At 47.6% G+C, this 71,720-nt stretch overlaps 1 protein-coding gene across 2 annotated transcripts; it reads right to left on the reverse strand.

The window, feature by feature from the left end:
- Positions 1-3,747: 3,747 nt before the first annotated feature.
- On the reverse strand, positions 3,748-41,187 carry LMCD1 (LIM and cysteine rich domains 1). 2 transcript variants are annotated; one of them, XM_075053562.1, is made up of 6 exons: positions 41,114-41,187; positions 23,349-23,437; positions 19,815-20,070; positions 14,048-14,383; positions 8,080-8,295; positions 3,748-7,678 (listed from the first exon to the last, which is right to left on the reverse strand). In XM_075053562.1, exons 1-6 carry the CDS (start codon positions 41,138-41,140, stop codon positions 7,520-7,522), a joined length of 1,083 nt encoding a protein of 360 aa, XP_074909663.1. In that variant the 5' UTR covers positions 41,141-41,187; the 3' UTR covers positions 3,748-7,519. The 2 variants fall into 2 exon arrangements, with proteins under 2 accessions (XP_074909663.1, XP_074909664.1); XM_075053563.1 differs by lacking the exon at positions 41,114-41,187 and adding an exon at positions 25,397-25,515.
- Between the last annotated feature and the right edge of the window lie 30,533 nt (positions 41,188-71,720).

Raw genomic sequence — 71,720 nt, forward strand, 5'->3', positions numbered from 1 at the left:
GGGGCTTTTAAGCAAGTTTTATTGTAGTGTTTATATAGCCACCTCAGTCTGTCCTTGGTTTATGTTTTTCTCACCTGAAGCCACTGAATTTTAAGTTTTATTAGTTATAGGTATCTGAAATCACATTCTTTTAAGAATTGACTCCACTAATAAAACTCCTTAAAAGTTTCTGTTTAAGGCTATTGTCTTCACCCAGGTATTGGATTGAGTTATACTCAAGACCAACAACTTTTCTACAGCTGTCTGTTACCACCAAGGTAAATAACAAGAATCCCATCGATTCCAAAAAGTCATCAATCCAAACCTCCACCTCTCTGGCCAGAGCAGAACAGCCTCTCCCAGGTCGAGGGGACAAGTCCTGCAGAGCCGAACAGCTCTCACACCCAAAAAAGCTGTGTGTGCACTGCAGGAAAAGATCAGGAGAGCGTATTTCTTCCCCCCTTTTAGGGATTTTTCCTACCTTTTCTGCACGGCCCCAGAAGTGCGGGGGATGCAGAGTTGGCCCCAGGCACACCCATTATCTGTGCCCAACAGCACCCAGCTCTCGCCCTGCCACCACTGCTTTGCTCCTGAGGACGGGGCTCCCTCTGCACGGGTTCAGCGCCCATAAGTACATCACAGTGCCCGGGTCTTTTCCACAGACCTCTGAGGGAAACCTGCCACATGCCTCCAGATCGGCCTTCCCTCTGGCTCTGCCTAGAGAAACCTGTGCCAGGCAGTGGTGGGAGCGAGCCTCGCTGCGAGACTCCAACCAGCTTCCTAGTCCCTCCTCGACACTGATGGGTTGATTGACATCTAGCCTTCAAGGTGTAGCCCGTTAACAGTAAGATACTGTCCTGTCACAGGGACAGCTAATTTCCTCCTACCCATTTGAGCCAAGAAATTTTATTTCAAGTTTTGTTTGTCTTAGACTAAATATTGCAAATACATACAAAGAATCAGCATTCATTTCAGCAAAGGGTTCCCTTCCTTCAAGCCCACCTCCCTTGCTGAGGTCTATAAAGGCACTGCTCCAGCCACTGCTCGTTTCTTAATTGTTTTTCTCCCCACTTTAGCAGTGAAGGCTCCCCAAGCTTATGTGCAGGGCAGCGCACAGGATCTCCCCTGCAGCTGTGGCCAATTCCTCCTCTGGTCCCAGGGGACGTGTGGCCCTGGGGTGGGGATGACCCCGGCGGCAAGGGGAGATGCCGTGGGAAACCTGGGAGGAGGAAGGTGACCTGAACAGAGCCGCTGTCCTTAAACAGCCTCTGCCTTCCCACTGGCAAAATCCTCCCAAATCACAAACAGACGGTCCCTTTTTCTTCCTCAAATATTTCTTAAAAAAAAAAAAAGGGGGACCACAAATGAGACAGCACCGCAAATATTTGCAGATTCAGATCAGTTAAGCTTTGAAAAACTTCAGCCTGCAAAACTTCAGCTGAAATGTGGTTTCTGCCTAGTCGATGGTTATTTTCTCTCTGCCCTCCCTCGCACCCACCCCATGCTCCTGGCTGGGTCTGCTTTTGAGGGGGAGCAGGTGAAGGACCCCTGTGCCTGGCAGGGTCCAGAGGCTTGCCCTTTGGCTGCCGGCGTGTGCCAGACCATGGGCTCCAGCCCAGGGCTGGGGCTCAGGCACGGCCACCCTTCCTTGCTAGAGCCGCTACACTCAATATGCATTTCTCCCCCATTAAAGAGTTTATTTTCAAAGCGCTTCTTCCTCTTTTAGACCATCTCGAGGACATACTGGGGGTAATTGCACTCACTAAGCCTGTTAAATAATTAACCTCAAATAAGTAACGGCACTGGGCAACGAGTTAACGTTATCCCAATGGAAATATTTAAGCATCTGCAGCTTTTGCAGAGTCAATCGGGATGGCTTCCCCAGGAACCCCGTAGCCTCCCGCAGCCAGCTCCTCGCCCTTAAACGCAGGCAGGGCTCCTGCCCAGCCCCGCGACCCCCCAGTCACTGCACCTCGCCGTACGCCCTTGGCCCCTGCTCTGCTGTTCCAGCCTCTGCCGCAGCCCACTTTACCAACGCGAGCCAGCGTCTGGGACGCGGGGATGGCAGCGTGCTCTGGCTTGTGAAAAGCAGCAGCATCTCGGACCTTCCTCCTCCTCGCAGGAGCCCTCGCCCCACTGCAGCTCCCGCGCTCCTGCCCTTCCCTCGGGCAGCACGCCTGCCCCGAGACCGGGAAGGGAACCGAAGCAAGACTTGGGAGACACTCCTATCCAGAAATAGTTTATTTAAAGTTTTAGGAACAATTTCACGTATTGTCAGTCATATTTAGAACAATTATACAGAACATTTGCGTTTCAATTGGAGCTGAGTGTTCACGTACTCCATGTGTGCTCACCATCTTTGGCCATTGACAGGAGGAAATTAAGGTTTGTCCTTTGCAGATTCACAAGTTAAAACACTGGTATCAGTTACCAAAATACATGATGCTAAATTGACCGTTAGACAATTTATCCCTATGCTTTTGTGAAAGAGCTAGATTAATATTAAAACCCCACCAGGGGAGAAGTTCAGCTCACCGGTTCAGCTCTTACAGACCGGCAGACACCAGCGCTGTGCACCGTCCGTGCGGGACCCCTGTGCCATGCCGCAGCGGTTGAAATGAGCAGCGTCCACGGAGAGGTTTCGCAGCAGCACTGAAATTCACGTGTCGGCAGCACAGAAAACGTTACCAGCCCCGTGGCACTGTCACCCCCGGCCTTGCCACCTCCCCGGGAAGGGTGGCTGAGGTCCTCGGCACACCGCGGTGCTCAGTCGGCGCAGTGAGACCTGTTGCTGTCTGTGGCCTTTACGAAATCCCTCACCCCATCCTGTCTGGTCTCACTTGGCAAAGAGCAAACCTGGTGCAGCCAGGACGAGCAGCTTGAAGCATCCAAATGCCTGGATTTTCCAGTTAAAGGAACCCAGTGCAAAGCTTGGGGAGAAAACAAACAAACTCACACAGCCAGCGCGCCCGGCACAGGGGAACAGCTGCAGAGACTGCACACCTCTGACCGAAGCCGCTCTGAAAGCTTAATGTCCGTGCAGCATCCTGACCACGGACAGAGACCTGTCTCTTAACGTCCTTATCACCCCGGCCACCCGACCACGGCCGGGTGAGAGGCTTTACACCCGAGCTGTTCATGCACGGGTGAGCTGCTCGCTCAGGGCTGTGTACAAACATGTCTCCTCCAGCTGCCCCCCAGGAGCACGGGCGCCGTGGCAAGTCCTGGGAGATGCCCGCTCCCCACTGACAGGGTGTGAGCATCCCATCGCATCCCGCTCCCCACTGACAGAGTGTGAGGATCCCATCGCATCCCGCTCCCCACTGACAGGGTGTGAGGATCCCATCGCATCCCGCTCCCCACTGACAGGGTGTGAGCATCCCATCGCATGCCACTCCCCATTCTGCTGCCTGCTTCTTTGTTATTCTTTCATCTCCCTACCTGATGAGAAGAGACTTGCATGTTCAGAATAGCAGTGTAATGAGATGAGCCCATCTCATCATCTCGCAATAGCAGCATTACAGGTGGCTTAACACCGCTATTGAGGTGCGGGGACATTAAAGACCACAGCATGATGTAGATGAGCTGAATAAGCAAGCAGGATTGCTGACACCGTCCTCCATCACAGACCGTTGCTGTGGGTGGCGTAGGAGATAACATTAACTGGGGGCTGGAGTGCTGCACTGCGCACGGACCCCCTCGCCGGGGGTCCCAAAGCCGCCTGCAGCAGCTAAAGGTCACGCACACAGCCAGACAACATCCAGCGGGCTTTGTACAGGAGCTTTTATTTGAAACGATGGACAGGACACAGCAGTGGCACAAGACGCTTTTCAAATAGTCACACAACACAGTCTTTGCCTTTAGTCTATTCCTGTCACACATAGTGACTCTATGAAACATCTCAATTTTTATCAATTTTCTGTACAGACCCTCCGCATATTGCTCGCTGACAGCTCTCTATAAGACAGGCCAGGATACCCCTGTAAATTTAACTTTCTTGAAAACCAGAGCTCGTGACCTGCAGAAGGCAGCTGCAGCAGCCTCCTTCGTTCTAGATGATAAACCATAGCAAAACACAGCACAATGTCTTCACTCAGGGTGAATATCTTCTCATGCTTACACTGAATTTCAATTTTAGTATCAAAACTAAAGACTCACATATGTTTTGAGCTGTTAGATGCATTAATTTCACGCTTTTGCTCCTGACACTTGAGAGGCACAGGATTTTGTTAAGCTGTTTAATTGCAGTAGATTTTTTGGCAGACAGTATTTTACAAGCTACAGAAATACCTGAAAGGCTCAAGTGGATGCCAGCAGTCCAAAAAGCCTGAAGCAAGCACATGTATGCTGAAAGAGGGACTTCAGAGGGGAAGAATTACAATTTAAAGATCACAAAAATCAAGACCCAAACCAGAACATGCTACAGTGGTATCTTTTTTCCAAGTAGCCAAGCAAAGGCATTAGCGATGGAGGATTGCATTAACGGAGACAGACTGCGTCAGAAGTTGATGCTACTGCGCATGGGCTGCGGTCACACTCCGGTAAGATAAGCCCAGCAAAGGCAATATCACTGGGGACAATCCTTGTATGTAAAGTGGACTGGACCTCTCTCTCGCTCCGAGACCATCCCAGCCCTGCCCTCACAGTCCCCCGGAGCGATGGCTGGGACGAGGGCAGAGACATCCACCACCACAGCAGGCAGCAACGCAGCACCAGATGGGGCAGCAGGCTCTGCTCTCAGTGTTACACCCCCTCCCCGCTGCCGCCCTGGGGTGCCAGCACTCTCCCCAAAAGCCCGTCCTCTCCCCGCGCCTCCGCTCTGACATTTACCCAAGCTCCCACCACGCGCATTCTTCTGCGGCAGAGAAAACAAGCACCACATCTTCTCCACCGCCTCCCTGCGAGCCTCTGCTGGTGTTTTAACCCCGGCTGTGGTGGAAGGGGGACCACGCAGCAGCTCTGGAGCAGGGACGGTCGACAGCCAGCATCCCAGTTCCCCCAGCTGAAGGAACACCCCGCTGCGGTTGGGGTCTGGCTCACCCGTCCCCTGTGCTCATTGTATCACAAACCCTGCGAGGATCGTGCAGCCAGTCGAGGCAAAACAAACCAAAAACACCCAGGGAGAAGAGTGCAACACATTATTGAGTTTTCTGTGATAGCAGTAGTTTAGTTAATAGTCTTTCACTTTTAAAAACTTGATGTTTTGTTGATTTTTTTTTTTGCATTTAATTTTCTTCCAGGCATCTGTGTAATGGCTGTGCACCTACCTCCTAGGCAAATCACTGTAAGAGGTAACCAGCTGTGTGCACAGATGGACACTGACCTTCCATCAGGGAATGCTGGTTTAGATGTTAATGCCTGTGCTGAAATAGCATTTCATAGGTGATTCACACTATTCCTCTCACTGCTTACACTGAGCGCATGCACTTTTGGCTACCTTAACATCGCAGGGTTTAGAACAACGATGTGTCTTAAAAAAAATTCACAAAGATGTAAAGACATTTCGCTTGTAACAAAATGAAGAAGAGCCAGTAAAGCTAAGCGCTGGGCTTTATTTTTCATTCCCACTTTACTTATAACCAAAGTGCCTGTATCTGAGGCTGATCCAAGGGAGCTTTATTATACCTAGCACAACTTCAGGTCTACTTATCCTCTCTTGACTTGCAGCATCCGACCGAGTTTACAGAAGCAACACCCCCAGGTGCTCAACGCATCCATTGACTAGCTCAAGATGGACAAATGACCCCAGAAACATGCACAGCACCATACCCTGCAACACACATCCACCCCCCCCACAGCTACAGCTGCCACCTCGGGATTTTCCTGCTCCGCTCCAGCAGCAGCATTTCATTTACTCTCTTTAAATCCCCCAGCGTTTCCAGGAACATCAGCCATGCAACAGCACAGGGCTGGGCAAAGCGCAAGAGGCACTCGCACCCCACGTACAGGTATGCCTTTACACCATGTCGGTCTCGCCTACTCAAAGACAGTGATGGGCTTGGTCTGCTCCTCCCCAGCAGTGGAGCAGGGCATCCCCGATGAACCGGGCAGAGTCTGGCCCACAGCTCGCATGCTCTAACCCTGCAGCAGCTACAATTTCCCCCAACTCTCATTTGCAAGTTATTTTATCATAGGCAAGCAAACATCCACAGCACGGAGCATGCTTTAAAGAGAAACCAGCGTCTCCTGTAGCAGAAGGGAAAACCTAGCAATTGTGAGCTCCTTGCACACTCACCTTGGCAAAAAAATATTCCAGTTCTCTGGCAAATAATGTAGACATTTAATATAAGAAAAAAGACTGAGCACACAGACACCTGCCAGCCTGGACTATCTGATATTTTCAGTGACTACCAGAAGCATCGCTTGATGTAGGGAACAAAAACTATCCACAGAGACTCAGTGCTGGATCCTGGGATGGTGTCACCCCATGAGATCCAGGAGGTGACGGGGATCTCCCCTAGGGACGGGAGAGCTGCGGGACAAGGAGCAGGGCAGAGCCCAGGGCGAGGGTGCTGCCAGCTCCCAGGGGAAGGTACGGTTCCCTCGTACCTGGAGGGGGTCACTGACATATTACAGGGGAAAAACTGGCACTGCAGCATTTCAGGCACCGTGTTTCCCCCTACCCCCCCAAGACAGCTTAGGCTGGAAAGCTGTTTTCCATAAAATACCTGGTCAAACCCAGCCAAAATAAAGGCCCATACTTGAAATGCTTAACGACCTCCAGCATCGCAGTAGGAACACAATGCTGCTCTGTGGAAACATGCTCGCCTGCAGTAACAGGCAGTCGGAGGCAGGCGAGAGGCTGGGGAGCCCAGTCGGGTCGGTGGGACCTGCCAGGAATGCTTTTGCATTCCAGTTTCAGGGCTAAAGCTCACAGGGGTTGGGCCAGTCAGCTGCCCCGTGGCAGAGCTGCACCCTTCCCATCTCAACAGGGTTAAACCAATTGCCCTGTGTGCCAACTCGTTATTTTTACATTATTGTACTCTTAGGAGGAGAAAGCTACAGCTACATGTTGCTGCAATTTTCTATCATTTGCTTTCAGAAAGTAATCACCCAGGTTAATCAAACTCTTCAAACCCACTGCTTTAGTACAGTTGTCAGCAGTCTGTTAGTGTAAACTTCCAGTATGGATTTCAAAAAATATGAACCACCCTTGTTTTTGACCATGACCATAGGCTTAGCATGCCAAAAGTTACTTTTGAGATGCATTATTTCCAAAAGACTATTGCAAGATCTTAGTCATAAGAAGCTTAGAGAGACTTTATAAAAAACCAGCATAACACAGAACCTCCTTTTCAGTCCCTCCTAGTCAGATATGCCGTGTACCTCTCACCCGCAGGCGTACGAGTTTTCTTTGCATCCTGCCCAAGGAAATATTCTCCTGCAAGCTGTATGGGATGCAAGGGGGCACTTAGTTGCTTGCAAGTGAATAGCCAGGCTCTAATTTTTTTTTAAGCTTCCCCTTCTCATTTACTCGAGAAATGACCCCAGTTCTGGTGGGACCTCGGGGAGCCCGCTTCGCCCCCAGGCTGCTCCCTGCTCAGAGGCGTTTGCTTTTGCTGCAGGTCATGCACAGGAGGCTGGCGTTGTCCAGAGTAAAGGGTTTGCCGGTCAGCAGCGTCTCACACTCCAGGCAGGCGAAGTGCTTCTTGTGCCAGGTCATCCCTTCTGCCTGCTGGTAGTCCTCCGAGAAGATGATCTATGGGACAGACAGAAAATTGCTTATTATCACCATCTTGCCAAGCCGGCGCACGGAGAACCGGCCCCGTGCCTCCCACCAAGCCCGTTAGCTGCGGGGGTCAGGCTTTGGGAATGAGTAAATAAAGCACAGGACCGCTCCTGAGCAACTGCGCCAAAATCACAGGCTGCAGTTAAGCGCTACAAAACCATCAGGTTTTAAACACAACTAGAGCCGGACCCTCACTCCAAGACAGATACGGCATAGCCAGCCGAGACCGTCGTTAACATCCCGCTGCTTCGCCCCATTTTCTTCAGGCACCGCCAGCTCCCCAGAGCAGCCGCAGACCTGGTGCCCAGCACCAGAAGGATGCCGCTCCCAGCGGAACGAGCCGGCGGCCGGACCCCCGGGCCGGTCCCTACCTCGTCGCAGCCGGCGCAGCGCGGCCGGAGGCTCTCGCAGTAGTGGCGCCCGCACCAGGCGGCCCCGCTCTTCCAGAAGTAGATGAGGTCGACGAGGGGCTCGGAGCAGCGGCAGCAGACGAAGCACGCCGGGTGCCACTGGCGGGAGTAGCCCGCCCTGTCGGCGTAGACCACCGGGCAGTCCGCCGGCACCGGCTGCTTGCAGGTCTCGCAGCGCTGCAACGGAGAGGCAGTGGGGTGAGCGCGGGGCGGGAGCGAAAGCGGCGATGGTGGGTGCGCGGGATGGGCATTTACTCCTCATCCCGGTTCGCGGCATCTTTTCGACGCATCGTGCTTAACCGCGCAGCTGGCGAGCAGCGGGGTCAGCAAAACAGAACACCGCGATCTCCAAGCACGTCCTCAACGCTCCGCGCTTCTACGTAGCCTGAAGGACCCACCGTGCGCCTGCTCGACAGCCCGTAGCACCAAGGAGGACAGTGGGAATAAAACATCTAATTCCACGACTGCTAAGCTGTGTGGCTTAGGTTGTTTTTGTTTCAGCTCTTGTTCTGCGAAGGGAAACTTGAGAATACCAAAGCCAGATTTTACAGCTGTACCAGCTTGGAAGGCCCAGCGAACATACTGGTCCAAAATGAGGCTATCGAAAGAGTGCAGCAAAGTGGAAGAGCAAGGAAACGCTAAACTGAAGAGAAGGCAATGGTTGCAGCTCCAGAAAAGCACTGGGAAAAACATCTCAGTTGTGCAACAAGACTCAGGCAACACAGAGAGCATCACAGGGCACCCACGGCTGACAGAACCAACACCTCCAAGTCTATCGCCCCACACCCTGTGCGAACATTTGGACCAGTGCTACATATGGACAGAGTGTCAAGCTGCAATATTATTAAAAGTCATTATAAATACATATTTGCCAGCCTTCCCTGGAATACTGTTTACTTTCCTGCAGCCAGATCCTCAGGCAGGTAAGAATGGCACTATCCACCATCAGCTGAGTGTCTGGCCTTTGGGACCCACCCCCCAAGCTAAAGCCAACCTTCACTAAGATCCAAAGGTTCTCCAAGAAAGAGTTAAGACATCCTATAGTGCAGAAGTACAGCACGTCAAAGATGTTATTTTGCATAGAGATTGTGAACTTTGTTCTTTTCTCACTGTTTTTTAATATATACCTCTATGCCTAAGGCAGATGTCACTCTACAGATTTCAGCACAGTGCTGTCAATTTATAACAGTCCAAAAAGACAGAATTGGATTTGGCTAATCTGAAGATTAATTAGCATCTACACACAAGACTAACTGGGTTTACTCTTTATCTGTGCCTGCAGAGCGATCCTGCGATTAGTTAAGAGCAAGCTTTAAAGCTCTCCTCTCTGCAGCTGGCAGCTGATGGGCTGTTATTTAAGTTCCTATTTAAGTCTGGATAGTCCAGGTCGGGCTAATAGCTTCTGAGTCTGTGCTTTGTCACTCCCTAGAAGAAGTGCTCTTAAGTAGCAGCTGGAGTCTCTTCCAGCAGAGCCCTTGGCTGCGAGGCCAGACCTACTCGCAGTCTCCACAGCAGTCTGGCTATGGCTTTTATGAAACCAAGACGCAGTGTGAAGCAGCTTGCGTGTCACACGCGTTGTGGTTGAAGCTGCCGTGCCCGACCGGAGCATTTGCACAGCAGCGTTCCCCCTCCAGCACGCTCCAGGCAGCACAGGGTCAGGAATTTCTCTGTGCTCAGATGACGATTTTGCTTACAAATGTTCTGATTTAAGTCAACAACCTTCTAACAGGTGGGTAGAAGAGACACAAAAATAAAGTTTCTCAGTAGAAGGTAAGCTAACAGTTCCTGAGGAGGGCATCCAGGAGGACATCAGGGATGGGGCAGGGACAGAGGAGGGGGATGTACCACAGGGCAGCTCTGGTCCATGACCCGAGGAACAACACCCTGATGCCACCACAGCCTGGGAAACGCTGTGCTGGGAGTACAGGACCCCCGGTGATCTTCCCTGCTACAACCCCAGTAAAGCAGCAGTGGCAGAAACAACCTCTCTGGGAGCCCAGAGGGAGTGGGGTTTCTCTATGAGCTCTGTGAATGCCAGACTAAAGACAAGTTCCCCACCACATCCAGCCCCTTTTGCTAGTTCACGGCATGAGTGCTAAAGAGACTATTCTTTGCACATAGGGAGTTTTCTTAAACTCATTTCTGCCTTTACACAGCAGAAGTTTACAGGCCTGTTTACACCCACCAAGTGGCTTTTCTTTGTTTCGTTGCTATTAGTTCTAGCACACCACACATTTTGCTATTGCCTCCTCCTTCGTTCAGTCTGGATTTTCAGTAACTGTCCCGCAGCCCTTGGAGCACTTCCACCACGCTGACAGTCATCTCCTATTTTACCAGCAAATCCAGTATAATGAGCAAAGGCAGCGCAAGAGGAGAGACAAAATGTTTCCTGGCTTGGCTTTTCTGCGAGTCTGAAAGGGGATACGTCTGCTCACACTGCTCTCTCCACCGCGAAGGGCTTCAGACGCTTCTCTAAGTAGTCCCAAGACGCACGCCAAGGAAGGAGTAAAAGCCCAGGGCGGTGCAGAAGCCGAGCTATTTCTGGTCTGCACGAACAAGGACGTGAAGCTGCCGCGCTCAGTGCGGAGCGGCTGGCAGAGCACTACTGCCGGCACACCGGCATCGCTGTCAGCGAGGGCAGACGGGCTCCGATCAATGCTGCACCCATCACACGGGACCGAGGCCGTACTTTTCCCGAGGCTCCTGATACCTCCCCAAGGCACCAGATCCGGGCAACTCGGGGACCAGAGAGCCCGACCCTGCAGCTGCCTCCACGCTGTCACCCCCAGGGAAAGCGCCGGACCCATCCATCCCAGCCCTGCTTATCTTGCAAGATCTAACAGCGAGAACAAACACAAGCAGCTTTCCAACTCCAAGCTCAAGTTTCTTGCCAATAAGAACTGTTAAAAAACCAACTTAGTTTGCCGTTTCTCTCTATGGCAATTATTCACAGGGCTTTTCCCAAGTATCATATAACTTCCATTGCCCTGCCATTTACACACTAAATAAAAAGCGGCTCTTCAAATTTAAGATGGGATTACAGCTTGGTACTCATTTTACATCTCCATTGCAGAGGGAAAGGAGTGAAGACTTTATTAGCAGAGTTACCAGAGGTGTTGGCCAAGAAAGTGTCCCTTTCTCATAAGCTTTTTCAAACTTGCTTTCTCCACTGGCTGCTTGGCTCCACTTGCAGTGAGAGCTCCCACAGAAGGAGCTCCCCGGACACCACGAAGCTTCCCCTGAGCACTCACTACATGGCTGGCCTCAAGCTTTTTGGGACAGTGGCTAATTTTGATCAACTGCCTCAGGATTTGATTCCACCACAGTGGCTTACAACACCAGAACACTTTCCAGTTCTGAGGGGGTTAAAGATGATTTTTATGCTCAGTGGAGAACCTTCAGCTCATAGGACAAACTTATTACAGTCATGGGGCCCCTCTCTGCAGCCGAGACAAGTTCAAAAAGCTGTCTGAGCTCTGATGCCTCTGACAGTGATTTACATTGGCCCTGTATGTTTTCCTTTACACACCAATTTCAACACAGCTGGCCTGAGTGTGCAATAAGAGGTTTAACAACCTTAGCACAGGGACCACACAAACACCCAAGGAAATTACTCCCGCTTGTTTCTTGGTGCAGCTTTGGTGCTTTCTGCGTTCATTCTCTTCTAGAGCAAGGGTAGTGGTGTTTTGTTTCCCCCCCCCACATCCAACGTTCATAAATCTATAGCTCAGACTCACACCTTGATCTGAAATAGGGTGGAATCAAGCTGCTGGTGCCAATTAAGAGGTTTGGTATTAAACAGATTCAAATCTGTGTCCTACTTCTAACAGACTCAAATGAAGAAACATCACGCAAACTGCTTGAGAATCAGGATCAGCTGATTCAGCACCTTATTTTCCCCCTGTGCTCTTGAACCAAAGGCACTCATATCTTCTCAAAAAGCCTTTTTCATTCCTGCAGTCCTGCAGGTCTTTGAGGGCTGGGACAAACATGCTCCCAGCTGAGGACAGCGTGTCCTGGAGTGGCCCCGGGCAGGCTGGTGGCACTTGTGGGCATCACCTGTGGCATCGCAGGGAGCAGCGGCAGAGGGGGGCCGTGGAGCTTCCTCCTAAACTCACCCGAGTTTTAGGAGACACACAGGAGATGGTCACACAAGTAGAGAGGTACCTAAACCTTCACTTCTGGAGCGTGCTGATCTACATTTCAACCCTGAACACATCGACAACATTAAAGCCTCTGGTGTTGTTGGCTTCGTGCACTTCATTTCTCAGTCCCGTTACATCCATTCTCTGTCTTCATATAGCTCATTTTGCTCACAACTACTTTCAACCTCACACATACTGCAAAGTAAAGTGCTCTATCTCATTTTTCTATGGCAGAACTTTTCTTTCAGTGCAGTTTTGTGAAAGCCAGTTCAGCACATTTCAGGTCTTGGGACACAGTCCATTCGTATCAGGTCAGCTGCATTAATTCCTGCACAGGAGATTAAAAACCCCCGCCCATTTTAATTTGGAGGGGGGAAGCAGGAGGTCTGTCTTCAGAACAGCCAGAAACCACAGCACTTTGCAGTCTGCTGCGAGCTGAGCTGCACAGTGTGCTGGTCAAAGTGGATCTCCTGCAACTGCTTTTGAAGCAGTTCAATTTTTCAGCTAGTGCCTCTAGAAAAACGATGCCTCAAACTACAGAGAATAACATCACAGTTATGTATTTATTTGGAAGGACAAACTTGTAGTCTAAATAAACCCTCATTGCTAAGATGACTTTTATTAATGAGTTTAATGGAAACCTTCCTTTTTTGGCTGTTTATTTTAGCTTAAAATTCTTTGTCCAATTCAGTATTTTGTTGCAATAGTGAAAAACTTTTACTGTGTCACCGGGCTCTGAAAGTCAGATGCACGTTAATAGAAAAGGCCATAGCGGAGGGGAGACATTACCCAATATGGAATGAAAATGAAAACTGCTCTTAACATGCTACAATCCCAGTGCAGTAATGGCTAGAAAAATCTTGCCCTAAAAACACTCAGACACCTTTTTTTTCCCCAGCTTTAAATTCTTTGCTGCAAGTCACCCTCAGAAGGGCCAGTACGAAATATTTTCACTCACCAAATTCTGTGATAAGCATTTGTTCAGCAACTACAATGGCCACTCCCAAAGGCACTGGGAGAACATAAATCTAAAATGGTGTTGGGGAATCTCAATCATTTCCCCGTGGAAATGTATTTTTATGCCCAGAGACGTGCATGGTGTGTTCAAAGTCCCCCAGAGTGATTACAGCCCTGGGAGCACTATCTCCACATTCACAGCTTTGCATTAATTAGACTGAGCCACCACCTCCTGTCACTCGCAGTCTTTCCGCTTGCACAGGTCTGGAAGCCTCGCTGGAAATACTCACTAGCTTACAGTAAAACAGTTTCTGATCTCGAGTACCTGACTGATGCACAGTCCCCCAGGGACATGTCACGCCCAGCCCTTCAGAGCTGCCAAGAATCCAAAGCTGAAACCACTGGCTCCTACAGCTGATGGAAAGTTTACTTACCTTGGTGGTTCGGCACAGCTTTTGCTGTGGAGGGAGGGAGACGGCGGAGGGGAGACAACCCACCCCTCCTCACCCCTGCTAGATGGACACCAGTGCTCGGCAGGGCTGGCAGGAGCACGCGAGGGGTCCCACCGGAGTCTTTCCCAGTGCTGTACCAAAGCACACCACAACGCAACAGAGCATTGCAGCACCGCTCCGGTAGTTTGAAAAAATCACTGCAGCAGACTCGGAGATGCCCGCAGGATCCGGACCGTGAACGAGGAACAGATCACCCCGGCTGGTGCAACCTTCTCCCCCCTCTAGCTGAGGCCGAATCTATCCCCTGCGAGCTCCCCAAACTCAGAGCGGAGCCGGGACGCCCCCGCCAGCCCGTCCCGCTGCCGCAGCACTTACGTAGTGCCCTCCCGCGGGCGCGCTCTCCAGGGCCCCGTTGGTGGACTCGGGGGGTTTGCCGGCTGCGATGCTCTTGTCCTGCGGCTTCCCTTCCTCCTTCCCACCGCCACCCTGGCCCGGCAGGGCCACCTCCCCAACACCCAGCGCCTCGGCTTTGTACTTCTTCACAAAGTCTTCCATCAGCTTCAGCTCGCCCTCGGCGAGGCCGCGGCACTGGGACGGGTCCTGGTCGTACAGCGGGAGTTGTCTCATCAGCTGCCGCCGGCGATAGTACGCCCCGTCCGTCCCCGCCACCGGCTGCATCTCCTTCGGGATCAGCTCCATGTACTGCATGGCCTGGGAGGGAGAGAGCACCGACAGTCATCCCGAGACCCCTCCGGCGGGGAAGCACGAGCTCTCCTTGCGCGGGTGCTTTGTAAAGAGATGCTCTGCTCGCGTGACGGAGCGGTGGCAGAAAACGTGCCCCTGCCCCTCCCTTCAAGTTGGTCTAACCTACACTTCAGAAAAAAAAGCCTGAACTTAACACAGATGCAAGTAGCAGCCAGGCTGTTGTTAATCATTTTATCCTCAGAAAACAGGTTGGGTGGGGTTTTTGAGGATTTGGGGCTTTGTTTTTAAAACAAAAACAACCCCAAACCAAAAAACAGGCTCCTCAGGAAAGCAAAGCAGCAAAGACTTGCTTCATTAGTTCGCACCCAGATCCCAACACACCCTCCCTTGCCAGCACTAGCTTGCCACTATTCCAGGTAATTTGACAACACGCCTGCTGAAGAGACCAGAAACCCATAAACATCAAAACCCAAGCCCAGCCAGCTTCTCACTGCCTCGTGCCAGGATGGGGAGAGCTCCAGGGAGTGGGTCAGAGGCTGCACCAAGAGCACCCCATAGCCCTCATGGGCTGCACACAGCATAATTTTACTGTAAAAGATCCCCTTTTATCAATAAAAAAAATCTGAATGCAAGAAAAAGTGGTCAGATAGCAGTTGAGTCTGTATGTAACAGACAGCCACCAACTCTACCCAACTATTGATTCTGCAGTAAAGGGAAGGTGTTTGGTCACTGATGCCCTGCAACACGGAAAGTAAATGCCAAGAAACTATCCCAAATAAAGTCCCCTGCTCAACTGGCCACTAGCCACCATCTTAAAAAAAAAAGCAGAGAAAATCATGATCTTGCAAGAGGTCTGTCCCACACTGAATTAGCATTTACAGGACAGTGGGGTCTGTACAGTTAACTTCTTCTGGCCTGGTGCTAAGGGGAAGGGAGTTTCCCACTCAATGCATTTTCCTATTGTAGTGTGAAGAGCTAAGGGGCAGCCAGTTGGCTCTCTGCCATTCCATTTTAAAGACCAGCATCCAGCTGCATTAGATTTGTTTCTTACTTGGTCAGCATTTGAAAACTGAATTTTAAGAAAGTAGAGAAGCAATTAACTGTTTACTGTACATAGTCTGGTTCAGTACAGCTTTTTAAATACAGAAAAGTGTGCACAACACTGAACAACTCATGACATCTGTAAAAACTTCAAAGTCACCTTCCACCTCAGCTACTTTCAGTCAGATAGCAGCATTGCAGGGCAAGATTCCTGCCTGAAGATTTGCAAGAGCAATAGGTAAATGATTTAATGGAGGCAGGGATTTCCCCTGTTTCTTGGAGTGCATGTTAACATTGCTGCACATTATATTAGACATCAACACTCAATGTATTGTGCCTCTGTGCAACTGCAGGACTGATATCCAGAATTTTACTGGGGGAGGGCTGTCACCCTGTGGGAGAAGGTGCTGCTTGGGAATAGCTGGTTAGAGAGCTGCAGGATGCTGTAGAAGCGATCTGGTGCACAGATGGCTTTCACAGAAAGTGAGAAATCCTAATAGGAACTACAGAAGCAAGAGACAAGAACTCCCTGACAGCTCCTCCCAGGCCTCACACAGGCACTGCCCCACAAAATAAGGATACTGCCAGTGGTACCTGACAACTGGCAAGAACAGCAACCGAAACCTTGATGCTGTATGACCATGAACATTAGACAGCGTATGCTATGCAGTCTGCACTGGCCCGGTTCAGTCGCAGCAAGAGCACTAGCAGAGTAGTAACACAGTAGGATCTTCATGGAAGAAATTCTTAATCCACTACAAACGGGCCAAGACTAATGAACACTTCTACCAGAGCTACAAGAATAGCACCGCACCAGCACGTGTATCTGAAGCGCCTTGTTCCACTCCAGCACCAGACTCTCCATTGCCAATACAAAATGTCTGCGCTGAAAGTGAGAGGGAAAAGCAAAGTCTCAAGCCTTTCTTAAAAGTATAGTTGGACTGCTCAGTGGCAGGTTTCAATATCTGCCCAGACATGTGGTGGGATTTCACTCCCTGATCAAGGGAATGCTTACAGTTACAATTGCAGATGTCATAAAATGTGGCCAGAGAATAGATCAGGGAAAAAAATTCAACCTGACACCAAAAACTGACACGAAGAATAACTAAACATCATTTCTTCTGCTGCTACCATGTATTATTATGGACAAATGCTTTACTAAGCCTTAGGGCAGATAATTTTGAGGAAGAACATTTTAGGTTTTCACTGTTAACTACTGGATTTTGGAGATATTTTATGATCTGCTCTTTTCACTTTCCCCACGGACCCTGAATATCCACTTCATAACTTCTCCAGGCACAACTCAACAAAAACATGCTCTGAACTTCCTCCTATTATTGGACCATCCACTTCAGGACAACAATATTAAGAACAATCCCAAGTTTCCAGCCTGCCTTCAGAAGGAAATCACTGGAGCGAGTCAGTTATGCGCTAAAGGCTTTTGGCCCCAATCCCTTTTAAACTATCCCGAGAAAGACTGGACGTCAGCCATTCTCCTCAAAGTTTGTCAAGTTGATCTTCAAGCTAGAATTCATCAAGATTGTCTTCAAAGCTCCTGCACCTCGTTTACTTGAACCAAGACACCTCCAGTCTGCTGAGGCACTCTTTAGAGTCCCAAAGCTTTCACGAAGCTCGTACCCCGAGCTGGCCCTCGCCAGCACCGCAGGGACGGAGTTTGCTGCCGCGGGGGGGGGGAGCTGCCGGGGTCCCCAGCTGCCCCCCCGCACAGGGCTGCGCTCGGGATCACCCCAAACACGCACTCACAAGGGGGTACGGTCGGGGTTCAGGCCCGTGGAAGAAGAAAGTGGCCCAGGAGCGGCAGAGTTTGGGGATCCTTTTTCACAGCAAGGAGCCGACCCTGCCCCGAGGTGCCGAGCCAGCCTGCGGAGCAGTGAAACCCGGGTTCCCGATAAATCCCGGGCTGGGCAGCGTGCTTAATGAATCAGGCCGGGTGGGAAGAGTGCCATCATTGTTCTCCCCATCCCTCACGGACTCCCCGATGCCCCACGGGACCCGTGGAAGGCAAACACTGGTTAAACAAACATTCCTGCTGGGCCAGCTCCTGCCAGAGACAAGGGGAAGAAGAGGAGGCTGTGAGCGGCAGTGCTGCGATTAAACAGCCGGGCAGTCGGATGCGTGAGGGTCTCGGTCCCTCGTTAAAGCCCAGTGGTCTGCCCCAGTCAGCACCACAGGCCCCAACTGCATTCCCAGTACAGACTTCATGTCACCCCCAGTCAGCCTTTCCAAGGGGGTGAGGGCAACGGAGTTTTAAGAAATAATCACAGCCTGCCTCTCGGGTCTGCAGCTGCAATTTCACATTTGTTTCCCCAATTCTTCAAAAAATCTGGTTGCAATTTTCAGCAGCTTTAAACTATTTGTTTAATTTGAAGAGTAAAAGCTGTCCACTAATGACAGTGTAATATATAATGTTTTTAGTACCACAACACAGTTAAAAGCCAGTTAAGTGCTTTCCCTCAAGAAGCACACTGCTGGCTAACACTTCCACACACCGAAAACCACTTCCATTCGTTCCCACACGGCAATATTGCTTGCCCAGACAGAAACCAGGCGCAGGAGGGAAGGAGGGACTGGGCTGGGGGCTTGTTTTCAGATCCAGCCCTCAGCATGGGACCACGGTCCCCATCTCCCCTTTTTACCCTGACTTCTCTTTACAAAACCTAAAGAAATATTTTTATTTGGACCAGACTATGTTTAGCTGTAATAAAAAAAACCAGCTCCAGTCCTGAATCTGGGAGGGGTTCCTCAGGCAGCAGCGAGAGGCAGAGCTCATGCCCACGCAGGCAGGATGCTCTCAGCCGCAGAGCTCAGCTTAGCTTTCCTCCAGGCCAGCACACCTTGGCACGACGAGCCTTCCCGCTCCCGTTCCTCGCAGGGGGAAGCTCTGCAAGTCTGCTGGGGACAGGGACAGGCTGCTGCTGCACCTCGGCAGCGGTGGCAGGAGGGTCCCTGGGCAGAGGGGCTCCGAGCCCACCGCTCCGCTCGGTTGCCCTGGGCCGCTGCTGGAGGAGGTTTTCCACTGACCTGATGCTCTTCTGCGAGCAGGAGATGGGGAACCCTGAGGCACAACCACCCAGCTGCCCACCACACAGAGGATCTAAACCCCCTTTCCCCCCTTCTCCACTTTTCCAGCAAATCTGAGCTGAAGTTAAAGACGACAGCATTACAGAGAAGCTAAGGCACAGAGTAAGCGCTGTCAGCACGCCGTTTTGGCTCTGTTTCGGTATTCCTACAGATGTTCCTCCGGGGCTGAGGTGATGCAGCATTCAACAGGAAACAAGGCTGCGTTCTGGGGAGGTTTATGGCCATTCTGTGATCTACAGAGGCACAAGTGAGCACTAGTTGCGCTCCTGGCTAATAAACCTGAGATGCCAGGCCTATTTTAAGTCCAAGATTTTAATAACTACCTCAGCTAGCAAAGAAAATAATTACCATATTAAAGACAACAGTTATTTTGCCCTTAAAGCCTATATCCATAACAGAATAATTTACAAACACAGCGCTGGATTTAGATGCGGCATTGATTTAATTTCTCTGCTTCTGAGACAGACTAAAGTATAATTTCCTGAAGTGTTTGCTGAAAAACCCCTCCAGGTTTCTGGAAGTGTACCAGCTAGCTACCTCTACCTGCACTGGCTGACCTTGGGAGAGGCTCACATCCAGACTTACAAAAGAGATCAGACTCAAAAAGCAAGGCAGGACCTCCCTCTCCAACAGGGATGTCAAAGCCCAAGGCAACTCCTGCCCAAATAAATCAGTCAAATAGCTTGTCTCCGCTGCTTCTCCAGAAGTCCGGTCCAGACCCACATTGTTTTAGAAGCATGGAGACAGGTCTCTGGAGTTGACTCACGGTCTTTGTGTGTGTCCCACAGCTTGCACGGCTTTTTGCCTCCTCCTTGGTGCCCTCCTGGGGGTGTTTAGGGAGAGGACCAAACCCCAGCCCAGACACCCCAAGAAGGTCTGGAGGAATCGCTCCCACATCCAGCCAGGGGTTTTGGAGCATGCAAACTCCTGCGTGGGCTGCACAGGCGTTGTACAGCTGGCAGGACAGCAGAGATGGGATCTCTCCTCAACAATGTTTTTACTGGACGTGAGCTTTACCATAGTAGTGAGCTTTCTAGTTGTAAAGCCCAGTAAGACTTCTCCTAGAAATGTTAGCAAACCTATAAAAACCCAAAGGCAATCCATTCCCCTCTCCTACCTACCTACTCTGGTTATTTATGCGGTTTTCCAAAATATGAAGTGATACATACATTTCTGCTCTCAGAGGCAAGCCATATGTTTTACTATTTTCCCCAATAACTTTATTCCAGAGCCGAGTTATGTTCTCCATTAAGTGACACAAACTACCCACCAAACGCGCTGTGGATTGTCTTACCAGCTTCTGGGTGAGCCCCGGTGGAGCCCACTCGTATGTGATGGTGTCAAAGGTGGGGTCTTTCCGAGAGACGATGGGGTTGGTGATGATCATGCGGTTCCTTTTGTAAATGCGAACGCCATCACCTCCTTTCACCCGGGCGGTGAGCGTGGCGTACTTGGAGTCTGACAGCAGGCGCCCAATTTTCCGATCGTCCTCCACATCTGAGCTCAGGCTGTGATCCTCCTGGCTGCATTTGCACGACTTACAGATTTTCCTGTGGGTGACAAGCAAGATCATCCTTTTGATATGAGCTGGGCCCTGGGAGGCATGCAATCATGCGATGGCTCAGCCATGGAGCATCAGCCTCTTCCAAAGGTTAAACGCAGACCTGGGTTACAGCATAAGACAAAAGGCTCCTGTGCCCTGAGCCAGGCACAGGAATTCAGCAGAATTCACAGAATCATAGAATGGTTTGGGCTGGAAGGGACCTTTAAGGGTCATCTAGTCCAACCCACCTGCCATGAGCAGGGACATCTTCAACTAGAGCAGGTTGCTCAGAGCCCCATCCAACCTGACCTGGAATGTTTCAGGGATGGGGCATCTGCCACTGCGCTGGTTTTGGCTGGGGTAGAGTTAATTTTCTTCACAGTAGCTGGCATGGGGCTATGTTTTGGATTTGTGCTGAAAACAGTGTTGATAACACAGATGTTTTCATTACTGCTGAGCAGTGCTTACACAGAATCAAGGGCTTTTCTGCTCCTCAGCCCACCCCACTAGTGAGCAGGCTGGGGGGGCACAAGGAGTTGGGAGGGGACACAACTGGGACAGCTGATCCCAACTGATCCCAGGGATATTCCAGACCATAGGACGTCATGCTCAGCAGATAAAGCTGGGGGAAGGAGGAGAAAGGGGGGGAACATTCGGAGCAATGGCATTTGTCTTCCCCAAGTTACCAGTACACATGATGGAACCCTGCTGTCCTGGAGATGGCTGAACACCTGCCTGAGGGAAGTGGGGAATGAATTCCTGGGTTTGCTTTGCTTGTGTGCACGGCTTTTGCTTTCCCTATTAAACTGTCTTTATCTCAACCCACGAGTTTTCTCACTTCCACCCTTCCGATTCTCTGCCCCATCCCACTGTGAGGGAGGTGAGTGAGCGGCTGCGTGGGGCTTGGTTGCCAGCTGCGGTTAAACCACAACCACCACCGCTCTGGGCAACCTGTTCCAGTGTTTCACCACCCTCGGTGTAGAGAATTTCTCCCTTGTATCTAGTCCGAATCTCCCCCCTTTCAGTTTAAAACCATTACCCCTCATCCTATTGCTACAGGCCCTACTAAAAAGTCCCTCCCCACCTTTCCTGTAGGTCCCCTTTAGGTACTGGCAGGCTGCTCTAAGGTCTCCCCGGAGCCTTCTCTTCTCCGGGCTGAACAACCCCAACTCTCTCAGCCTGTCTTCACAGGAGAGGTGCTCCAGCCCTCGGATCATTTTTGTGTCCCCCCGGACCCGCTCCAACAGGTCCGTGTCTTCCTTGTACTGGGGACCCCAGATCTGGACGCAGAACTGCAGGTGGGGTCTCACCAGAGCGGAGGCGCAGAATCCCCTCCCTTGACCTGCTGGTCATGCTGCTTTGGATGCAGCCAAGGATACAGTTGGCTTTCTGGGCTGGAAATGCACATTGCTGGCTCCTGTCCAGCTTTTCATCCCAGAGGGATCGGCAGCAGCACGGAGCAGAAAGCTATGAACTCCTAAGTGCCGTCCCCAGGCAAAAGCAGCCGCAGCAGCCCTGATAGACTGCGGCCTCCCACCCACCACGGGGAGCTGCCACTTTCTCTGAACTTTGAAAACCCCTTCAAGCATCACTAAATCTCCCACCCTCACCAGTCTCCAACAGCCAGGCGCTAGCCTTGCCTCTTACAAAGCTCTACATGCCATTAAAAAAAGTGACTGCTAAAAGAGAAATCTACTTAAGTGTCTATCATTTTAATTATAATAGCTACAAATCAAAGACAAGTCTGTAAGGCAACTCTCTCCTGGCCAGCTTTTCCATCAAATGCTAATAGCAAAAAGGACAAACTGACTCTGATGCAACCCCAAATATTTCAGCAGGATCATGAAACAACTATGATTCAAACCAGCCTTTGAGTCAACAAAAAAAAGTGATTCAACCAAAAGAGTGTTTTTAAGTTTAGATTCCCAGACAGCTGGGGCATTGGAACTGGAGGCTGCAGGACACAACTGCAGACCACCATCGTGAAGCCTCCTGAAGCATTTCAGCAGCACAGACAGCACACCTGCAGACTGCGGGCTCCTGCGCACCGCTGCGACAGGACCCAGCTGTGCAGCCCACGCCAAACAGGAGTTCTCCAGGCTTGCAGAAAAGAGTCTAGTGTTTTGCAAGACAACCTCAGAGGGCGCTAATTCCTGTTTAATTAATGACATCTGGATAGCTCCCTTCCCTTTCAAAGCCCCCTTTGTTTCTCCCATTTCAGTTTGCAAGCAGATAGAGCAGAGCAGCAGCCCACTGCCCATGCCCAGAGCCAAACATGCAGCCCCGGTCGGTTCCCACCAGCTACTGATACTGGGTGGCTATTTACCTAAATTAGTGTTTTTAAGAGGAAAAACACTGAAAATAAAGTATCAAATAACAAGTCATTTCTGGCACCGAGCATAGCATTTCAGCCATCAGGATGCTCAGGACAGCCAGCAGCAACAGCCACCACAGAGCTGCCAAGCAGGACACGGCACTGAGCCCTCACCACCGGTTTTGTTTCACTCTGCCAGCTCTGCACCCATGCTCGCCCTCGAGGATGAGGGTGACAGCCAGGCACTCGGCACATCTCCTACCAACACCACCAGATTATCCTTTTGGTCAGCATTTCCCTGCCTCCAAAGCAAGCAAGGACACGTTTGTTTTCACTAATTCATTTCCAAACAACCTGACAGGCTGGGAAGCCAGTGTGCAGCAGGCAGAGGACCCGTGCTCCAGCACGCACGCTGCGCAGGGCATCGGGTGGCTTGTGGGAGCGCGGCGTGCAGCAGCTTCGGCACCGTGTCCCACTCCTGACGTCCCACTGAACAGCACCAGCCACGCAGGGCTGTGCCGGAGACTGTTCCGTGGCAGGTGAGACCCTTCTGCAGTCTGGGCCATCTCTCACCCCGGCTTTCTCCTCTTCCCAAGCCACAGCTTGCTGCCAAGACCTGCACCCAGCCTAGCAAAGATAGTCTCAACTCCCAGGGAGCAGGCAACGTTAGCAAAAGCAGAACCCCCCCTCACTGTGTGAGAGCCTCAGCTTGGTTTAAGGACTTGTGGATGAGATTTTAACTCAGAAAATACAAGAGCAGGACCAGTGAGGGAAGGGGGATGGAGGGCAGGGAGCACGAGCATCTTCGCTCAGCAGTTGTCCCAGCCATCCAGTGTGTCCTCTCTGCACCTCCCACCACCACACTGAAGTGCTCTGCAGTTCTTCTTTGCACTCAAAGTCACTGGAATCTGAATATCAACAGGACCAAAGGGACAGTGTCAGGGCAGGGCCCATCAAGGCCAAGACGTTACCTCCAGGAATGTGGCTCGAAGCCCGTGCATGTCCCTCTGCAGCGTAAACACGGCACACCTCTTCCTGACTGCGGCTGGCTCACCGACATCTGGAAAAGAACGGGACACTGGAGTTGGAAAGGCTTTATCCTCAAAGATTATCCGAGTCTAGAGTACTAATAATTGTGTTTTGTCCTTCAGACGTTGATTTCTTCAGCCATGCCTTATGCCCTGTGAACCCTCAAACCTCCCAAACACCATTTGACCACTGACCATGCAGACCTGCTACAAGGTTATTTAGGATGCTTGGGATGAAGATTTTCAGCTTAAAGTGAGGGATGATGGCACATCAAATACAGTGAACACACACACACACTGGACAGCCACCTTAATCTCATGCACAGAGGCCTCAGGGCTCATTAAAAGTTATTTTGATTCAGCTTATACATTGCATATGAATCTGTGCAAATCAGAAATTTCATGCAGTGAGACTGGGAGGTGCATTGCTATAACCTTGTTTTACTGCAGCTTGGATCTCCTTGGTCTTTCTAAAGGGGCTCAAGTGTATTTTGGGAATGTGGCATGTTTCCACACCTCTGGCACTGGGCTTTACGGGTGGTTTCCACGGTGAACAGGAAACACGGCAAGGAAAGGCTCAGGGGAGGGAAGGCAGAGGAGGGGAAAAAAGGGCTATGGTTGTGCTGCACTTTCTGCTGCTCACTGAAAGCACAAGAAAGTCACTTTATATACATGTGTGCTCACTGCTGCACAGAGACAGTCCTAATAACCTCCCAAAAGGAGACAGACAAGTGCAAAACACCACAACAGGAGCCAAGAACATTGGAAAATAAACCTATTTTAGTGTCTGTGCCATGGATTTATCAAACAGGGCTTTTTAGATGTGAAGAATGCAGGAGGGTATGATGGGAGACAAAAACAAAGTACTGCAGGAAGCACCAGGGAAAAGTGACTCTATGGGACCCTGAATTTCTCAGCCTGGTTGTTTTTACAGAAACTCTCAGACTCCTGTCTGATAGACATGTTTGTTCCCTGTAAAAACAGACTTATGGAAAACAAGGACAGTCCCACCCCCAGGACACGCACCCCCAGCAGAAGCAACGGCAGCATCCCAGGAGCTTCGCCTCATGTCAGCAGATCTGACCCTGTGCAGCCAGAGATTAAACTACAGGGTGGTCATCCACCTCCGCAAAAAAACTAATACTTTCAGTCCTCAAGAAGCATTATAAAGTGCCAGTCTTGCAATTTTCTGACCACTTTAGTCCCCGCATTCTGCATTTTCCATTAAGGCTTAACATGTACAAGTCTCACACCACCATGCCCTTTTTGGTGCTTGCTCCCACTCATCAAGTTTTTGCAGAAGATCTTTAATCCCTCTCAAAAATACAAGCTTGTTCTAGGCATTGACTATTCATTTGTGTGAACACATTTAGAGCCCATCAGAAGAACAATTGAGGCTGCAGAGGTTTCTATTGCTGGAGAAGGGTGTTGCCCTTTTATGCAATCTTAATCTAGTCCATGTGTGTTTCAGTATTATGATAGTCTTTCATTACAAGATCATACACTATTTAAATCAATATTGCACCTCCTCCTGCCCCAGCTCCTCTCCCCACTCTGCAGCCCTCGTCCCCTCCAGCACCAGCTCCCCGGCTCCTCAAAGCTCCTGCACGGACCTGGGGCACCCCGAGGTCTCGTCTGACACTCAAAACTCATTCTGCAGCTTTCAGGAGGAAAAGGTTATTTGATGGCACTGAGTTAGGAAAGACATTTAATTTACTTGGAAAACCCAGTGTTGCTAATAAGGACAAAGCTTGTATGAACAGATGGTTCTAGGAATGGCCGCACACTGGTTTGCCAATTTTAAGGTAGACAACAAGCCTTTACACGCTTTTTTTTTTCCACAAAACTATTAAGTCTCCATAGAAGGCTGCTCATCCTCGAGAAGGACAGCCCAAAGGGTACAAAATGCCCCATTTCAGCTCACTTTGCCCACAGGACTGCTATTTCATTTGTGCCTCAGCTTTCATCTGTAGTTTCACCTCATTTCTCACCTGCTGTTTTTCCAGATACTTTGAAGACAGTGAAAAGACTTCTCACCCTGGGAATTCATAAAAATACATCTTAAAAATGGTCTTAACATGCACACACACTCCACCCTGCCTCTAACATCCAGAAAAATAGGACTTTTTGATTCTTCAGGTATGTGGCAGCTCTCCAGAAGAGATAAAAACATTTAAGAGTCCAGCACAGACCACTTACAATCTTGCCAGTTCTGGAACCATGTGCTAGATGCCTACTAACTGATGGGGGTTTAACCAACTCTAATCTTAATGAGTCAGACAGAAGCTGAGTATAGGCAAGGGACTATGAATGGTTGTTTATTTAATACAAACATCTGGATTAAATAAACTTATCTGGAAAAAGTTCTGTTATATACAAGGGGGAAAGCAAAGGGAAAAGCATTGTCACTAGCAAGAACCAGTACACAAACCCCCAACAAGACAACCTGATGCTTCACAGTCCAAGTGTCAGTGCAGGAACTCTTAAGTCATTTGGGGGTGGCCACCAGCCTGTGACCTCCACATTAATACATAAACCCAGTATTTCACTTTATTGCTTTGGTGTTAACAAGATCCTTTCCTGGTAATTTATTCAACCTGGTAATTTGTTCTACTTGTCTAAATATGACTTCTGCTTCATGTCCCAGGTCCAAGTTTGAGGTTAACTGCTCTCTACTCAGTCTAAACCCCATGGAAGTACCTGCTGAATCAGTACACTCCAGATCACCCTCGTACCTGCTCTCCAGAGCAGGCTGGCACTACCCATCACCCCTGTTAACGGGATGATCTGTGTCCAGGCTGCTGGATCTGTTCCAGACACCCACCCCACTCCAAATGCTGCCACGCGATGGCTTGGGCATGACTGTCCATCGCCAAGGGCAGGGCGAGCATCCTGAAGCCTCCCAGCTGGCAGAGCTGGGATCAAACACATGGTACTCCACACCACGGACCGCACAGCCAGCTCACAGATGGATGGATGGACAAGCCCAACAACTGCTTTCAACAGTCCCTTAAGGCTTACCGGACCAGCTGGAGCGAGGCAGGCTGCACTGACCACCCTCTGCCAGCACCCCAGGAACTGCTTTTGAACTTCCACTGCTGTCTCACTGCAGTGACACATTTACTCAGTCCAAACAAATACAGTAAAATAGATCACATTTAACACAGCAAAGTCTCAGATCTTATCTTAAATTGCCATTATTGTTTCACTTAACGAACAAACTGTTGGCATCAACAGGTGATCCTTGCCTTTGGGGTATACAGAAGCCGATCATCCATTTCCTTAAGACAAAAGCAAACAAGTCCTAGCCCTGATCTTTGGCCACATACAACTTCAGGCACTAGCAGAAGACCTGGTCACCAGCCCTCCCATTTGTGCACTTTGCCCATGCCTTTGCAGCCAGGAACACCAGATCTCCCTGGAAACTCTTGTCTGCAGGTGTCAGCGGCACGACTCACCGCTCCTCACCGTGCAAGATGGCCGAGAGTCTGAAGCTACAGGAAAACATATGGGGGAAATGATGCAAAAATTGAGAGGCTCTTCAAGGCAACATGTAAACCTGAGCTGTCTCAGGAGCCACCTGCCCTCCGAGGTGGAGGTCTGCAGCAGGAGGGGAAGGCGCTGGGATGGCGGCTCATCGCACCGCTGCCTGCAGAGCAGCTCAGGTGGCCCCGTGAAGTCTCAGGACATCCCTGTGGCACAGGCAGACCTCGCCAGGGCAGCAGGAGCAAACGGACCCGAGCCCCCTCCACGCGGGGACGGGGCAGCGATCCATCACTGGATATCCATCCCCTGCGAGCTCGGACCCCTCCGGGCAGCATCTCCTCGCGACGACTGGAAGCGCAGCCACGTCTCTGTTTGGAGGACAGCGTTATTCCTTGCTCCCTCAGAAGCAGAGGGAGGTTTGAGCCACTCTCATTTCCATCCCTGTGCAGGGGCCAAACATAACAGGCGCCGCTGCCTGTTTGTGGGCTGCCTGGTCAGCAGGACTTCCTGCCCAGATATGGAGCTTCTCCTTGCAGCTCCGCTCCAGCTCCTCAAATATGCATAAAAGGAGATCTCTTTAAAAAAAAAGACACACATAAGACACGACAAAAAAAACCCCAAACCCAGTAAGATAATGCAAAACAAATGCTCCCATCTTAGACTCCACCTATGCCCAAGCCCATTCGGGAACAGCAGTGTTAAACAAGGAGATACTAAAGTTTAAGATAAAGAGTTTGAAGACATTTGTAATGCTTTTCAAAAAAAGCCTGTGTCAACAAACTGCTTGGGAGAAAAGCAAATTCTGCTCACCATGACTAGATATACAATGCATTTTAAGATTTCTGTTTTGGCTTTTTTGTCTTATAGCATTCTTGCTATTAAAAGACAGAAAAGCAAGTCAGTGCAGAGGAAATTCTTAGGTAGTGAAATGATAGGAAATTGAGGCCATTCTACCCACAAAAACATTTCCGAACAATCTCAGGAATACGCCAGTAATACCATGGTTCGCTATTTTACTGGCCAAAGGCAGGGCCATCCTAGACACTGGTAAGTTCACTCAGTGGTTAGAAAATGGAGCGCCTATAATGACAAGGAAGAAACCCAAATATGGCTCCATCTTGGTTTAGAGTTTGAGGACTCCTTTGGAAAGGAGCACTGAGCTTCCAAGGCAGGTCTGGCGAGGCAGACCCCTGCTTAGCAGTTATGAGCAGGTCAGAGTCCAGCTCCACCAGCCTGCTCCATTTGCAGCTCAGCTGAGACTCCAGAAGGTTTTTTTTCTGTGCATCATCACCCTCTGACCAGCCTGGCTCATCTTGGCCCATGACCCTTTCCCAAAGGGTCTACTGAAGCTAGTTTGACACTTGAAGTTTGGTGCGAGGGGACACATGGAGATAACGCTGTTTTCACATCCACGTGACTTGAAAATCCTTGCAAGAAGGGGAAGCTTCTTTCCACTCTCCTCACCACCAGTTCAGTGCCAGAGACTTAGTACATCCACAAAGAGGAGACTTCAGACTAAACTTAGTTAAGCGTTTCCCAGTGAAGGCTCCTCTAGGAACAACCATGCCATGCCCAGGCTAATGCTGCAGGCAGACAGCAGGCAAACTTCTAGACCACAAATGGGCTGAACTCAGACCTGCCAGTGCTCAACAGACACACCAGCTATCGTAAGCACAGGCCCTCAGAAAGGTCTCCTCCCTTCTTAGAGTTGCATTTACCCAAGTACTTTCCTCTTCGGTACAACTGGATATATACGGACACAGAGCCCCATTAGCTGTCATGGCTTTGTGCTCTCCACACACCCAGTCTAAAGCTGTAGCGATAAACTGCTCAATGCCAAAAGCATCAGTAACGGGATGGCTGCTGAGATCCTCCTGCAGACGGTGATGAGCAGGCTGATGTACTGTACAGTGAGGAAAAAAAGTGCCTTGGGATGTTTTGGGTGCATTTAATATCTCTGCTTTGTATAGCCACAGAAGTATGGGGTGGTTGCAGCACACTGCTCCTGGGACACTCATTCCATGAGACCCAACTGTTTTATGGAGTAGTGAGTAGAAGAAATTAAATGCAATACAAAATTTTCACAGAGCTTACAAAAGACCAGTTAGGAAAAGCTAACATCCCAATGTCCTCTGCTAATAGCTGCTTTTGCAGAGAGGTTGGTTTATCTCAGGTCATTGCAGAACTGAGAAGTCCCACTGGACATCTGTAACACACAGATTAACCCACCAAGTGCCACGAGAACCCATAGCAATATTCTGCTTTCCTTTAAGGACTTCAAAGAGTTTGATACATGAGGGAAATTGAGCATAATAACAGCAGACCAATACCTAATGCAGCCGAGCATGTGCCTTGGGCTGTTTCACTGCCTGCAGCCTGGTCCCCCCAGCCAGAGGCACCCACCTTTGCTGGAGAATTTGCTACTGACACTGCGTAAGGGAAATGCAGTCACAAATCTGGCACTTGCTTTTTGGTGATGCTTAGTTTTTTTCCTTTTCTTTTGCTATCAGACTGCTCCTTATACCATCTTTCTTCAGCTATGCACAAGGCACAGGGTCAAGCCAGACTTGATAAATTAGTTTTGACCTCAGCAGAAGCATGCTACACGTCATGAGACCACAGCACAGACCAAGGACTTTAAGTGACAAACAAGGTGGAAATTGGAAAGCGGAGCCAGCTCTAGCTGCCAAGTCAGTCACTGTAACAAAAGGACGATAACTGAAGCAAGGAGATCCTTATCTGATCAGGGATGCTTAGCCCGTATTCCCTTGGAAGACCTTTAGTTCTCTTTTTTCCTGCCTATCTACAGGGACCTTGGTCCAATCACAAAAAGAGTCTGTACTAGTCCTGCTGATGGGAAACAAACACCTTGAAAAGCCAGGGTATGTCCTCACAGGACGGTTTCACCATTAGCAGTACTTACACCACGTACCACAAGCAAATGCTGGGCAGCTTCAGCCAGGAGAGGACACCCCTTCACTGGCCACCACGCCGCTGCTGAGGGCAAGTGGGCCTGCAGGGTCACGAGCCCGCTGGCAGGTTAGTCTGGAGTCGCATCCTCAGAGGAACTCGGGCCTGAAATAAGGTCCAGAATTTCGGCAAGTTTGGCCAATGCGGTTATTCATCAAAGACCGTCGAAGACTCATAAAACTTCCGAGAACGAACACCCTCCTGCAGGGGTCAGTTTCGCACCCAGCGATGGGACACGAGGCAGGACTCCGCTCGCTCCAACTCGCTGTGCTCGATGCCGGCGGAGAGCACGGGTACCGCCACAGCAGATCCACGAACGGGCTGAAGGGGAACCCCACGAGAGCGTTATTCCTCGCCGGCACTGCCGGGCAAGTCACCCGCTGCCCTCCAGCCTCTGGAAGGGCCTTTGGGACCGGCTGGCACAGCCGCAGCTCCAGAAGGGACCGGCCAAGGGGGTCCTCCTGCTTCTGCAGAGGTGTCTCCGTCCTGAAGGCACTTATTGCACAACACCTTATTTGGAGACTAAAAACAGCGATGGAGACTCATAGCTACCTCAAGTATGCTTTCTCCTCCTTTTTAGGGAGGAGAGAGGAAAAGCTGGTTTCCAAAAAGTTACTGCAAGTTCACAACAGCGCTTCAGAGCCGAGGTCCTCGTTTCACCTCTCCTCACGGTCAGACCGCTCCCCAGTGCCCATGGCAAGTTAATACAAACTCTTCTGTGCAGCCTCTGGAAGACCCTCACGCAGTCTCAGCATTTGATATCCTACCCCAATAAATCATAGCCAGGGCAGAAGAGAGCTTAAGTGAAGCTAAGGGACCACATGAACACTTTGGGTGGGGTTCCTCCAGCTGCAATGAATTTTGGAGATTAACAACTCTAACTTTGAGAAAGTCCCTTGAACAAAGAAAAAAGGGAAAAGTCATACAATATCCACATGTGTGGGACCAGTTTGCTCAGCACAATTGTTGAGGAGTTCAGGGATGTGGATGGATAGCAATTAATTTGTCATCATTAGTTGACTATAACAGAGCTAAGCTTGCATAATAATAGGGAGCTAACTGAAACTTCCTTAAGGATTTCCAATAACTGGAGGGTGTAAGTGTTTACATCTAACAGAAGAGGTATCTGTATCACAGCAAGGGGAAGGCTGCAAGCTCTGGAAAAGTACACCACCATCAGTTAAAGCTAAACAGTATTTACACAGGCTGCAGGAGAAAAAAAACCAGCCAAGCCCAACAGCAAAACATTAACACATCCAAGGGGCTGTGTTTTAGTTAAAAGCAGGAATAAAGCCAGACTCTGTACACACACAAAGCCTCTTTGGCTACATTTGCCTTCTATTGTGGATCCAGCAGGGCAGTTTTGCTACAATTGTCTTATTATACACAACCACATGTTGCACCCAACTGTCCCTTCTCAGCATACACGCAATTGTCTCTCCTTCAGGAAGGGCGAGCTGCCTAGCAGCCTGTCTGACCAAAGCTAGGGACTTCTGAACTCTCTCCTCATGAAGTACCAGCAGCATGTAGCATCAGCTACTGGCCAGAAAAAGCTTCTCTGGGATGCCCAGGGACTCAGTGGCACGAGCCTCCCTGGCAGAGAGAGCTGGCAAACCCACCTGCTGCCAGGTGACCTGGGGCTGGTTGTCCAAAGCAGCCCCCAGCCCCTCGGAGACCCTGGGCTGAACGGGGGAACTGCCCTGGCTGTGTCCAAAGCTTCCTTCGGAGCACTTCACTTGGGCAGCGAGGGCAAGCCCTTGGCTCAGTCACCTCTGCAAATCCTGGCATCGGCAGCAGGGACAGAGCCATCACCAAGACCAAGCCTGGAGCATGCACGTTATGAGATTGCCCTAAATTTAAGGCGAGGCAGGACACTGCTGTGCTAGCAATGGACAGACCCTCTGCTGCTCCCCCTAAATCTTCTAGTAACTAGAACTACCCCAGTTCTGAGCCCATGCTGTTCTGTACGCTATTGGGAGTCTTAAATAAGGTATCAACGTTTCAAATAGCTATAGAGTAAAGGTAGTGCCCAGGCTAATACTCGCTCTGAACTAACAAGAAACCCATGTCAAATAGTCTCACTCCTATTTTAATTTCTTAATTCAAGCTGAAAAGCAGATGCACTAGAAGAAATAAGTTTCTCAGTTCCCTGGTCACATTACCAAGATCCCTTTCAGTGATTCCTACACTGGCAAAAGGGTCACATCAGTCCAGCAAATCTGAACTCACAGGTGCTTGGTTAAATGAGGCCCTTTGATTTTTTTAATCATTTGGCTAGCTTTTGTATATACATTTAAGTGCAAGGGCAGTTATCATTAACACTCCTGAGGGTATCAATGTATCACTACCTGCCTATCAACACAGCAATGCTGAAGGCTGAGCTATCCCCTACAGCTCCACTTTCACAAGGCACGATTGAAGTACACATCAAAAAACAAATCTCATTTTCAGTGTAACTTAAATAGTGGTCCAGAATTTCAGATGAACACAAAAGACACCAAAAACTTGGCCTCAATGCCCCAGTAGTAAAGGCTGTATCTGAAAAAAACCCACAGCTTTGTTTAGCTATTTAAACAAGTAATTACTGCGAATCCTAAAATACTGACTTAAGGTCCTTTTACCATGTAGAAGAATCCCAATGAATCCTCTCCCGGATTCATTGGCAGAAACCTCCTTTCAAGAGCTGGGCCTCAAGCACCTTAATTCATGGTTTGGATGGGCAATCTGTCTCACTCAGCATTCTCCTTGACAGCTTTCCCATCTTGGAAAACCTCTGAAATTCCTTGAGGAAGGGGATCACCTGCTTCTCATTAAACCTGCTTCTTAAACTTTTGGGGAAAAATTGCCCCCAAAGGACATCACTGGAGAGCTGCAAGGATCCAAAAAGCTCTTTTGTGGAGTTGTTCCTCAGGATCCAGTGCTGAGCACAGCCTGGGGCGAGCGTTGCTCCAACGCAAGAGGAGCAGCCGCTGATCCGACACCGAGAGCTGGCCGAGGCTGGAGGACCAGACGACTCGACCGCAGCTCGCTGCGGGCACCAGCGTCGGAGCCAACGCTGCCCAGGCTCTGCCTGGGAGGGCACAACCGCCAGCGATGCCACCCCGCTGAACTCGCCTTACATGCACATTAAGGCAACGAGTAAGCGAGATACTGAAGGAACCCAACACACAAGCCCTGGGTGGGATGAAATCCCCATGCCCCGGGTGGAGGACAGGGAGTTCAGCCTGGGTTTGTTTTGGCTCATCCTCTCTTCTGGAAGAGATACTCTACACATCTCCCATGCAGGAGCCCCGTCTGGTCTCACCACGCTGCCATTCACTAGGGAAGATGTTTGCTGCTTCTGCTCATCGAGCAGACGCAAGGTCCGACGACATCGGTCTGACGGAGGTCAGCTCTGCTCCGCTCCCAGCCCGTGCAGGCGTCCCTCACCCCAGACATACACGGCCGGGGAGTTTGCGTGCAAAGCTACAGCACTCGGCCCAACTGAAGTGTGAAAAACGTTAGCTCTAGGGGTGCTCCTGGGGATGTGGAGTTTTCCTTCCACTTTGTCAGTGTCGGCACTAAGGACACCGATACACCAGAGCAGAAGAGCCACAGCAGCAGACCTGCCACTCCTGAAGCACACTGACCTCGTCCAACAGTTTTACACATTGCATATCACACTCAATTTTTCCCCTCCTGCTGACAACCAACAAACATCCTCCTTGACTACAGCTGATGTCTGGTGAGGTCCAGTTTCAGGTGTGCTTGGGAGTCAATTCCCAGTACTGGCACAGAAGAAACTGTCCCAAACATGCCTTGGACCAGCCAAAGGCCAGGCAGGAGGGCTTCCCTCCAGTGGGAAACTCAGTGCTGTGCCGGAAAAACTTTTCTGGATTTTAGAAGGGGCTCCCTGACAGTGTCTGCAAGTGGAATACATTTGCACAAGGGCAAACAACTACTCTTAGAAGTGCATTAGCCAATACACACACTTGCTACTATAATTTTGACTGGGAACAGTGAAGGACTGTTTTAATTTATTTTCTTCTCATTTTCATAGACAGAAAACATCTATTGTAATCATGACCTGAAAGCAATTTGTTTCCCTGCCAGATTCTGAGCAAGCACAGTTATCCAAATTACCACACTCACAGAAAAAAAAAGTCACTTAAAGACTGTCTTTCATCTCATACTCTCTCTATAGGATTTATTTAAGTCACCAGTGAATGAGTTTGTATCACCTGGAATACTGGAAGCACTTATTGATATTAAACTTTGCAGAGTAAAAAGTTTGTTGCCTTTTATTTTAGCAACATAAAGACCAGGAAAAGGCACCGATATCTGAGAAAACTATTTCAATGGAGCTGCCAGATCTCAACCTACAGGATGACAGAGATACAACAGAACCAGAGCCTCTGCAAATATCTCGCTCTTCCAAGAGCACATAGTTGGCAGCATTCCTTTCTCCACTAACAATGTGTGAATTAATGATAAGAGAAGGGCAAACTTTGAAAAATAAGATGAATAGATTTTTCCACAAGCAAGACAGTGCTTCAGACACTTGGTCTTAATTATAAAACCAATCCAAGTTGTGCGTAGGTGTGTGGAATGGGAAGAACCCACCCAAATTTAATTAAACAGCAGCTGTGCCGAGTTCCAGAGTGCTCAGGTAAGTGTCTCACTAATCACCAATTACCTTCACTGAGCCAGCTTTGTCCTTCCCACCTCCAGCACGAGGAGAAGGTGCTGAAATACCATTAGGAGTGGGGGTCCCTCTGTACACTGATATGTTGTGCTTCAGGAGCTGCTTCCATCAAATTTCTGTGCAACACGACTGATTTCGTCCTCCTAAATATCTTCTCAGCTCTACTGTTCACATTTTACAGCTGAGGACATCAAGACACAAGAAGGCTGAAGATGCACCCAAGGGCACAAAGGCATTTCACTGCAGCTTCGCTGTATCAACCCCAAGGTATCCATAGGATCTGGCCACTATCGCAACCCCCTCCAAAACCTCAAAAGTCCCATCCAGCTGTGCAAGAATGACACAAAAATGGCTTGGGCATGCAGTGTTCAAGAGGAAAGGTATAATAAATTAGCAGCCCTCTGACAGAGACTGCAAAGCTGTCACATCAGCCTCTGGGGCTGTAGGTCTGGTCTGTGTTCCCATCCTAAATGTCCAGATCCAGGACAGGTGCTTTAAACTAGGAGAAATACTGCTCAGTTACTGGATCCTGATGCTCTGGATCAAGACACATGGCTGACAGGAGCTGGCTGGCTGGCCTCCTGCAGACTCCCTGTTGTAGCTGGCACTTGTGGATGCTCTTTGGTAGTCCAAGCAGACTTGGCAGCACGTGTGATATGAACAGAGGGGATTTTTTTTTTTTTTGCCTGGAGCTTCATAATCTTGACACAAGTTACACTCATATAGAAGGAAAATAAAGTGAGGTGTTTGAGTGACACGTTTCTAGATCTTCAGAAAGAGAAAATGAACAAGTCCAAGTTAATCTTGTGGCTGGTGATGCCCTGAACCCTAATGCAGAAGCTGAAGGGCTGTGCCACCTCAAATACTGGTAGGGCATGGGCAACCAGCCACAATGCTTTTGGGTAAATTTGCTTTCCTACGTTCCTCTGATAAGATTACAGTAGATTTTTCATCCTATGACAGGTTTCTTCCCAATGAAACACTATCTGGAATACATAAAGACTATGTAAAAGCTAATCCTGACAGAATTTAGCCCATTTAGTAAGGCAATAAACCCCCAGCATTTAAAGCTTCCAACAGACAAACAACTGCACTAGAAAATAATGATATTTGCATAGCAGTTTGTATAGAACAGCCACCCAGCTGCTTTAGTGCTTCTCTTAACCAAGGCTTTAACATTGCAGGCACAAGCAAAAGTTACTTTCCTAGAAGTGTGTATTTTTGCATGTCTGAAAGGTACAGCTAACAGCATCCACAGTTAAGTACTAGCAGAAAAAATCCTTTCCATTTTCCTTATTTCCTACTACTCAGCCATCCCCCTCCCTTTCCCCAGTATTTTTATTTGCACTGTTTGACTTTCAAGTGAGCCAGCCAGCACACTCTCCTGCTCACCAGTGCCTATTTTAATTCACTGGGATTCACCCACCCCCTAGGACAAGGAAGAACAGACTTTCCTTTCCCTTGCCTCTCTGATCGATTCAGAATAGCCATTCCTGACCAGGTTTGAGAAATTGCACCTAGTGAGCTAAACATTAACAATTTATGATACCTTATCTACCAGCAATTAAGTCAAAGCTGCTATTCATTTCAGTTTTATCAACTGCTTTTAATGCACTTTGCATTTGACTCATGAAAGCACAGTGAGCTGCAGGGAAGGGCAAAACCAGCACACCCAGCCAGAGGAAAGAATCCCCCATTGCAGAGGGAAATAACTGCTCTGGAGCAGTTCAGAGCCTTTCAGTAACTGAAGTCAAGGGGTTCGGAGTAGGTGAGATGGTAAAAGTATGAGGAATCAGGCTGGTAACCAGCATTAGGAAACTCTTGTTCTTCCAAAAACTGCAAATAGCTGTCCTGAAATCGTTCCCTTTCTCTGAGCCCCATCTTTAAATGGAGCAATAGCTTCGAGCTAGGACATCTGAATACCTCTTTTCCTGAATGGCTGAAACACAATATTTCCTTTTTAAAAGGGAAAAAAACCCTCAGCCTAAACAAATACTCCAGACACTGCCTCCCTGCAGGACAAGAGGGATTTTGTAACGTGTAAATTTATTTTATGGGACTCAATTTAGCTCCGAGTCCAAGTCCCAAAATAAGCTCTTTAACCCATGTGCTGCTTTATGATTTCATAGCTATAAATACTCGTTCAGAGCTAAGCAGGTTTCTGCACTAAGATCAACATCTGTTTTCCCGTGACAGCTGCAGCAGCGCTTCCTCCCTTGGGCTCCAGCAGCGACGCCGGGCTCGGAGCGGGGCTTTCAGTCCTGCGAGTACAAACCAGCTTTCTCGGGGGGGCACAGGGGTGCTCCAGCCATCTCCCCAGGCCATCAGCCACGTGTAACCCGTCACCCACACAGGGACCAAACCCCTTGTCCATCCAGAGGAGGCTTTACAGAGAAGGTACCAACTTGTCATAATGAAACTCTGCACTTCTGCCAATGGAGACTATGACCAGCAATCGTGACCACAAAAGAAGTGTCCGAGGAATAAACTCTCGGTGCTCTAATTGTTAAAAATTATGAGGTCCAACGTTCAACAGCAGAGGTGAAATCACTTGTATAGCTCGTGACAGCATTTACACAAAGGAGCACTAGCATGTTTAAATGACTAAGGCCATGGCTTTGCAGGCGCACTCACTGCAGTTAGAGCGCTTGCCATCTTTATCTCTGCGTGCCCAAATTGCTTAGAAGTGGCTTTGGACAGAACAGAGATTTTGCAGATGTATCCTGCAGAAGAATACTTCTGGGCATAACCCCTGTTATGTGGGAGCTGAGTGCCTTTCCCTGCAAAGCCAGCCATCTGCCCGAGCGCTGCGGAGGATCGCCGAGCACTCGCCGTGCTGAGGGCAAAACACAGCTCGGGGTTCAGCCCAAGTATCCCGTACACCTTGATCAAGGCATACAGCTTAGGAAAAAATAACTGAAAGCTGAGTCTCCAATGTATTCCTCAAGTTTTATAAAAAGCTCTAAATTTTTGGACTTTACAAAGGGCACATTCCCAATCCTTAAGTGTTCCCATCCACGTCTGCAGATATACACAGAGGAGTCTTCAAGCATCCGGATACTTTACCGACAAAGAAGGGAGGGTTCTGCCTCTCCCCAAGACCCCGAGTCACCCAGGCCCCCACATACACTGGGGCTGATTTATCACAGCAGCAGCAATGCTTTTTCCCTGTCCTACAGTCTGCTTTTGGTGTTTGCAAAAACCCATGCTAAAGAACTGAAGAAAGAAAAAGTTAGAGAATTAAAATTTGTATTAACTGAGTAAGCTTTACCTTGGCTTTGAACAGGGCTTTTAGCCTAGTGGGTTATTTTCTTCTCCTGACAAAAATGGACTGAATTTAGTGAGGACAGTACACAAATCCTGCTGCCTGCACAGTCCAGCTGAACCAGCTCCAGTAACACACAAAATGCCAGCCATCACGCTTTATCTTTGTTTTGAGTTTTAACTCTCCATTTAGAATTTAATCTAAACAACCCATTTGCCAAACAGAATGCCGTCCCACTCATGCTGTTTTAATTTCCTCAGAAAGAATCCCATAATACGCTAGGCAAGACATCAACAATAATTAAACCCAACAGTGATTGAAAATCAAATTTTCAGGGCCTTGCAACAAGCCCTAATGAGTTCCAGACTTGCCTTCCCCGACTTGCTCAAACTGGTTGCGCGACACTGCCAAGCCAAATTAAAATTTGACAGTATTCCACCCCATGCCCAGGAAAAGTGCCCTTCTCATGATTCAGGAAATTAAACAGCCATCTACTGCAAAGACGCCCATTTGTCTTTGGACATATATTATTCAGACAGTGATCCAGGGCCTGTATTTTTTTTTTCCCCCCCTCTTGTTTTAATGTGTCATTTCATATCCCTTTTGAAGTGCAAACTGGCTGGGACTTTTCCTTTTTGATATTACCATGCCCAGTTCCAGTTCAGGTGAGAGGAGACAGGCAGCTTGTCAGAAGAATTAGGCAGACCCAGGGCATCACCACACCTCCCTCGCCCCACGCAGGGGTGTTACGCTCCGTGCTGCCTGCCCACGAGCAGCCACGAGAAGATCTCACAGCAGAACTACGCCCTTCTGCTGCAGGCAGTTTGTGCTATTCCCTCCACACGTTTAAGTGAAATTAAAGATGACATCTTGTCTTTACCCTTCCACCAAGGGGAGCTAAGTATCCAGCCACATGTGCTGGAAAGGCTCTGATGGTTTCTGCGTTCACAAGCCTTTCAGGGTGCGTTGTAAGCCCCGACGTACCGCCGTGCAGCCTCCCTGCTCCATCCCCTGTGGATGATGCTCGAGAAGCTCCAGGGAGACGGGTCTAGTGCAGAGACAGCTTTTCCAGGGCACGTTTCTGCTCCACAGCACTGATTTGCTCAGCCCTCCTTGCTCCCCATGTCTACCCCTGTTTCTCCGCTCCCTCCCACAAGGGACCCCCAGCCTGGGGCTGCCGGCGGGGGCTTGGCCCCGCTCAGCCCCCCGAGCAGTGCTCTGGGCAAGGCAGGACCGGAGCTGCTGTCTGACAAAACCAGACTGACCACAGCCCAGCACACAACCCACAACTGCAGTCACCCATCAAAAAGGGTCAGTTTTCACTCCCATGGGATTGATCTCCACTCGGTGCCTGGTACGAGCTTCCTGAGGGTCTCCAGCTGGCATCCAGAGGTGCCCTCCCCACAGAAGCTGCGGCAGCCAGGACATGCCCGAGGGTTATCAGCAACAGGGACCCGCTGGCAGAGGACACGTTGCTCCGAGTCCCCGGGGATGACGCACCAGGAGACCTTCCCGGCGGGTCCTCGCCAAGCCCTGGCCACCCCCTGTACGCCTGCAGGGACAGGGTCACCCCACAGTGCCACACTGGGGGAGCCTGCCCTTGCCAGCAAGCACTAATGGGGTCCCTGTGGCAGGCAGCCAAGGGGGTCAGCAGAGCTGGAAGGAGGAAGGGAGGGAGGGAGGAAGGAACTCCTCACTCCCACCCAAAAATCAGTTATTTCAGGCAGGACACACGGAGAGCAGGAGCATCACGCTGCAGAGGGTGCGTGGCACAGCCCCATCCACCCAGACCGCAACGCAGACTGTGACCTCCTCTGCCAAACACCAACATTTGCCCAGGGTCATCTACAAGGAGCATCCAGTTTTCCATGAAATCCAACAGATAGCTTTCCTTGGGATTCAGCAGTGGCACGGTTCAAACCTAGCGGGATAGAGGGAGCTACACCTCCAAGACAGAGACAGGCTGACCCTTCCAGTCCTGACAGTCAGGGGGGGATCTCCAAGGACACCATTGGCAAGAAACTTCTCACAGAAGTTCACGGCAAAGGGTGCCGTCCCCCACCGGGAAGGGCTGGAGGTGTCCCTGTGCCCTGGCCAACCCACGGAGGTCCAGAGGTCCGTCCCTGGGCACGGCACTCGGCACTGCCCGGCCAGGGCCATCTGGCATCAAGAGATGGGATTACAACAATGTGGAAACCGAGAAGCGCTGGCATTAAGTGTTTAACTCATCTCCTAATTATACAGTGACAAAGGTACAGCAAGTAAGGTCATAAGAGCAGCTGCTCCCTGGCAACCCATTCCACATGTTTTTTATTTAGCAATTAAAATCCCTTCCATTCAGCTTAACACCATGCCAAGAGGGTGTTTCAGTTATTCCGGTTCTTTTGCTCAAAGGACCCTGTGGCAGAGACCCCCGGTTTCCTGAGGAAAGCAAGGCTCTGACAGCCTGAGCACAAGGAGCAAACACTTTCCAGAGGGTCTAACAGGAGAAAAGAAACTCCCCGCAAGGACACAAGCTGAGAGCAGCAGTGGTCAGAGTCTTATGCAAGTTAACTTAGACAACAAACATTTGCTTTTCCAGCAAAAGCTTTCTTGAAGTAGATTTCTTGTAAGAAATAAGAACAAACCCAGATGCGTGGCCAGGCGCTCTGGCTGGGCAGACCAAGTGCATGCCTGTGTGGCCACAGCACACAGCTAGAGCTGCCCTCTCGAGATGCAGGAGCAATTTAAGTACTTCAGGGATTACTTTTGTCTGCTCTTAACCCCGAGTATTTAATAACTCGCACAATATTCACGCTCTGCGACATTCCTTCTCTGTGCATCCGCTGCTTCAGCTCCTTACTCAAAACCAGTATCACACCAGTTGCTGGGGGAGCTTTGCTCCAGAGGACTCCAGACAGTTTTGAACGGGGCCACGTAGCCAGAAGGAAAGAAGGGGGGCAAACCGCCCCGGTAACGGGGGGTGCTGGGGGGTCCCACCCACACCCGAGGGGGCTCGGCGCCCCCCCGCCTTAGGGAAGCCTTTGAGCAAGCACAGCCGGCGGCCCGGGGCAGGGGAGGGAGGCGGCGAGGGGAGATGGGGAAACCCCTCCGGAACGAAGCGAAGCCGGGCGGCCCCGCCGGTGGGGGGGGGGGTCCCAGGTGCGCGTCTCTCCCGCCCCCCGCGCACCGCCGCTCCGGGCACCGCGCAGCCCCGGCAGAGCCCCGACCGGGCACGGGACACCCAGCGGGGAGGGACGGGCAAACAGGGCCCAGGGGGGCCCAGGTCGGTCGGTCGGTCCGTCCGTGTCCCCCCCGACCCACCTTCTGCACGCCGGGGCTCAGCTCCATCCCGCACCGCGCCCGCCGCTCGCCCGGGGCGCGCCGCCCGCACCGGCGCCTTTCATTGGCGAGCGCGGCAGCCCCGGTCCGCCTTCAGCCAATCCGCCGCCGCCGGCAAACTTTTCTGTCCAATGGCGTGCGGCGGGGCGGGGCGCGCTGGCTAACGCGCGCACGTGTGCGTGGGCGCGCCTCCCCGCGCAGCGCAGCGCGGGTCCCGCCGCAGCCCCCGCGGCTTAAAAAAAGAGAGAGGGCAAAGAAAAAACCAAAAATAGCGGGTTTAAGAGCTCCCGCCCCAAAGCGGCGGTGTCACGGAGGGGAGGGGATGGGGCCTGGGGGTGCCCGGGCGGGGTGGAGGGAGATGGCAGCTCTCAAGCCAAGTCGCCTTTCTGGGCTGGGCCGTCCTGCTGTCCCCCCCGTCCTGCTGTCCCCCCCGTCCTGCTGTCCCCCCCGTCCTGCTGTCTCCACCGTCCTGCTGTCCCCACCGTCCTGCTGTGCCACTGTCCTGCTGTCCCCACCGTCCTGCTGTGCCACCGTCCTGCTGTTGCCGCTGTCCCACCGTCCTGCTGTGCCACCATCCCAGGCTCTGACCCCAAGCTCAGGGAAACGGATTTCCCGAATCACACAGGAATGTGCTGGGGCAGTTTATCACGGGCGACAGACAGGGAATGTTTTTAGCAGAAGAAACTGTCCAAAGCCATGTTTCTCCTGTTATTTCAACGTCTGTTAAGAGTTGAATGACAATCTGTTGCCTTTTGGGTTATTTTTTACATGAAATGGCAAGGTTGTCTTTACAGCTTTCAACAAACGTTCCTGCCTGCTCCTGCTTTGGCCAGGAGGCCTGGCACAGAGCCCCTTTGTGCAGGTGAGGGTAAAAGGGCTTCACGTGCTCCTGCTCCCAGCTCTCTCCCCCTTTCGCTGTTCCCTGCCATTCTCCCTTCCTCGTTGTGCCTGAGTCCAGGAAAAACCCATGCTGAAATAACAGAAACCAGGATCCGACTGCCTCCTTACGTTCTGTGATCAAAGCAGAGCTACCAAGAGCTGGGAACACAACCACAGCTCAGGACTGAACCATCTCTTTGCAACTGTAATTTGAAAAAAAAAATTCTAAACTCTTGTGTTGATTTAATAGCTTACACATTGGTACATTTTTCTGAGATTTCTTGCATACTTTCCTGCAGAGAAGGAAAACAGATACCCCGGGCTTATTTTGACCTGTATTCACTTTCTGAGAGCTCTTCACAATTAATTATGTCCCTTTTGCTCATCTGCTGCCGCATGTGACCCTGGCAGGATTTATTAGAGCTCACAGGGCATTTTGTCCCCAGCACCTGGATATGCTTTTCCAAAATATAATACAATGTACAGCGACCATGTGGAAAGGAAAATGAGTGAATGGCAGCAGAGACTGGCACCTCACTGGGAGGAGACTGGGAATGCAACGCAGGCGCCTGTATTTCACGTCTCATGCTCCAGCCATGCTCTGGTTTGCTGCCTACATGGTTCCTCAGCCTGCAGAAGAAGATAAGGACTTTCTGCTGCTTCCAGCTACGGGATGTATTGCCTTGGTCTGTGCAGAGAGGGGTAAATCTGCACGGTGCCTCAGTGGTTGCTGAATTCTCCAATTGTGCCTCAAAATCACCCAGGGACAGTGATGACATCATTGTACAGCTGGTGAATGCCAAGCTCTCTTCTGCAGCCCTGTGCAATGCTGGGTGCTCTCCCTCTCCGGTGCAGGACCGAGTGGTCAATGCCTCCCAGGATCCAGCCCAGGGAGAAGGGATTCATTCTGTTCAAGAGAAATAACCAGAATGGAGCCACGTAGGTAATACTGGCCTGATACAGCGAACACGCCAAAGGCATCAGGGGCTGGTGACCCCCCATGGGGAGTGGGACTGTGCCCTGACACACAGAGCGAATGTCTGCATTTTTTTAGAAGAGGTGTTTAAACATCCACAAAAAATACTGGGTTAAAAAGCAAAGGCAGAAGAGAAATTCTGGAGAGAGAAAGTCCCTCTGGGGAAGGCGTTTGAACCTGACCTTCCAGGGGCATTTTGGGAGCGAGGACAGGGAACAGCACAGGGATATTGTTTTTCAGACCCGTGCCATGAAGGGCTTGGCAGCCCCAGGAAACATTTGAAATGGCAATGAGGTGACATTACCTCACTTTCCCCATGCACGCATGCATGTGGCAACCTGGGAGATAGGAAAGAACTTACAAAGGGATTTCTGGGAGCCACGAGGCACGGCGGGACGGGCCAGCACCCAACAGGGAGCTGCCACCCAGCCCCAGGGACAGCTGCGGCAGGTCCCCCCACTGCTCCCGCGCCTGCCCGGAGCCGAGAGACGCGCTTCGGACAAGCACGGAGAGAAAGGCGTCTGTTTGTGGGTGGCAAATCCGTGTTGCGGAGAGACGTGACGTGGAAAAGTGCTGGGTTTGGGCTTTTTTTGTTTCTTGGTTTTAGTTCTAAACAGCAGCTGTAGAGCTGTGCACCAGCAAGCTCTGGGTTCCAGGGCAATGACCAGGCTCTCCTCCCCGTCTAGCGAAGGCTTTTCATCAGCATGGAAACAATGCTTGACACAGCGTGTAATTAGGCTCTATGATTTCTTTATATTGGAAGATAATAAAACCAAGATTAGAATAAGATTTAAAAACATCCCAGATGCTTATGTTCACAATAAAATACATATGGAATTGTTGTAATTAATGATAACACAAATAAAGCATGGCAAGCGATAGCTAAGTGTAGCCAGAGCGAGAAGCCCTATCGAGGGTGGATTATTTCTGATGTTCAGAAACCCCTTGAGAAGCACCTGACAGTGGCTGCGCTCAGAGACAGGAAACTCAGCCAAGCTGGACAGTGACTGTTTTAGTTCCTCGGTTTCTGAACAATTCAGCCTGTCATCAAGAATAACAGCCATAAATGTTGTCTTTGAGGGTGAGATCTGCCCCAGCGTCACGGCAGGTTTTGAAGCAGGGCAAAGTGCAGTCAGGGAGAGGCAAAGGCAAGTTAAAGTCGGCTTCGAGGAGGACCCGGCTGCTCAAACTGTGCCTCGGGAAGGATGCCAACGCCAGTTATCACTGACGGCCTCTGAATAATGAGTCTGCGCTATACTTAGCTCTTTGCTAGGAAGAGACAAAATCATCCTATGACTAAACACAGTTAAGTCTCTGCAGTAGTCATTCCCCATAAATTGCCGACAAATGGACAAAGGGGAAAGATGCTCAATTATGAGAAGCAGAGATTTCAGCTTCCTGTTGATTCACTGGCAGCTTTATCAGGACAAAACTATCCCCACAGAGATGTCACCAGACTATAGCTTCCTGAAGTGTGCTCGGTGGTCAGCTGAGCTCTGAAGGCAGAAGCCTGTGCCACGAACAAAAAAATAGTTTCTAGCTGATATAATGGCAGTAAGAGGTTGGCATTAGTAATTGTTTCTGAACCCAGCAGAGCTGCTCGCTTCTTCTGACAAGATGCTGAAGGTGAAGACAGACTTCCTGTCTCCTTTGAGTTCCTCTTGATTGGTCTGCAAGGTCGGGAGTTTATTGGAGTCACTGAGGACAGGGGAGGAAAAGACGTATTAGGTCATCTGTGGAGGGCCGTCTCTCCTAGTGCATCATTCTCTGTGATTTAAAGCATCTTAAGCAATACCCATTTCTCAGGTCACAATCTGTACTTGCTAAGATGGATTTTGCAAGGTCTAACGCTGTTGAGTTTGCAGCTTTATGCCTCATTTATATTCCTGCCTCTCGTATTGTTTCAGCCGTGGCTTTGAAGAATGGAGCAAGCTGCTTTTCAGCCCTTCTGACTTTTGAATCTGGAGAGTGAAGGCCACATCCTCCCTGCCCCTTCCCGAACCCCGCACCCTCTCACCAGACGCTCCCCTTGGCAGAGAGGGAGCAGCTCCCAGAGCCCTGGTCTCTAGCGTGCGCGTCAGGGCTGCGTCTGGAGCCGGCAAGCCCGCCTCAAGGGCTTTGTCCTCGTGCAGCGGAGACCCCCCAAAAAGTGGGAAGAAGAGGGTGAAACAGGAGAGAAGCCCATCAGGTGCTGAGGTGCGGACAGGCGCCGTCTAAATTAAGACAAACTCCCGGGGTCGTTGCAGCTGGCCAGTGATTTACCAGATCAGCTCGCTGGGCTGGAGCTTCCCTGTCCCCTCCTTCGCCACCACCCACGTGTCAGCCCCGGCAGTGGCATGCAATCCCCGCCGCGTGCCCAGGGACACATGGCATGGACCTTGGCAGGATCCGTCCTTGGCGGGAGGTGGGTTCCGACGTGGTCAGTGCAGTCCTTCGTGCCAGACCTCGGATCTGGATTGCCATCGCGGCGGGCGCAAGCCCACGTGCACTTGCCCGTGCATCCGCTGGAGGTCTTTGCCCATGGGGAGCGGGAGCCCTGCCTGGACACCAGCAGGAGCAGGAAGGTTTTCTTAAGAATTTCTTGATTTCTTCAGGAATCTCAGATGGAGGAAAGGGCCAAGTTTCTGCCTGGAATTGATGCTGACCTGCTTTGTTGTGAAGAAATAAAAAGCCTCGCTGCAGAAAGGGGAATGAAACCTTGGAGCTGAAAGTGAATTTTGCTGTTAACCAGAAGGCTGATGCCGCTAGACTGACAGAACTAACGTGAGCCTTGCAGAGCAGTCGGTGCTGCTCTGCCCCTCAGGGTAGATCCACGCTGATACCGTTAATTTAAAAGAGCTGCTTGACTTGCTCGTTGACTGAGGCAAGTGAAAATTTGGCCGAGAGACAACAGAAATGGCCAACAACTATAAACATTTATGATGCCATGAACTAGTTGAAGTCGCAGACAGCACACCCCCATGTGCTGGTGTGGACCACCGCAGCCTCAGCGACCGGGGGTCTGCGTGAGCTAGTGAAGTCTTTTGTCTCTTTGACAGCAGAGTTTGTGCGCTGCAGATCAAGAAGCTAATGCTATGGTTAAAGGGATTACTGCAAACTATGCTGTGTTTTCTAGTGAGAGAATTTGTGGTATTACATTCTTGGCTAATTTTCAATTTTTCTCTTTTGTACAAACATAAAGGGATAAATGAAGTAGAAAATATGGCTCTGCAGCTGCTTTTGGTTAAGCTTTTGCCCCTCTTCTGTGAATGTAGTAGTGAAACTACAGATTTGGTTGAAATATTTTGGGAGAAATTTTCATCTCAAAGCAACACAATCAAAGGAAAAAGACAGAAGAATAAGTGGAAGAAACTAATCAAAAAGGCAGACAAATGACAATTAAGTCCAGTCAGCTTCTTTTCTATTGATTATTGAATAAAACAAGCCAAATTCCTTTATGTGCTGATTTTGCCCATGGTTGGTTGTAAAGTGATATATGATTGCAGTGGAAAGAAAAAAAAATACTGCATCAACTCTAAGAAATATTTTGTGGCAACATACTATGTTTTTTTCATTGGTCGTGATCAAATGAGTCATCTAGTTTGTAGTCAAAAATAGATCCAGTAATGTAGATTACAAAATAAAACAGCAATACATGTGGTTATGAACACAGCTGTTATGATATGGGTTTCCTAATTTGGCTATATTCATGCAAGGTCTTTCTTCCAAAGCTTTATGCAGTTAGTTTCATCATCAAAAGATTATTTGTAGTGAGTAAAGCTCTTAAAATCATGTATCAGTCTGAGTCTCTGAATTCTGTAAGCCTATCTATAAAGTAAGAAATGACATATAGCGTTTATGAAGAAAATGAATCATCCTTTTTGCCCTTTTGTTGTGAAACAAGGACTTTTTTTTACTTTTGCCTTGGCCGTGCTGCTCAGAGGAAGTTATTCCAGTGCAGACAGACCCGTCGGGAATCGCCTGCCCGGCACAACCAGCTTCTGTGCTGAGCCAAAGCAGCCGCCCGAACTGCACCGTGCTGGTGTGGCGGGGTCTGGCTGGCCCCGCGCTGCCCGGGGGTCCAGCCGGAGCTAATGGCTCGCTGCTGCCCAGGGGCTGCAGGACCCGCCGCCGGGCTCCCGAGGGACTGGTGCCACGATGGGCAAAGCTCCGTGGTTGGCATTAGCTTCGCCAGTGCTGAGAGCGGAGGGCATCACGGGGCTGCCACATCACATCTCCGTCGCCCGGTTAGCATTCCTTGCCCAGCTGGCCACGCTGCCGAGGAAGGAGCGGCTTTATCCCACCTGGTTGGAAGACAAATCTGGGAAGGGAGGAAATTCAATCTGAATGAGGCAAAAGCTCTTGAGAAAGCTGTGGGTGTGCACAGAGAAACTAAGAAATGTCCCAGAAAGGATGTCCTGGGGTGAAGGGCTGTGCTTAGCTGACGTATGTGGCTGTAAAAGGTCAGCAGATGGATCCGGAGGGCGCTGGTCAGTCATGCGGTGGGAAAGGCGGTGGGGATGATGAGGGTGGCAGGGCAGGCAAAGACCAGCCGTTAGCGATCATGACCATGGGAGCCTGTTGTGGTGCCTGAGCCACGGCGAAGCCATCCCAGAGCAGGAGAGGTTTGGTTCAGAGCTATAGGTCTTTTAGCTTGCAAGTGGTGGAGACCTACTGATCCAGCAACCCTGGTTCCTTATTGTGCATCGTAAGTACATGTAAATAAAGTAGTGGCCTTCTGATTTGGTCCTGCACCAAGTATTTGTGTCACCCTCTCTGTATGTGCCTGTATCAGGTGGTTTGAGCTGCCTTTATTTGAAGACGGAAGTGTTACAGCATTTAAACCTTTACTGTCAGAGTGAGAAATCTTAGCAGTGCAGGAATACAAAACTAACAAAAGTAACTTTGCAGATCATTGTAGTTAAAAAATAGAACCATTAACAAAGTAGAACTAACCTTATCTGATGCTACTCTTTGGAGTCTGGTATGTAGTTTTATGGATTAAATAGTTTTTCATTTTGACACTAAGAGTCCCCTTTTAACTTTCCAAAAGGCACATCTGAAAACAACTCAGGAATCTCAAAAAGAAAAATACTCAAAACCAGAGATTCCTCCCCTGCAAAATATCTTCTTAATTGAAAAATGGTCCCAAAAGTCTGTCTCCCAGCTGCAACTTCAAACCCTCTTTCAGAAGAATTTAAGAGTAGCCTTTTACAAAATATGCAGTAATATCTGCCAGCCTTGCCGAATGCATCCCTGCACCCAGAGGATGGACAAAGGATGAAGGACTTCTCTTAGTATCCAATAGGAGGAGAACACTAATTTTCATGTTCAGGTTGTGACTGTTTTCCCACTTTCTTATTTTTTTGTTGCCACTCGCAGTGCATAACCTAAGGCGCCTCACTTATTGATTGCCCGTGTAATCGTATCTACCAGTTGGAATGATCTGCTTCTGCATGGTAATGTGTTGCCATTTAAATCAGTATCATGATGCTTCAGTAATTCCTTTTAAAAGGGTGCCATATCACCGCCATTATTCATTGTAGAAGGACCCATTGTAGTTTGATAGTAGGTGTCCTGTTTGCTTAAATTAATGATATACTGCAGAACTGCTAGCATATATTTAAGTTGCCATTTACTATAGTAATAAATATTAATCAGCCTCTAAAAGAAGAAATGTGCCATTGTTGGAAGGAAGTAGGAGAAAATTTTATGTTACCCTGGGCTGTCTTGTTTCTGCAGGGACACAAGAAAAATGGTGTTTATCATTTGGTATTTCAACAGAAAAAACACTGTAGGGCCTTTCTAAATCCATCTAGCTTAACTGGTTGCTCACAAGTTCAAAAAACAACTACGGATTTAAAAGAAAGTATTTATTTCCCTATAGTTTAGCTACAGTTTATCAAATGTTCTTGCAAGTTGAAACTGTGCAGCACTTAAAAATGAAAGGCATCTCTGTACCATACAAGCTGTTTCTGAGCAGTGGCAGACAAACTCAGAAATGTAATAGTTTCCATTATTTGCTCAAATGGTTGTAAGGGCACCAAACACCACCAAAGGATTTCAATCCAAGTATGAGCTTACATGCCTAAAACGTGAGCCCAGCTGCAAATGACAAACTCTGCCTTGCAATGAGACTTTTGCAAGCCCGTTTGCTAGGATGGCTCCTGTGTAATCAGCTCTGCATCCGCCTCTGCTCTCACATCACTAATTACTGCGTTTGTGCCAGTGGCATGAGCTCTGGTAGCTCTCCAGGTCTCAGGCAGAGCTCAGAACACTGTGCTACGGGCTTTTCTCCACTTCACAGCCCTTCAGGCCCCCGTTAATGTCTCCTCTTTCATTGTTCTCCAGGTGTGGATGCTAATAAAAACGTACTTGACAAGTGCTGGACTGTAACCATGTGTTTGCACAGTCACACTCAATAGCTCCAGAGGAGCAGGCAAATAATCCTCTTGTTAGACTTTGATGGTCTGAGGACAGAAGGATGAAGGTTTGTAGAGAGAAGGTAAACCCCTCCAGACCCACTGATACAACTGGAACCTCTGAGGTGGGCAGAGCTGGGATCTGATGAAGTCTGTCAGTTCAAAAGCTTGGCTTCTTTTTCCAAGTGTATCAGGTCACATAATAAAAGATATTATCCCTTACCTTGGCCAGATTTTGTCCAAATGAGTTTGAAGGACAAGGAACTTCACAAGACCTGCTTACGCTAACAGGGAAGTCCTGCATCAGAGCTGCAAAGGGTCAGTCTTGTGCTGTAGCCACAAAATCATCTGTTCCTTTGGAGAGGCTTTTGTACTTCTGTTAGTAAGAAGTCCACCTATTAACCAATAAATGCCTTTGTTTAATTAATGTTTAACCAGAAATGACTTAGACTTCAGATCATGCCTGGAGATCTGACACCCTGAAATCTCTTCATAAACCCGCGATGCAGGTTCATGGGTTGGCGTAGGCTGTCTTACCTTTTGAAAGGGATCTGCTCAGACTGGAAGGGAAGGAATGGGCCATTTTCACCTCCTTTTGGTCTTGGTATGTAATTTGGAATCAACTTGCCAGTATACATTTCCTCTTTTTGTCAAAACAACAGCTGTGGGAGCCATTTTTGTGGCTCCCTGAGCACACAGACTTCCTCAGGGGGCATCTTTCTGAAGCTGGGAGGCTGAATGCCACATGCACGCCTACCTGCATCATCGGGCAGCTGAAGTGCCTTTCCAAACCTGGCTTGAGCAAAAAGGAGCAGCTTAGGATAGCAGCTCTTTTTATCATGAACAGTGAATTCTCTTTCTTTTTCCCATTCATTTCAGAGCAGATCATTCATGTTCTGTTAACACAGCATAGGATTTATAGCTGTGATTTAGTAGGTACGAGTTACCTACTCCTGTCTCAAGCACGTTGCCAGAAGTCTGGCATGCAACCCCCTCTGACATTACATGGACATTCCCCGTATTTATCTCCATTCCTCCATTAGTTTTGTGTTAATCTTGTTTATTACCTCGTTGTTACTCTTTAAAAACTGCCAGCTCATTCATCTCGCAGAGGCTCCCACTCAGATGCTGTCTACTAATTTGATTTAAGGGGCTGTAACTCTTTCAACCTGTCACTGGAAAATATGCCCTCCTTTGGCTCAGGGCTGCTTTAAGGAGCTCACGGTCAGAATCAGCATGGAGGTGGGGGGGTTATTAAAACATATCTCTGTCCAAAGAGTCAGGATGGGAGAGAAGCACATCTGAAAATGACACTTCCCAACAAAACCCTTCATGTTTTTAGTCAAGTTTGGTCAACTGCCATGGGGATGTGCAAACACCGGGGTCAGACACTCCTCCCCTGCTCTCATAGCAAGGCTCACGAAAACTCAGAATGCTGCAGGAGGGGGAAAGTAGACCCAAGATTTTCCAGTCCCCAGTTGAGATGTGGGACACCATAAAACCATTACTTCCCATCAACACACTCGTTTCCCTCCATCTAGATTGTCTCAGAGACTTCTCGGGTTATTCTCTCTCTGTGGCCAGAGCGTACGCACACACCGGATCGCTGCTGGAAGCCAATGGATGCTGCTCACTGAGACAGCATAACAGTTCCACATATTCTGGGAAATGTAAACTACTTTTGGGGTTCTCTATTAATCACCTTTGGGCCTCTCCCAGCAGAACATTTCCTACCAAACCCGCCTGAACAAGTCTACACCCTAACGCTCAAGCACCCTCTGTCCTTTACCCCAGAGCATTGGGAAGGTGATAGAAAAACAGCCCAGAAACAGGGAAAGGTGGGAGTGCTGAATTGGGAAACTAGAAATGGAGCTGAGATATATGGCCAGAGGTGCTGAACAGAGGACATGGGATGACTGATGTGCTGAGCACATTGTTGGTGATTTCTGAGGGATGCAGCACTGAAATCTGTAATTGGGAATAAGGGAGAGGATGTTTCATGGTTTCAAAAGATAAAGTTATTTCTGTTCTCTGATTGGGTCTTTGAAACATCTCCCTCCTGGGAAATTCATATAAATGGGAGACATACTCAAGGTACCATCTAAATAATGCCAATATATTAATATTTTAATTCTGTAATGTAGGCTCAGTAAAATAAACAATGCCAAAATGTAGAACTCAGTGATGTGCAAAATAGAAATTCTCTTCTCATTTGCTTGAAGCAGAAACGATCATGTTTCATTTAAGCTAGATAGCTTACTCTCAGAATGATGGTGCGGAACATTTTTCTGTGTGTGCATCATGAATTGAGCTGAAATAATCTCGAATAATAGCAGTTGATCATAACATAATAGGAAAAATGAGAGAATGATGTTACAGCTTGCAGCATATCTGGATGCTACACAAACAGACTTAATCTGCTCTGCAGGCAGGGGTTCCACGACCATTAAGACGAAGTCTGTGTCCTTTTGTAGGACCCAGCATATAGATTTGATGTACAGCACAGATGAATACCCAGTTAAACTCCTGGTATTCTAGCCAGCATGCTGATACTGATGTTGACTCACACTTCTCTACTGGATGCGAGAAAACAGATGATATCTGACCTGTTGTAAAGCTGGCCTAGCATGGATACAATACACGATCTGGCATAAAGTGAGGGGGGACAGCGTTTGCAACAAATTTGAACCTGCCGAATGTGTTTGTAATCAATGAGTGTATTGTGTGCTCATGGTGTTCATATTGGGGACTAGGAACTCTGAAACTGTTTTTATGGAAGCATCACATGATGGTCTGAGTTATAGTCTGGAGAAGGTGCCTTTGGATATTAAACTTACATACGAAGTACTGGGAAAATTTGGGAAGGAAGGAAGGAAGGAAGGAAGGAAGGAAGGAAAGAAAGAAAGAAAGAAAGAAAGAAAGAAAGAAGAAAATTGCTGGTGACAGCTGATTGTAACCATTGTGTGTGTGTTCATCTATCACAGCCTGACACACGCACACATTCACAACATGATTTTGGAATGCAGCTATTGGCTGCAGACGAAGCCAGATTTATGGCTCCTAGTTGCATAGCAGCATGTGGAAGTAAATCTAGGCAAAGGAATTTCCTTGTACCTGTCATTACAAAGACTTTATACAGCACAGTTCCAGCGGGATTATTTACCTGTATAATCACATCAACAACAGAGGAAAGAGAGTGCTACGTAAGCATTATGAAGAGAGATGGTTTTGCATCTGATATTCATTTGACTAAGAATATAATAATGCAGCTCCAAATCCACGTAACTGGACATTGGCGTAAAAGAGAACAAAGGCAGATCAATTACTGTAGTCCCCAACAGGGGACAAAAACTGATGAGCTCAGTAGACATATGCTGGTAGGAAGGCAAGAGTGAAAGCCTGAAGGAAGGATGTTGAACAGAGCAGTACACAGGTAAATGGAGTTTGCTATTTCTAGGTGGACAAATTTATTTTTTATAAGTGATAAAGTAATAAAATAAATTACTTTGCTAACCTTATCATTACAGCTTGAGCTAGCGCCTGATCATTATTCTAATGTTTTCAGAGAACAAATCTTCTGCCTTTTAGTGAATTCTGGACTTTTGGGTTGAATTAGGTAGCCAGTAAATGGTGATTAAATTATTGATATTCTTATGTTATTAAATAAAATAAAATGGGAGTAGGGAACACATTAATGCAGCACATACACGCTCTATAAGTAATATTCTAATCTGCAAGGAAAGTGACAATATAGTTTTGTGCAAAAATATTGGGGGAGAAAAGTTAGGAATGACACAGCTGAAGAGAAAGCTTGAACTGGGGTTCACATCTGAGTGCATACAAAAGAGGCCATGTGTGAGAGAGAAACCCAAGTGTATATTCCTGATGCCTTAAATGATCCAAACTCTGGCTCTGTTCCCAGCCCCACGCTGCTCACCTGGGGACATGTTAAAGGCTGAGCAGAAAGCTTGGGGACATTGGGTCTGGGGACTGTAGGGCCCTTCCACCCTGTGAGAAGGCAGAGCTTTACCCCAGCCTTTGAGGGCTGCCGAAACGGGTCGCTGACTTCTGTCATATTTGTAATTGCTATTTTATGAGGAGTAGAGAACTGTGCAGTCTAAGGAAAAATAGAAAAAAGGCAAGCAAGAAAGCTTGAGTATAAGTTAGAGCTACCCAGGGATTTTTCTAATTCATTTTCTGGCCTCAGTTATGGTTTTATGTGTCTCTTTCCTTTAAGCAGTCAATAAAAACAGTCCTTGCTATGGCAACTACCTCCTTCATCATTTAGACAGACATAACGCACCATTCTAAAGACGCTTATGCCAATTAGCACTGAAAACTTTATAGACAAAGTATTTTAAAGGAACTACTCAGTTACATTAGCATTTTCCATTAACATCTTTATTTTTAATCATTCAAAATGTGTATTAGTGGTCTGATTCCAGCTCTCCATGGGGATCTTGAACAACGGAAATTTCGCAGGGATGGTGCTTCCTTGAGAGCTACGCAGTGGGAGGGAGTGACCCGGCCTTTGATGCACACGCAGAGCACATCCGTAAGCACTCACACTCGGAAGTCCCAGCAGAGCACAATCTTGAATCAAAAGACAAACCTGCTTTTTTTAACTTTCAGCTGCAGCATGGTACATACCATATTTGCAAAACAGAGCTTGGCGCGTCTGCATAACTCATTGCTGTGGAAAGAGTCATCAGGATGATGTATTGAAACACAGCCATCTCCATTATGGTATGCCATGTATGTTTTTAAAAGCTATTTTTAAAATTAATAGTACACTGTAATGCTGATAAAGTAGAAAGCATTTATAATTTGTTGCACTCCCAACCTCTTTCTAAATCCACATTAGTCTGCTTTCCACTTGACTGAAATACACTTTTTTAAAGATATGACGGTTTGAAATTTATTAATAGTGTATTAAGGGAACAAAACCTTTATTATTTAATGGGTACATCATTTTAAAGCGTTATATAAAGGCTGTTGTGCTTACTTTCCACCACTAATTTACATCTCAATATTTTATGTCAATGCTCCTGGTGCTCACTGCCACATCAACATTCATGCTTATCTCACAGGCTTCTTGCTCTTGATCAAGGGGTTGAATAAGGTATGGCCATACTGTACAAGGAGACACCTTCAAAAGCTCTAGCTGGTTCATGCACCAGAAAGAGTCTACGTACATTAATCTGAATTTCAAGGCAAGGTATTTCATTCCACTGTGAAGGCTCCAGGAAATAGCACTTTGCAGTACATTGAACTTTACGCATATAGCTTTGATTTTTTTAACCACCAGGTTTGAAAGACCTGGATTTCCAAGAAACTGAGATTCAAATGGTATGAATTATTCTTTACCTTTCTCCTTTGAACAGTCACCTCTCTCTCTAAGCCTGCGACTAACACAAAGGATGGGACCTTCTGGCGATTTACCTCTTTTCTAGCTTATGAAGTCAGGACCTGCGGGAACCGATCTGACCTCACCAAAGCCTCTTGCTTCCTGCACGTCCCTCTGTGTCTCTTCTTCACGCCTTTGCCACGCACCTCGCAGCTCACACCACCCTCTCCTCTGTCTCTATCCCCCAAGGCTTTGCAACTACTTAGCACCAAGAATTAGCAATTATTTTTCTACCAGGTGCTAATAAGGAGCTGGACCAAGCAGAGACATTTCTGCTCAGGAAACACCTTGACATGAGAGTGTTGCTCCCAGGAGGGAGCTGCAGGTCTTGGGTTTCAGGAGATTTCCCAGATCTGTCCCTACCTCGGGGGCGGTTGCCCCACAGCCCCCGTGCTAGCCCAGCAGGGCCAGCGCACCGCAGACTGGGCACTGCTGGCAGCTCACCTCCTGGCAGAGTGAAGGCTGGGCTGGCGGGGGGCAAAGCTCATCCCCAAGAATGCGGGCCCTGAGACTGACTGCTGCCGGGACACAGTTAAACTCTGACTGATCTCGTCTGCTGCCAGAATCACACCATATAGCATACTTGATGCAGTTGGACAAAGACTAGGGCATAAATACGCCCAAAAGAATCTATCAAAATTATTAATGGTGTTTTTCTAACCTTTTTAATGAGGAGATACTCACTTCCAACAGCATTGCCAGTGTTGGCATCCTTGATTTTTTTTTTTTTCTTCCAAAGAGGTTTAATTGAGCTAGGTATAAATAGCATATCAGTAAACAAGACTTTTTGGCTCTGTGAATCATGTCTAAAATATTTGCAAGCCCTCCACAGCCTCTCTGATGGTGAAGAATGTGCTCATTAGGCTGGTCCAGATGCATTCTGCAATCCAGCGAGAACCTCATTCTCCAGTAGATAAATCACTGCAATATTAATGTACTTGTTTGCGGACAACAAGCACTACAAGGCTAAGCCAGCCGCTCGAAGGACCTTGGCGTGTGTGTCTGTGAGAACTTCCCAGATTTTCAGAGTTCCACCCAAAAAAGGGTTTTGACACAAGAATTGCAGGAACCTGTGTTTATTTCATTCCATTTAATTTACCCCCTGCCTCTGAGTATTCCAGAATGGCTCTAAAAAATCCCATAAACAAACCTGTGCTGAAAGCAAAATGGACACTAGAAAAAATAGCAATTTTTACTCTGAGTTTACTTACTTGGGAATTTCTCAGCTGACCATTTATATGACAAAAATCTCTAATCTTGCTTTGGTAATGTAAGTGAATGGTCCCCATCGTCTTCAGGAATGCATTTTGTTTTCCTTCAGTAATCTCCATGGCATTAATTACGTTATGTTTAAGTGCATGTGGAAGTGTTTGCAGCATTGGAAACTCTCTCTTTATTTCTAAAGTTAAACTAGTCATAAAAACATGTATATGTGTGAATACATACCTACAGACTACCCAACTAATTACCTAAATTATAAAACAGACTTGAAAAGCTGAATTCAAAAAGTAGAGACAAAATACCTCAAAGGTGAAGGGTACATAGAGTGTTGTTTTGACCTGAATAATAGAAGTGAAATGCCAAAATCTAAAAATATTCTAGAATATACTTAGGTCCCAGATTCTTCAAATTTCCTTAAAATGCAAATATGGGGGTTGGAACTTTTCTTATCTTGCCTAACTCCTCTTGGAAATTTAATTTGTTGCATTTATAGGCTGCCTTTTATCTGAAGATTTCGAAGTGCACTGCTGATCTTAATTAAAATGATTGTATGTAGGGTTGCATAAGGTTTAAAACTCTTGGTCAAGGTAAGGAAAACAAGTTGGTTAAAAAAAAAAAAGAAAACAAAAGAAACCCAAAAGGGCAGTAGCATACAGGAGAACAGAGCCCAAGTCATCTGCTCAAACGACCTGCTGATAATTCCTCTCACACACCGACGGCATCCTTGATGTCCAGTTCCACTTTGAACTGCACAGTGAACTATAAAAAGACAAAACCAAGTGCTATGCGAGTTGTGATCTCTAATGATAATCCACAAGCTGACATAGATTTTACTGGCTGCTACTTTTAAGTCCCCTGTCCCCTGAGAGTAACACACATCATAACAGTAGTAAATATATTTTATAAAGCTTCCCAGCTCTGTTTCAGAGCAATTGCATTAACACATCTGATATTTTATCACTTCTGGTGGTGATTTTGTAGGTTAAGACTGCAATCATGCATGGCATGAAACATGGCATTTTCTTACCTGCATGTCTCCCTTCACGTGGGGCACAGGGATTGCTGCATCATCTCACAGGGTGCAGAGGCATTTTGCTCCCTGTGGAAGTAAATACACTTGATTATGAGTGGTAGCAAAAGTCTTGAGAGTGTCAGTGTGGGACACTGAAGAACCTCTGCATAGCTCTGTGGAAAGGGACTCTTGGGTCATAAATGTTTCCCATTATTTTCAAGCTATCACCTCTGTGTTTTATTCCAAAATCTGAAAGAGAGGAGTACTTGGTGTATTCAGGAAATGCACCCGTGAGCTCTCGCTAATGTAAAATGTACTGAGCCTCACCCCAGTGCTGCTCAGCACACTTGCAGATCCCACTGCTTGAAGTAATCTCCCATTTCTTTTGTCTGCTCTTACATTAGGAGGTAATAAAAATCTCAGGCATAATGGATGATTTTATTTTGGTAGTCTTACTGCTAAGTAAACTCAGAGATAAGAAACATAAGGACAGTCCATAATCTTAAACTACGTATTAAATGATTAGTTTTCAAGTATTTTATAGGCTAAGAGGGGAACAGCAGCCACTCCCAAATTGGGTTCCCTCAAAGACAGCCAAAGCACAGGTTTTACTCCGAACAACAGGAAAAGGTCACACAGGAACTCAGGTTTGTCCGAGATTTGCTCGTTCATAAACCTCGGTTTATATTTGCAGTCAGAAAACCACAGGCTGAGATTCTTTTTCGGGAGAAGCAGAAAGGTTGAAAAAGACATTCTTGACAATTTCACGTTTCCCTGTTGTCTAATTGCTGCTCTGCAAAGTACCCAAGCGCACAGCCCTCCTTGCCCTCAGTCTTAGAGCCTGTAGCTGGCTGGAAGGGGCTGGGGGCTCACCCTGGGCAGGGGATGTGAGGGGCAGACACACCCCCCCCCCCCCCCCGCCAAAGGGGACCTAGACCCTCACGCAGCGCCTGTTCGACCGGGTCCGCAGCCCTGCCCGGCGCTTGTGCCACGGGGAGACCCGGTCCCGGCAGCTGAGCTCGAGGCTTGCGGCATTCCCAGAGCCGTTCACAGGGGTTGATGCCAGATTTCACGCCCGGCCCCACAGGAAGGCTGGCTGCCCTCGGTTAAGGTACGGAAAGGTAAATTGTTATGTATGATGAAATTTCAGAGGGCATGGAACAAGGTAGGTGTTAGTTTGCTAATGTTGTGATCTTTGAGTGCATTTGATAGGGTAGTCTCAAATGCACATTATCATGTACCACTTAAAAAAAATAAAAAATGTATTTTAGTTCTATTGCCCATTTCCAGGCACTGCACTTTCACACGCTGGGAAAGCTCATATATTCCAGTGAATCACACACTTTTTCTTGTATAATCACCAGATCCCTGAACTGGCATGGTAGTAACAAGTCACTCAAACTATTTGTAATCATAGGACAAGCTCCTTGGTGTCTGTAAATCAGCATCTCTCTGCTGACTCTATTGAAGCTACACAGATTTACTCCAGATCTCAAAAGTACTATATTCATTTTTTTAACTGAACCTTATTCTTTGCTGATGTGACATCTGTAAAGGTCACAGATATGTCTCTGTGAAGCTGTATGAAAGGAGACAGTACAAGGAGAGAGTCATCAGTAAAAAAACCACCCAGACAGTTGATTCCAGTTGATTCAGAAAAAGTCCCAGTACTGCTGCTCTTGTCCCTGTACTCCTGCATCACTTGAAGGGATTGACTGTAAATTCATCAGTCCAGCCATGGATGTACAGTTTATTCATCCCTGAAAATTCTGATGAGACTGTCAAAAAAGTGGGCTTTTAGTACAAACTGTGGTGATGCCTTCTGTAAGTTCGTCACAAGTCTGTTAAGAGCCATTTATCAGGTTTGTTTCAGTATTTCAGAAGTACTGGTTTTCTATAAATCTTGAGAAAACAGAAACTGGACTAATGCTCATAATATGCAAATTGCATTGAAATCCATGAAACTACTTGTAGACTGGAAAACTCTTCTGAGTAAAGCAGGGTCCCCGCTAACTTTAACTAGATCTGTTGTTCACCATTTTCCTTACTGAACAACAAGAGCTTCTCCTCTGTATAATCAAAAGGACAACATCTGGTTGCTTATTCATACTGCAAAGAATTCCCCAGATACCGAAGAGTAAACTCGGCAGTGGTGTGCAATAATCCTACGGTCAGGAACTCCTTCAGTGGCTGAAGATGAACACACAGACTCACCCAGGCTCAGCAGTGTCCATGGGCTCGGGCACCATCCATGGACCTGACTCCGCTATCCATACTCTGGCTTGGGGAGCGCCTCTTCCCTCAAGGAGTCCTGTCAAAGGGAGAAGAAATATTGGATGGTGAGGTGCTCCTCTTTGTGGATTAAAAGACAAAATCTAGCCATATGCTCGTACTCAACCTTTAAGTATAAATTATAATCAAGAAGCAAACACCCAAATATATTAAGAAAATATTGATTGAATAATAACTCCATTAAGTAAGGTAGCATCTGCCACCTAGGGAGTCATGCAAGAAATGCAGGGAAACACCTAAGTGATTAAAATTGTAAATAAAATTTCCTCTTAAGCGTAGACAGTTCCTACCCGTTTTGACCTTCCCTGTGCTCCTGCACCTGCCACGAGGCAACCTGATCTCTGTGCTGACAGCCCATCGCCAAGGAGGGGAAGCCAGCCTTCCTCCCCCAGAAAACTCACCAAAATGGGACTATAGAGTGGGCTCATGAGCTCAATTTTGTCTTCATGCCAAATATTGTTGTTTTAACACTGAAAGAGAAAAAAAGTGCACTGGCGTGTACTACTGAACAGGGTGTGTGTCTATGTATTGCCGATGACGTCCAAGCAGCAGTACTAGGTGCATGGAGAGCAGTATATTGGAGATCACTGCTTTGGTACTGGCTCCTATCTCTAATGGAGCGATGCACATGTGCTGTCTTAGTTTTTTGATAAATTTCAATGAAGACCTGGTTAATAATCTTTGCTTTTGCTAGCTGTTTTTAACCTGATGTTGCTCTTTTTTCCCCATCTATCTCTGTCCATTTCTTACCATCTCGAAAAATAACCCAATCATCACTGAAAATGGCAGATCAAGAAATGAGAACAAAGAGTTTATTCCTATAGTAAGAGCACAAGTCCTAATGGTAGACTCAGCTCAACAATCTCTTGACCACCACTACAGCAAAACCAGAAGTAATTTATTCAATAAATTCTGCCTCATTTTCTTGTCACAAATTGCCAGTATTCACTGTTCAGTTCATCACAACATAATTTCTGCAGACAATTCTTGATCTGAAGTTCACTTGTAGTTCATCTTCAGAATTAATTTCTTTTTGTTGGACACATTAATGGCATATTACTTGTAATTCTTCTAATGAGCCTTCCAGCATGAACGCATGCATTTGTGAGTTCAAAATAGGCTGTATGGAAATATTCCCCACTTGGTTAAAATTGATTTACAAAAATGTCCAAGTAAATTGCTAAATATTCATGAGAAGTGGATATAAAATATCCCTGAGCAAATATGAAATCAGCTAGCCAAATATTTCAGGGACCCATTTCTGGCTGGGAGAAAAGGGAAGCTGGTGGGACTGTAGGGTCCCCCATTAGTTGTCCTGTCCAGGGGGACCGCGTGGCAGATGGACTGCTGTGTCAGCATCGCAGCTCACTCCAGCCTAGTAACTGTCAGGTTTTAGGTCTTCCCTCAAATAATTCCTCCATCCTAATTATAACACAGTCACAATTTGCTGGATCAAACAAGTAAGAGCTTAAGGCTGCAACACTAGTTTACCTCTTGTAGGCTTGCTCTATTATTGGTTTAAGTTTGGTGGAAAGCAGGCTGCCTAGAAACCTTGTGAATGAGGAGGAAGAGAAATTCTTTTGTTCTCCGGGTCAGAGAGATGTGTGTAGGCTATGGGAGATGCCAGCTAGGGCTGGCTCTTTCTTCTCACTGTTTTCTCACTGCCTAGCCCCAGGAATGGGAGTTTGGAGGCAGAGATGGTGGCTGAGAGGTCTCTGGGCATCTGCAGGGCCTGCTCGACGGTCCTGCTGTCAGCAGGCTCCCCTGTCCCTGGGTCTCCATGGAAGAATTCCAGGGCTTTGCATAAACCTAAGATGTTGTGGTTTCTGGAATACTGTTTCTTTTCATGGGTTTCCTTTTCTTCCTCTGTGACTCATGTCATGCCATTGCTGTGTTCATCTTGAGGTATCTGCTCCCACCTGCAGCAACTGCAGCTCTAGCAATTGGCAGCTCCTGATGAGCCTGCAGAGTTCCTGCCCGACAAATTGATTTCTCTAATGCATCTGGTGAGCGCTCTTCCCTACCTCTCTTTTCCTGATAACATTCTAGGTTACATGCTGTCTCTTAGCAGACTCTTTTTTAAATGCTTTTAATCTTTATCTACAATTTCTTGTAAAAATCTTCCCACACTGACTTTTTCAGCCGTTCTGTCGAAGATGTTGACTTCTCTGTGTTAAAAGAATAGTGAGTTAATGAGTGGCTCTACTTCTGTATTGAATCTTCTTGACTGTTTTTAGCTCAAAATCAGAATCAATAATCCCTTGATCAAAACATGGAGATGTTAGGCAATAATATTTTTCATGGCTCTATTGACAACAAATGTGTTTGATGCTTCTGTAGGAATGCCAGAAACAAAAGCGGGGTTATTTTTGTCAGAGCCTTTGCCAGATTTGCTTGAGCTCTGTGCCTATTGGAAAATAAAAGGCCTCATTTAAAAGATACAGCCTTTACCACTGTCTCCTGCAGGTCAAGTCCCTGTCCCCAGAAGACAAAAGCAGAGCTCTCATTAGGATCTGAGTCAATATACGGGCTCTGGGCAATGAGGGGTTACTGATTACATCTGCACCTCGCTGAAAGCAACCCAAAAGCTGGCCTTTGGGTGGAAACACCAGTGCCCTTCTCTTGGGTTTAGTAGGAATGCTTCCGCAATGGCTTTGGCACCTGACGGCCCCTCTTGTAAAAGCTGGTGGGACCCGTGGCGGGAGCTCAGCCTGGGTGCAGGCTGCCTGCAGAGCTCCCAGGGCTGCGGGCTCACCCCACGTCCTGAGCAGAGCTGGACAATCCTGCCCGGGCTGCAAGGGGCAAACCCCAGTGCCAACTGGCCAGCTGAGCAGGGCTGCGCGGTCAGGGCTGTGCCGGTACCTGCACAGCTCTTCCCAGAGTTTCTTTTCTCAGTGCTGACACACTGATGTAATCTTTAACCGGCAGCATAGCCTGTGCAACCAGGAATAAATACCATCTGGCTCATTAAGATTTTGTGCTGCAATATCATAGATTTGTCCCCGTGGAAGACTGTATATGTAAATGCGATGTGCACTTCCCCGGCTGCCAGCAGCCAGTGGGGAACTTTGCTCTAGTAAAAATAAAATCAGCTGAGCAAGTCTCTCCCTAATCCTCTCTTATTCTTTGAAACAGCCAGGGCTCAAAGGAATTTGCAGCATGTTTCTGAGGATGAAATGCTGGTGATTAACATTCATGCCAGGGCTACTCCTCATACATCTTTAATTTCAGCTACACAAAACAGTGGGCAGGTTAAGGGGAAGTGCCAGGATCGCAGGTGAACAGGTAATGCATCTGGGGACCTGGGTCCTACAGCCTGGAAATGCTTCCATCAAGTTCTGCTTGTGGCAGAATAGCTTACAGGAGATCTGTTAGTATTTGGGGTACCTATATTAAAATAAACTTCATAGAAATAATCACAGGTCAAAAAGAACTGACAGCTCTGTGGTGAAGGTGAGGCTTCATGCTGCCCTGTCATGCTATAGGCATCAAAACAAATTACATTTTCTGGAGGAGAACTTGTGTGACCTTGTATCGCCCTAATTTTTGAAAGAATCAAAGAATATGGAGAAGGCTAGAAAACTGCCAAGGCTCGTACCAGAGCAACCCGGGAATTCTTGGAAGTGGTGACATTACTGGAAGGCAGTGGACGCAGCCCAGCTGTACTGAGCGCCTGCGCTGTCGCATCCCACCCAGGGAATGGGCAGCCCATCAGCCTGAGGCTGGGGGGCCTCACATCTCCTCTTCCCCCTTGGTAAAGGACTTGGTGGGGGATATGTTTGGCAAATTGGGTGCCCCAGAGAAATGCTGCATTCGTCACGTGATTTCACCAGTGATATTTGGAAAGCAGGCTTGCCAAGCAGCAAGAACATTTCTTCAGTAAAACCTGGGCAGCAGTATTTCACTCACCCTCCAAAGAGCTTTTATTCATATTTTAAACTTGGCCTTAATCCTATTGTATCTACTTAGTTAAAATGAGTAATGACAGATCAATTGGAATGTTGATTGAGAAAGTACTGAAAGGTTTGGCTCCGAAAACGGAAAATCTGACTATCTAACATCATAATACAGAGACCTCTCCTTAGATAGTAATGAAAAAATATCCTGTAAGTGAGCCTGGGTGATTCTTAACATATTTCTTGTTCACTCCTCAGAGAACAATCTCTGTCCCTTAAAAACAGAAGACAGTGGAGAAATGGGAGAAATGTTCTCAGAGCAGAGCTCCAGCTGGAAGCAGACCTCCACCCCTTCCTGCCCTAAACCTCGCACATCAGCTTTGAGAATGGTTTTAGTACAATTCCTTCAATTTTACACCAGTTTGTGATATTTCTGATATGCAGGAGTTATCACATATTCTGGAACTGGGTTTTCACTTGTCCAGCAAAGGCTGCAGTAATTCTTCTATTGATTTCAGTGGGTAAAGTGTCCACTAAATTCAGCAGAAATTAGCTCAAGCCATAAGTTGGCAATGTCAAAACATGGGCACATATATTATTAATTTTACAGATTTATATAGTTATTTTGCACATTTTATAGCATAAGCCTTTTCTAGAATTAGGTATAAAGAGTATTTGCCTTTAAGGAAGCAACAAAATAAATCAAGTGTCTTGATAAAAGTCAGCAACTCATGCTTATCCATGATTAATTACATGCTAGTTTTAAAGTACCCCCCCCAATGAAACCAAAAGAAGCTGTTTGTGTAATGGAGAACAAAAATGTAACCATTTTCTTTTAACAGAGTGCATTTTTAACATTCATTCAGAGAAATTTCTATTGGTTTTAAAAAAGACTCATCTCTGGAATTAAAGAAATTTTGGATTTTGTAGTGAAAAATAAGTTATTTGGAAAGGAAAATTGTAAACATACAAGAAACTTCTTGTCCTGATCTAAAATTGTTGCCTATATAGTTTCTCTGATAATATTTTTTGTCTCTAAGTTCTCCTCTATTCAAAGATCATGTTGATATTCCCAGTGACTAGTGCTCATATATCCGTCTTTCCGCCAGAAATACCCACTGACTGGCATCAAGAGTCTAGAAACTGGGAAAAAGGGGCCAAAATACAAACTGTTCCCAGATCATGGGCATCTGTGGCTGCTTCAGAAACAGATACGGAGTCTCCACAGCACCTATGCTGTATGACTGATTGTTTTTCTTCAAGAGAGATGACAGTGTTACCTCCTGTAATTACGGCAGCCCCTGGAAGTCGAAGCTCTTCAACCTGGGGCATCTTCTAATAACTGCTGGAAAGCGAAGGCTGTCAGGCAGGACCCGTCAGCATGGTGTTTGGGGCTGGGGGCCAGAGGACTGACATACGAGGGACTCATTAGGCAGAGAGCTGGCTCGTGCAGTAAGTCCTGCTGAAATGTTTTGTTGGGGGCCAGCTGCAAGCTCAGCTTAGGGGTGATGCAGTGGCCATGTCCTGATGTCAAGACAGGAGAGGGCAATGTAAATAATACACTGCGGCTTTGTGACCTGCCAGAGCAACTGTAAAGATTGAGGCAGCACCAGCCATAGGAACAAAAACCTCAGCAGCCGCCTACGATTATAGTGCTGCAGAAACAACCAGGAGTTTCTCAGTTCAGGCATCCCTGAGGTAAAGGGTTAAAGGAAGGGTTAGCCACAATACAACAAAATTCTGGTGGGTTCACATCTGGGATTTTTACTTATTAGCCACCTCCTGTATGTGCTGGATGTCAGACAGCTCTTTACACAAACAGCAAAAAACAGCATTAAGCACAATAAATTGTAAAACTGACATTCATTTCTGAGGCATTATACTGCTGACACTCACTGTGAACGGGTGGGTATTCCCAGCTGCAGCTGCTGCGACATACCTTCAGGATCAAACCTCGTCCTTATTTCTATTCAGCAGGTCCTCTGACATTATTGCCTAAAACTATCTTTTGATCCAAAAAGTCACTATCTAAATCTGCAGCACCATCGGTGAGAAGCTTAGTGTTTCCTTATGCTATAGAGCACAGTGCATCAAAGTCTGGGCTACCAGATGAGAAGCGACGGTGGGATCACAGGCAGCTGGAAGGGCAACGATGGGCTTAGGGGCTGCGGAGCCAGAGGTATATCAACATTCTCCTGCTAAAATGCATTTTAGACAGGAGCCAAGTATTTCTGAAGAGAACAGGAAGGGAATAAAGCATAGGGGTTTGAATATGATTGGAGCTTTAATGATGTAAGGTAGTCCTGAAAAAGTTTGTGCGATGTATCCGGAGAGACAAAGGGATTGCTTTGGTGAGGACTGTGACCTGGTGCTGAAGAGTTACGAATGGAAGCTCCTACTTCTGCCACAGGTGGTAGTGGAAAGGTTATTGACTTCTTGTGCCCCAACTCCACAGTGTCCATTGCAGCACTGCTTCCCCTCCAGCTAATGCTGACCTGGCTTACGTGGATTCGCACCTCTCTGGGGCAGGAGGTTCTGGGCAGATGTGCAGCCCTGAGCAGACTGTCAAATGGGGGGGGAAAACCTCATTTTCTTTGCCACACCAGATGTTAAACATTGAGTAGGAACTCAGCGGGAGCTGCTCAGTGGAGCACAATGCTACCGTTGGCATCCTCCAGGCGAGGAGGTGGCTCTCGGCTGTCCCTGAGGTCAGGGGCCGGCAGAGCTGGGTCCCTGTGCGGGTTCTGTGGCTCCCAGCTGGGGCTGGTGCCGGCCCTGCCATGTGCCACATGCCGCATACTGTGGGCCATGTGCCAGTTGCTCTTCTCCGGTGCCCTCCGGCATCCCTGCACGGCTGTGCCGGGCAGTCAGTAGCAGGAGGTGCTCGCCTGGGTAGGACGTGTGACTGCTGCTGCAGTAGCAGTGACAGGGAAAGCAGAGGGGATGAGGACGTAATTCCTGGGTGTAAGTCCCTTGCCAGTCCTTTTTCTCAGCGCAGTGGCCCATCGGAAGTACATCTGAAACCTTATCTGTTCATCACGAGGGATACCTTCTGCTTCTTTATCAGTTTACTCTGATGCAATTGGAAAAGCTGACCAAGAGGAGATACAGCAGCTTCACAAATGATTTGTCTTTATTTTGGCTTCCCAGAGTGATGCAACTTGCTGTGACAGGCTCAGGGAAATATGAAGCATGAGGCATCCGCTGGGAAATGTAAAAGGAAGTTACTACTCCTGCCACTAAACATCTGTAAATATTAAATGGGCTTTACAAGTATTTTCCTAGTTGCTGAACAAATTTAGAGCTTGAAACATTTAAAGGAAGGAAGGAAGGGAAGAAGGGAGGATGATACTGTCACTGGAAACTTTTTTTCTGTATTTATTTGAAAAGCTAACCATTTATTTCAGACTTTTTGTATGCCACCTGCAAAAGTAAAGTGGCATCAGTCATTCTAGAATTTGTGGCTTATTTGGCCTTTCACTGCAAATTATTTATATGGTTGTTAACATCTTTGTGTTACTTTATTTTTATTAGTAGTATTAATTTATGTGTTCTTGACTTGTGATTTTGCAAGTCAAGAAGGGAAGTGGCCAACTATACTCTCAGGGAACAAAACTAGCTTCTCTGTACAGCAGTGGAAAAGCTAACATGACTCTCCAGAATAAAGAGAGTAACTACAGAAAAAAAGGGGGAAAAACAGCCACTATAAAATCTTTTTGATCTTTTTATAATGTTTTGCTTTGACTAGTGGACTCTACTGATTTGGGTTTGAAAAGTTGTTAATTGGTACAAGCAATGGTTAAAGGATTCAAACTGAAAGCTCTCTGTAATGACACGTAGATGAAGTGGATCAAAATCTAGCTCTTAGGAAAAAGAAGTTTCCCTGTGTTTGAACGCACACAGTCGGACAGCGGGCTCTTCAGGACAGGGACTGTCTTTTTTCTGTCTTCAGCATCCCCCATACCAGGGCCTGTGATAATACCGGCTCTTGGTTGAAGCTGGCCACAGCCCCTGGTCCGCCCCGCTCCCCTTCACAGGGGATCTGACATTACTCCCCTAAATTAGCAGTGGAAGTTTTCCTGGTGTAAATTCCTTTCCTTGCAGGGCACGTGAATCCCACCCCGATGCTGCAGCTTGAAATATCCTTGTTCCTCAGAGAAGTGTACAAGTATAAAGGCAGGGATATAGCAAACCATTAGTGTCCCCAAAGCTATGACTTTCTAAAAAAGTTAATGTCCAGATAATAGGAGGAAGAATGCAGGAGCAAAGCTATGATGGTTTATTCAGATATAGAGCAACAGGCATGAAAGGGATGCTTAAAAAGCCAGCCAGACTAATGTAGAGATGATATGTTTGGAATACCTGAACTGAGTTAATCTTACCTTTTATTAAAACTCTCTATTGAATTTATCTATTAATAATTAACTCTTGACAAGAGCCATCTCTCTCCATGAATAGGTTCTGACTAATGTGAGACATGTTAAGGGAGTGAATAAGAAGATCAGAGCCCGTTCCTGCAAGGCAGCGAGTGGTGACTGCTCAGTGCTCAGGTCCTATGTCTGTTCTTACACATGATAGCCAGGCCTAAATTTGAGGAATTAGCTGTCACAGTGAAGGCACGTCCATACTGATATTCCGCTGCATGCTCAAGGGTATGGCGAACCTATAAAACGAGGCCCGCGGGCATCTAAACAAGTATTTCAGCTCTTTATCCCAAACCCTGTTATAACCAAAGGCTAGCAAAGGGCATCCCCCATTTGAGCAGCATGGGCCAGATGAAAGGCTGACATGTACCAGGAGAGGCAGAGGAGCTTTTTGGTGGCACTAAAACCTCGCTGCCAGGCAGTAAGACCTTGGGGCACAGGCTTGAGTAGCGAAAGTCACTGGGGGTGTCACATGCCTCTGTACCAACTTTTCTGGAAGCGCTGCATTGATCCTATGCTAAGCCAGGAATCAAACACTGCATATCGCAAAAGGAGATGGCAAATGCCCAGGATGAGCATTCAGACCTAGTTCTTGCTTGTTGCTTAGTCTTGTCTTACCTTCAGGGCACAATTAAATTAAGATATTATCTCCAGGGCAGCTCTGAGTGAGCTCCGAGCTCTACTTTAGTGAGTTCCCACCTTCCATCCTTCACATGTCTTCCATCAGTCATAATTTTAAAAGGAGGGGTCGGGGGCAGAGACAGAGCCCTGAAGCACTTTATAGGGCAGATGGGCATCCTCTCCAGGGGAGGAACTGCAGTGCTGCTTCTGCTGTCGGTAGGCAATAAGCTGTCGTCGCTGGGATTCCAACTTGGCCCTGCCATACAGATTTTATTCATTGCTGCTCTCTTAATTAGACTCTAGCCCCTTACAGGCAGGACTTATTCATAATGTTATCTTTTGTATTTATTTATTCTCACTACATGTTAAATGATAATAACAGGTAGCTTAAGGACAGACTGTTGGTTTCTATTCCTTGCTCCCATTTCAATGCCTTCTGTTAGGCATTACCTAAATTAATTCTTTATTCTTTACCCAGCAATGATCAAACACAGATGTTTCATAGAGGAAACCCTGGAGCAGGCAGCTAGAGCTTGACCTGAGTCCTTTTTAAATCAATAGGAAAACTCCCAGAGAATTGAGCATAAAGTAATCTCTACATAAACTCCCTCCTTAGTCTTCAACAATTAGAAGTTGATTTACAGCCTGAAGGCTGAGATGTTTCACCTATTAGAGTGGCTATTGAGAATACCTCCTTGCTCCTTAGACAAGAGTGCCTGATAGAGATACAACATATGATTTTTAAAAAATCAATCTTTGTACAATTAGGTTCTTTTCTTTCATACTTATCACTTACCTCCTCTTAGAGTTCACAAATACTTCTAACACACAGATACTCAGGTTTTTTAACTAAATTGCGCAAGCGTGAATATTTTTATTACTCCACTGGGACGTGTGGATTTGCCAAAGACAAATTCAATTTAATGTGTCTTTAATGACCTTTGTGAGCAAGCATAGCCATATTCAGATGAGTAATCAGCAGTGGAATGGTATTTGTTAGATTGCATCAATTAAAGTCCAGAATGACTTTGCTGTCTAGACCACAAATACTAACACTGTTGCAGGAAACAGGGCAGTTGATCCCAGTTTCTCTGCTTATGACAGTAAGTAGCAGTACTGAAAGATGAGCTAGCAGTTATGTTCAAAGAGTGGTTCCCACATTGTTTAGACCGCCCACAGATCTTTTAGCACTGAAGCACAATTTTTCAGGCAGCTCCTAGGATGGGTATGTGACAGTTCAGCTAGGTCTCTGAGTCCATATTTGAGATGAGAATTTTCTTTTTTTTTTTTTTTTTTTGTATGGCAGAGGAAACTAAGGAAATCAATCAACTAGTGCTCAGGTACACCTCCTGATAAGTCTGAGTTCTGCTGAAAAGAAACAGATATTATACTAATCCACAAAATCAAGCAGGCGCTCCAGTTGAATGCATGAACTTGGCTTTTTCCTTTCATCTGAATGATCTTTGGAAGGACTGAAGTGATCACCCAAGTCAGATACAGATATACTTCTAACACCTCAGCCGTGAATAGATTCATTCTGGAGAGGTACGGAAGTAGGACTTCTACTCTACACATACTGATCTGAGGCAGATGCTGACATATTTGGGCAAAGTTACACAAGACATCTGTAACAGGATTGTAAAGTGAAGCACAATATCCTCAATATTAGACTATTGTTTTCATTCTTAGGTAATCCTTCTCAGTATGATTTCTACAGAAAGGAGTAATAGTAAATGGGAGAAAACCTTCTATGAACTGACTTCTTTTGTTGTTGTGTGATCCAGTATTGCACAAAAAGACTTGAATATATCTGTTTGATGGATGATTTTTCATAGCAAAGATGAGAGGAACAATAATGTCGTGTGAGGTGGGACAGATATACGGTGTTTCCATTATTGAATATGTGACAAAATCATTCTTTTTTCCCTTGAAAGCATAGCTGAGAAAATGTAGGCAGTGAGCAGTGGCATGCTGAAAATGTAGGTATAATGAACTAAGTGTCTTTTGTGATTTACAAGAACAAGCGATGCTATCTGTTTATCATGACGCAGTACTGGAGTTCGGAAGTACAAAAAGAAGCATTGTTATCTAGATTATTTCTACGTTATGAAGTAATGCAGTGCAATAGGAGTCGAACTGCAGATTCAGACAGTTGATGCTGAGGCTGCAACATCCATATTACATACATTTGGGGCTTTTCACTGTGGACTACATCTAATAGATGCTCTGTGGACTAACACATTGGCAGCTGGAGCTCATAAGGGATGCTGCTGGAACATATCTTCTGGTTTAGTTTTATTGGAAAGTAGTTAACATAGCCTTTCAGAAACTGCTCTGTGATGCAAATCAAAAGGGATTAAGTGAGATTGACTGGGAGACTCATTTCAGAGGTGGTCTGATTTCAATGAAAATGCAAACATGGGTGCACTTATTCAGTGGTCAGAAAAGAGAAGCATCCAAGGGCTGAAAACTGAAATCATCAGCACCACTGCAGACTCTGCATCCAAATCTCAAGGTGAATGAAAGTGAGATTTTACTCACCTCTTACTATTCAGATTTCAGTTGGGATTTGGGTTCCAGCTCTGAACCAGGAATAATCCAAACTATTCTGCAGGCAGTTTGCAGTCCCGTATACACTGTATCTATCGACAGCCTCCTCACACCGAAACCTGAAGGTGAGTACAGAGCATCACAAGTAATAATTTAAAAGCTCGACTAACACATCTGTTAGCACACTGTAAATGTTATGTTTTAAGCACATCTTATTTGAACAGCAATACCATATTAAGCTGTAACACTTGCAAATGTTTGCTATACTGTGTGTATCCTCTCTTTCTCTTTACTTTTCTGTAATCGCTGTACAATATTTTTCTGGTACTCCCTGTGCTACTATTGTGCTGCCTTCTTTGCAATAATGTGTTTACTTTTTCCATATGCTGAGACTATCGGCAGTACTGAAGAACCAAAATTTCTTCACTGTCTCCATTTCCTCCTTGCCTGGAAGGTAGGGTTTGTATTCCTGTTTTCTCCAAAACGCCTGTTAATGCCCAGCCAGCCCCCCAGAGAATGAGCTGCCATTCCTAGACACCCACCAGGTGGCAATGTGGTAAAACACTTCATTTAAGCAGGCTGTTAAAATATTGACCAACTGGCTGCATAAGCATAAATGCCAAATTTTAAGGGATCTTTAGAGTTAGGAAAATAGGTTGGATTTATGGGAAGAGTATTGATCTCTAATGGAACTGAGTCTGCTGTAAATGATATTTTAGAGGATTTGCCTGTTACTACAACTCTGAAAGGTGCATTTAGTGCTAACTGACATACATTTTTAAACTATCTGAAGCTTTAGAGCTAATGAAGAAAACCCAAGGTGACTACAGTATTTATGAATAAAACCTTATTACTCAATAAAAGTGCTTGGGACACCACTGTATTTAGAAACTCACAGCACTGCAAGCAG

This window comes from Buteo buteo, chromosome 21, assembly GCF_964188355.1.
Source record: "Buteo buteo chromosome 21, bButBut1.hap1.1, whole genome shotgun sequence".
In the NCBI taxonomy this organism is placed as follows: domain Eukaryota; kingdom Metazoa; phylum Chordata; class Aves; order Accipitriformes; family Accipitridae; genus Buteo; species Buteo buteo.

Bases quoted from the DNA above. Each gene is read 5' to 3' on its own strand.
- LMCD1 (XM_075053562.1), bottom strand. From the start codon at position 41,140: ATGGAGCTGAGCCCCGGCGTGCAGAAG. The intron at 23,438-41,113 runs GTGGGTCGGGGG...GTTCTTTTCCAG, and splicing joins TGAGCCCCGGCGTGCAGAAG to ATGTCGGTGAGCCAGCCGCA. The intron at 8,296-14,047 runs GTAAGTGCTGCG...TCTCCGTTGCAG, and splicing joins CGCCCGCGGGAGGGCACTAC to CGCTGCGAGACCTGCAAGCA.